At 41.8% G+C, this 72,089-nt stretch overlaps 1 long non-coding RNA gene across 1 annotated transcript; it reads right to left on the bottom strand.

Annotated features, from left to right (window-relative positions):
• Nucleotides 1-50,071: 50,071 nt before the first annotated feature.
• Nucleotides 50,072-50,752, bottom strand: LOC145823366 (uncharacterized). The gene is made up of 3 exons (XR_014365645.1): nucleotides 50,624-50,752; nucleotides 50,445-50,543; nucleotides 50,072-50,236 (listed from the first exon to the last, which is right to left on the bottom strand). It is a non-coding gene; the product is annotated as an uncharacterized LOC145823366 (long non-coding RNA).
• Nucleotides 50,753-72,089: the final 21,337 nt, after the last annotated feature.

The following is a 72,089-nucleotide window of genomic DNA, read 5'->3' as shown; positions in this document are numbered from 1 at the left end:
TCGTTCAGACAAGGGGCAATTTTCCATTGTTCTGGATCTGAGGTTGTGCATCTCAAGAGTAAATCATGTGTTGGTCGAGCAGTGGCCATTTGCAAAAATAGTTTTTGAGAATTTTTAATGAGGTTGACTAATTCTCTCGAAAATTATTCCATTTTTATAAAACTGGACCATTTCTTGGACCCAAAAAAGGAAAATTTTCAGTGCTCATAGCCTGACTTGCATGATTTTAGATCAGAAAATTGAACAAGCATGTTAATCTAACTCTCATTTTGGTCAAAATTGTTTTAGTAGAAAGCCAAAAACAAAAAATGGTCAAAATGATGAACTAGGGGCACAGTTGAGTCAGGCTCCCTGTCTGTTTCCCCATTGTCAGCATACTTGCCAGAAAGGGCACTCTACTTGCCAGAAAAGGGCACAACTGAATCTAACAAACAAAGGGCCAAAAGCTCTCTCATCCTCCGAGCTGCGAGGTATCAAGCCAAGTGTGAAGCACGAATTAGAATGGATCAAGATATTCCACTCCCTCATCTCGATAGATCTGATCACATCCAAACTCCCCAGCAAAGCATCGTCAACCAATGCCAGCTGCAGATTTGCTACACATCCAGTTGTAGCGCAACCCCTCTGTGGGAGCAACTCACTATTGTGAACAAGAAGAAGAATCTAGCGGAAGGCTAGGGGCAAGGGCCCACAACTTTCTGTTTATCCATCAACCGTCCAGGGGAGGGATAAAAAAAGGAGAGATTGAAGAATAGAGAGATGTGCGATGAGAGAAAAAGTGAGGAAATGGCTTTTTCAGAAAAACAGAGCCTGAGGGCCGAGCGATGTGAGGATAACAAGTAAGGAAGGGTGGGAAACAATAGCCGGAGAACTGGCTCCTCGTGACCCGAGAGGTCTCTCGTCTTTGGAATACGTCTGAGTGTCGTGTCTTTTGCTTTGTTTGTCTCGATTCTTGTTTTGAGTCGTTTCGAGTGCTACCCGATGTGTTTAGGTTGTTTACCTCTTACTTTTCTTTATCGAGTCATTTTCGCTGTGTACAGTCGTAGGCTCAATACCCAATTAAGAACTCATCTCTTAATTTCAAAAAAAAATCGTTTTGTGCCCAGAGTACTGTGTTATTCTCCACATTTGTGCAAAACAGGATTTGTTCTTTCATAAAACTGCAGGGTTCAACCCAGGTCACATGAGAACAGTAGAGCAAGGACCTATCTGAAGCTATATAGATTCTAGACTGCAAAGCAAAAGAAAAGAGGGAAAATTCGAAGCATCTGCGTGTGTTTCAACTTCTGCAAGTTCCGTCATTGCATCATGTCTGTCCAGAATGAGCTGTGTGTTCAGAATGAGCAGTGTGCTTTTACGGGCTATGTGTTCAGAATAAACAGAGTACTGTGTTATGAGCTGTATGTTCAAAATAAACCGAGTATCGTGTTATGAGCTATGTGTTCAGAATGAGCAGTGTGTCATACGAGCTATAAGTTCAAAGTGAACAGAATACTGTGTTGATTGTTTCAGAGCCAGGATGGCAATCAGAAGTGCTCTCCTTGAGGACCATTCCCTGTCAGAATAGAGCGGTTTACCGCCACTCATTCCATGAGGTGCTTTCTAAAGTGCTGCTTTGTTTGTTTATTGCATTCCCTAAACATCATGCTCTACATTGCTTGTAACATGCATCGTATCATCGCACTTATTGCACTTATTTGCATCTTGTGTTATCTTGTATCGTTTATCCTTTAATGCTGAGCAGCATTTAGGATCGTTGCCCTCTGGGGCTTTCTCAGGTTGCATTGTGCGTGCACCTGGGCGGTTGTTTTCGATACTCTTCTCACGTTTTCAGCATGGTTAGAGTGTTCTTTTCCTTACACGATTTCAACGTGTTTGGAATTCATCTTATCTTGCATTGTTATGCACGCTCCTTTCTGAAACACCGGGACATGTCCTTGTGTTTCTCCCTCTTTGGCTAAGAGCATTTGGAATACGTTCCAATGCTTGAGCCATTCCGAAACACCGGGATACGTCCCTCTGTTTCTCCTTCTTTTTGAAACACCGGGATACGTCCCTATGTTTCTCCCATTTCGGTTAAGAGCATTTGGAATACGTTCCAATGCTTGAGCCATTCCGAAACACCGGGATACGTCCCTATGTTTCTCCTTCTTTTTGAAACACCGGGATACGTCCCTATGTTTCTCCCTTTTCGATTAAGAGCATCTGGAATACGTTCCATTGCTTGAGCCATTCCGAAATACCGGAATACGTCCCTATGTTTTTCCTTCTTTTCGGAACACCGGGATAAGTCCCTATGTTTTTCCTTCTTTTCGAAACACCGGGATACGTCCCTATGTTTCTCCCTTTTTGGTTAAGAGCATCTGGAATACCTTCCAATGCTTGAGCCATTCCGAAACACCGGGATACATCCCTATGTTTCTCCTTCTTTTTGAAACACCGTGATGCGTCCCTATGTTTCTCCCTTTTTGGTTAAGAGCATTTGGAATACGTTCCAATGCTTGAGCCATTCCGAAACACTGGGATATGTCCCTATGTTTCTCCTTTATTCCAAAACACTGGGATATGTCCCTATGTTTCTCCTTTTTCCGAAACACTGGGATATGTCCCTATGTTTCTCCTTCTTCCCGAAACACTAGGATATATCCCTATGTTTCTCCCCTCCCACCTGCATTGTCATGCACACTTTATCTGCGTTGTTATGCATCCCCTTCACATTGTTATGCGTCACACTTAGGTTGCATTGCCATGCATCCCTCGACTTGTGTCATTACGCACTTTTCACTTGCATTGCTATGCATATTCCTAACAATATTGTACCTGTTGAGTTTCTCTCTTTTGCAGGAATGATATTGAATGTCCAGTTCATTTGAAGTTGGCGCGACTAGACGAACCAGACAGGTATTGTATGTACTCCGCGTGAGACGTAGCGAGAATTGTATAATCCTCTTACATTCTTACTGCATGAAATGTAGTTTGATTTGCATTCTTGCTTAAAATTGTTGCATTTATTGTGTATATTTGCTTCATTACAGCTGTCTTTGCATGATCATAAGTTAGGTCCGGCATTGTGAATGTCCTTTGCATTTTGCCCGTGCCTGCGGGCACATCTCTTGCTTATCCCGCCTGCTTGTCTAAGTCATCGGCCTTGTCAAAAATGGGTCGTCTCTAGGCTTTGACATTCACTCCCGTCATGTATGACTTTCAAGTTTTGTCAAAGAGAAGCAACTGTAGACACCCCATTTTTTACCGACCTTAAGACTCAGACGTCATCGATTGAGCGCTCGGTGATGGTGCATGTTGTGCTTGTTCTGAGGTTTCGGAGTTTCGGCTAAGAGCCTTAACCCCGGACCACGGGACCCTTTTGTGCTTTGCCTCGATTTGCGAACCAGGTCCTGTTTTCTCTTCCCGAAGGGAGGGAGAGGTCTCGTAGACCATCTCTCAGTGGCCGTAGGCTACTTTTCGTGGTCGTAGGCCACTTTTTCCGTTTGGAGACCAGTTTCTGGTTTTCGGAGCCGTCAGTCGTGCCCCTCGGTTCGGGACCGCTTAACTTTCTCTGTTTGACACAGTTTTTGGCACACACCTTGCATCCTCTCTCAAGAGGGACACTGGCGCCCGGGAGACCACCTTTGTGGTCGCACGCCACTTCCGATGCTTAACTGCCTATTTTCGGGGCACCCGGTTGCGCATTTTGACCCCCGAACCCTCGTTTTGCATCCGTCTTGGTTCGTTTTTGGCATGAACCTTGTTTTCATTGTTTGGGAGGTGGTACAAGGGTGGGAGACCACCTTTTCTCATTGGAGACCACTTTTCTCCCGCCAATCGGTTTTTCTTGTCAGGAAGTTGCTCTCCTTGGTCTTTGAGCCACGTTTGCTAGTCTCCCATCATACCACTAGCTCGCATTCAATGTGGAGACCATCACAAGGGCTGGCCGACCAACTTTTTTTGACTTGAACCTTTTGAACTGGTCGGCCGACCAGGGGAAGTGGTCGGCCGACCACCTGAACTGGTCAGCCTGCCCCCCTCAGTTTTGTCTGTGTGAGTGTGTGCCAGCTGTGCCAGCTGAAATGCATAGACTACATCCTCCATACACGTGTATGAAGGATCTTGAGCCTTGTTTTTTAGCTTCTTGGGGAAGCCTTGGCCTTGTATCTCTATAAGAGAGGCCCTCCTCTTCCTTATACCAGGTTGAGAAATTGGTTTAAGGCTCCAATACATATCTCTCTCTTTATCTCTATATTTTGGGTTCAAAAGGGTCTTGTTCTTGCACCTTTGCACAACACCTCATAGCCTAACCCTTCCACCATTGCTTTGAGGTCCTTCGAGGTCATTTTCAGAGGTTAAAGGTCTGGTTTTTGGGTCCAGAAGTTGTTGTCTTGCTGAGCTTCAAGGGTAACACAGTTTTTCCCTCTTTTAAGCTTTATTTTGATCCATCTCTTAGCCCTATTTGCATGCATATTTGAGCTTTGTTGTCAACTAAAAAAAGTCTTTTTTTGAGGTCCTTTTGGTGTTTGTTTAAGGTCATTTTGTTTTTGGGGGTCATCTACCCCCTTGCATGCTTCATTTTGCCTTGTTTTGAGCCATGCCCTAAGGCCTTTGTGTTGACCTTTGCTTGCCCTTTTAACCACTGAAATCCAGCAGATTTTCAGTGGTTAACATGTATTTTTGAGAGCCTAAATCAGAGAGGGGTGACCCTCTCCCTCCTTGTCTTGTTCACTAGCATTTTTGGCCTTACAAAGGAGCCTTCATTTGCACCCCTCCAAGCCTTGTTTCAGGCCCTTTTCAATGACTTTTAGGGCCTGCCTAGGCTCTGTCTAGAGTTGGTTTTGTCATCTTGGGTGTGTCTCTTGCATGTGTAGAATAACCCCTCTTATAGCCTATCAAAGGAGCATGACATTCTTGCATGCATTTATCATGTTACAGTGGGTTTTTGGGCTTTATTTGGCATGTCATGTCTCTGACTTTTGCTGGTTTTGTGGCCTCTTGAATGCTTCATATGCTTGTAGTGTAATCCATGCTCACTAGCTCACATTGCATGTTGTTTTGGCCCTTGATTCTAGCACATTTTGGCCATGTTCTAAACTGATTTTATTCATGATTTGGCCTGCCTTAGCTCTATTTTGAGGTCCCATGGTCGAATGATGCTTGCCATGCATGCTTGTAGTGTAATACCCTTGCATAGCTTCGAGTTTTGAAGCCTCTTACTTGCTTAACTTGAGTTGTTTTCATGCCTTGGCATCATTGAACATGTTATTTCAGAGCTTATACTTGTGCCATATTCCCATGTTTTCCACTCTTTAAATGTGTTTGAGGGTTGTGCTTGTATGCCTCATTTATGGACCATGGCATGAGCTTCATTTTTGTGCATTGCAAGCCATCATTGTAGTCCATTTTGCCACTATTTTCAGTCTGCATAGGGACTGTTTGGGGTTGGTTTGGTCATTTGGGCATCACTTTGCATACCTCTAGTGTAATGCACTTCACTAGTTTCGATAATTGTGTCGTCCAACATGCATCGGGTGAGTTGTTTGCATGATTCGGGACCATCTTGTATGTCATTTCAGAGCTGGAACATGTGTCATTGTATGCCATAGTTCATCATTGTCATGTTGTGGTAGAGTTGCACTTTGTTCCTTAGGTTTGGTCCCTTGCATTTGTGCATGTTTGCATGTACCTTAATTTGGAAAATCAATTCCTTTAATTTGGAAAATCATCCCTTAATTTTCGACATAATCCTGATCAGAATCCCAATCACTCCCCAAATTTTTGTAGTTGAATCATTGCCCCAAATAACTTAGATTGCCCTAGAATCAAATCACTTCCATTTCTGACTTCCTAGATTTTTCAGAATGAAATCACTGCCTTTCTGAATGTTGATCTCAAAATCAAATCAAATCATTTCATTTAAGACAAGATACCATGTACGCATATAGTTTGCATTCATGCCAATTTGGGGGTAGGGTTGTCATGTCCTAATTTCAAAAGTAGGATCTAAGATTCACTAAATCATACAAGAAGGCAACATTTGCAATCCTAGAAAGGTAGGTACCTGTCCTAGTTTGGAAAGTGCTAATGCTTTCTATATGCAAAAGGTAGGTTTGGTCACAAAAGGATACATTAGTTATTACTACCAATATACCTCTCATTCCACAAGAAAATGATCAAACAGTACTAACAGCATAATTTGACGCTTGCCTTATTGACATAACATAGCCCGCGAATAGTGCCCAGGATATTATGTAATAAGGCAAGTTTCCTTAACTCTAAAATGATGCAATGCAATTAACAATTAACCACTAATCTCATAAAATAAAAAATTTCAAATCAAGCTAACTTAAGTACGCAACAAAGTCGCCAACTGTGGGTGTCGTGCCTTTTTCAAATCTCAGGCATGCATCCCACACCGACATGCTCTATTAATATAAAGTCGCCACTTAATTTTTAAAGGGGAATTAAGAAACCTTTAACAATGAAAACTTAGTTAAGGCCTAGTTTGTCCTAACCAAGTCCTAACCAAGAGCATTCCAGGTTCTGTAGCTTAGGTACAAAAGCGGAAGGCCATTTACATGGAAGCACCCTCTTTTGCCTAATCCGAAAATTGGCCTCCACTCACTCTCTATTTTATAATTTTGGTGGTTAATTGTTCACATAATTTAGTTTAGTCCAAAAACCTTTACAAACCCTAAAACTATGTGACTTAGTTAAAATGAATATCATTTATTTTAGATTAAGAGAGTAAAGCCATATTTTCTCAAAAGATGATGATTTTTCAATGAAAAATGGATTTTATCAATCAATGGCCATAAACTCAACCTAAAATAAATAATATTCATCAAAAGTATCCAAAACATAGAATTTTGAATACAAAAAGCACTTAACTTGGATTATTAAAAAATGACAATGAAAACACAAGCACATGCTATGAAGGAATAGAGAACATACCTTGTTGCCCACTTTCAGCGTCTTTCATGCAAAACATAAAATAAATATGACCTCAATATGCAACATAGGCCCGGTTTAAGACTATTAATGATTTTATGACAAAAAGCAAATGACAAACAAAGAAAAGAGAAGTAATGATACAAACTATCTACATGATAATTCAAATCGAGCCTAGCATATGGATTCTACATGATCAAATGAACCCAAACACGTTGTTCTAATAAAAATAAAAGAAACATGGTGAAAAAGACCAAAAAAAAAAAAAGAACAAAAAAAAAGAAGGCTAAATATGCAAGCTACATGGCATATGAGTGCACTAGAACCCTAAACATGGTTTACTATTGAAAACATAAATAATTGAGGTACTACAATAATAAAAGATGAGAGGATTACCTGTTGTTTTGAAGCAAGCTCAAGAAAAGGGAAGAAAACTTGGTTTTCTTGCTTGCAAACCTCCATCAAGCTCGAGTTCCTATTAGAGTTTGTGTTCTTCCATCCTTAGGATGTTTTTAGAAGTTCAGAGTTGCCTTGGGGTGTGTTATTTTCGGATCTAGGGCAGAGGGAGATGAAAAGTGTGGTGTTTTGATCTCAAAAGCTTGAAAAAGGCTCCAAGTTCTTAACTCCATCAAAGAGACGAGGAGGGGCTCTATTTATAGAGCTGGGGGAAGCCTCTGGAACCCTTCTAGGGTTTCATCGCTTCCTCATCCTCCATTCCCACCAAAATTGCACCAAAATTGAGCTACCAAAAATAACACTGCGATGCTTCATCGTGCACATGTACAAATAACGCGCATACTCAAAGCTAACGTGTGCACGTGCATTTTTCCTTGTTATACGTGCCATGCATGCATGCATAACTACGTAGTCCTATGCTATTAGGTTGCTTGCAGCACAAGTAAGCCTGAATTGCATTCTAATCAATGTTTTTGATAAAACGGGTAATTAATTTTGGAAAATATGATCAACCCAAGCACAATCGGGCATTTTAGGGTGACGAAGTAGGTTTTTGGCTAAAAACAGGTCGAAGGGTAAAATTTTCATTCTTCCAAAAAGTTGATTTTTGGCCAAAATGGGTTTATAAAGCAACTCTAAACAACCTTTAAACATTCTAAGGATGAAATAAGTACCATTTCATCATCGGGAGGTTTGCAAGCGCCCAAGGTTTGCAACCTTTAAAATGAATATCATTTATTTTAGATTAAGAGAGTAAAGCCATATTTTCTTAAAAGATGATGATTTTTCAATGAAAATTTGATTTTTCAATGAAAAATGGATTTTATCAATCCATAGCTATAAACTCAACCTAAAATAAATAATATACATTAAAAGCATCCAAACCATATAATTTTACATACAAAGAGCTCTTAACATGGATTATTAAAAAAAAAGACAATGCAAACACAAGCATATGCCATGGATGTGATAACCTTGTTCTGTATTATGCTAATTAACCTTAACTATGATTGTCATTATGTGTTTAGTATGATTTGAGTGTCATTTATATGATTATATGTGGTTTTGAATTTCTATCTGTTCACCGTAGGAAAATCTGTTCAACTTACTGTTATGAACTGAAAATTAAAGGACTTATCGGCTACAGAAATCGAAATTGACTACGTCATTATGATTTGCATAATTTTTAGAGCCTATGGTGAAATTTAATTGAAAATTTTTTCGGATCAAAATAATTAGATTCAGAACGATTAATTAAGCACCATTGCTTAACCTTAATCAAATTTCATTAGGCCATCCTAAATAAAGGCCTATATAGCTTCATGTTATTGTTTTGAGCTCATTTTTGCTGAGATTACACTCTAGAGACAGAGAGTGTGCCGGTTAGAGAGAGAGCGGGAGCTCAAGTTAGAGAATTGCTTAAGAAGGTTAAAGATCTTGGAGTTTAACTCAAGGATTAACTAGAATTTGGAAGATTGAAGCTCCTAGGTGAGTAATTGGGCATAGATTCATGAATTTAAGTTTGTAATTTTGTGAATTCAAGTTATGTGCATGCATGTGCAATGAATTTGGAGCTTGTATGTGCATGCATGTGCAATGAATTTATACATTCAAACATGAATCATGTTGAACAAGAAGAATTGAGCATTCAAACATACATGCAAGTATGGTTTTGTTGAGTTTCATTAGTATAGGCATCATTCGTACCATTTGAAATGGTATTGAGATCTATAATACACATGCATTAATGATCCATGAAGTCATGGGGTTTGTAAGAAGTTGAATTTATGTGTTTTGAAACCCATGAAGAGAACTCAAAATGATTTTGGAAGAAGGCCTATGAATTTGAACAATTTGGTCTCATGTTCTTATATTCTCATGTTATATAATGTGTTTCCATGTTTTGAACCAAAATCATGAGTTTAGAGCCTTTGAATGTCAAGTTTGAGCTTCAAGAACAATTCTGGAAATTCCAGAATTTTGCATGTCTGCTCGAGCGGTGAAAGTGTCGCTCAATTGTGAAATGTTAGTTCCCAGAACTTTTGCAGACATTGACGTCCGCTCGAGCGGGGAGAGTCACGCTCGAGCGTCAGTCACATGTTTCGACTCTCATCTCGAGCGTCCGAAGTCACGCTCGAGCGTAATTACGAGGTAACCTGTACTTTTGCAGACGAAAGTGGTCCGCTCGAGCAGCAGAAACCACGCTCGAGCGGGGAGCCCTGTTTCAGAAATTTTGTAAAGATGATTTTATGTTTTGTTTCCATTCTCTTTCACTCCTAAGCACTCTTAGGCATACATTGAGCATTTTAAATGGAATAAGAAGATAAGAAAGAGGCCTAAGAGGAATGTGTGAGTTAAGAATGCATTGAATCGTTTGTGACCCGATATATGTTATGTATTTGTAGGGTCGAGAACAAGGACGAATCCACCGGCAGAACACTGTGAGTAATATCTTAGTAAAGATATTTTAAGTATGTTATTTGCCCAATTGGTTACTCCTATTTGAATTTCATAAGTCTGTTAATTTGAATTATGAACAAATATTCGTTATGCCAAGAGATTGGGCCAAAGGCCGTCGGATATGAATAAATGGGCCAAAGGCCGTCAGATATGAATAAATGGGCCAAAGGCCGTCGGACATGAATGACTGGGCCAAAGGCTGTGGGACATGAATGATTGGACCAAAGGCCGTTAGACACGAGTGATTGGGCCAAAGGCCGTCGGACATGAATGATTGGGCCAAAGGCCGTTTGCTATGAATGATTGGGCCAAAGGCCGTTGGACACGAATAGTTGGGCCGAAGGCCGTTGGATATGGATGAATTGGGCCTGAGGCCGTTCGATACGTCGTGATCTGTAGTCACTTGATACACTAAATAGAAACATGAATTGGGCCCAAGGCCGTATGATGTATTTATTACAAATTCCGTTCATGTATCGTCTTTATTTGATATTATTCACTAGGCTTTCGCACACTCTCATTCATGTGTCTGTAGGTGAGCCAAGAGATGTCCAAACCCAGCCTCAGTGAAGTATGTGAGAAGCAGTCAGAGTTTTGAGGAGTCAACCCTTATATCTCACTCATGAGACTCGTTTTCGCCCTTTTGTCCTTTTTGTTATATTTTTGTTATGTTGGCGAAAACGTTGAATCACTTTTGTATATAAGTTTTGTTTGGCTGACTGTATAACTAAAAGTTCCGGGTTAAAGATTAACTTTATGAATATGTGTGAGTTATTATAAAATGTTTGTGAAACGATTTTGCTATATCATGTGAGCACAGCTCTATGGACAAAAGTTTTAAATTTTCTTCCAATTTGGCCCCTTAACTCTGTTCAAATTTGTTCTATTTGGTTTGAGGCCGTAGGTAATCTCTTGATTACTGGCCGGTTATGACCTCAATCCAGGGGGGGGGGGTTCAGGTCATGACAATGGAGGAATGGAGGACATACCTTGCCGCCTACTTTCAGCGTCTTTCATGCAAAACATAAAATAAATGTGACCTGAATATGCAACTAGCTATACAAAACATGAACCTAGGCCTGATTTAAGGCTACTAATGATGTTTATGCACAAAACGCAAATAACAAACAAAGAAAAGTGAAGCAATGATACAAACTATCTACATGATGATTCAAACTGACGCTAACACATGGATTCTACATGATTAAATGAACCTAAACATGATGTTCTAATAAAAATAAAAGAAATAAGGCGAAAAGCACAAAAAAAGAAGACTAAATAAGAAAGCTACATGGCATATGAGTGCTCTAGAGCCCTAAACTTGGTTTCAATGTTATTATTGGAACAATAGGGACACGGTTTGTGGATGTAGGATTGTGCAAGGCTCCCCTAATCAATGGAAGCACGGTTTAATACATTATGCGGCTGTAAAATGGGGAATCACTAAAATTTGAAAGCATGGAAGCAAGTTGTTGGCTGCTGGGAGTGCCGATGGTGTCAAGAAATGTGTTTTATTTCCTATATATTTAATTGTCTATAGGTTGTGTTTATTAGTGTATTTGGGTGCCTACCCTTGCGGGATGTGCAAGGGATGTTTTATTCTCCGGGGTGACCATTTATGCTATGATAGTGTTCTCGGTTCTTATGCTGGGTTCCAAGAATACATCTCTTTATGGTGCTGGTTGCTGCCGTTGGTTTATTGTAAAATTGTTTGTGAGATGTTTAGTTTGTTAGTTGTTTGGTATTTGTTTATGGCCTTTAGTGTCTTTGGTTAGGTCTGTTGTTGCTCATTTTTATTTTTATTTTTCCTGATGTATAGTTGTGGGTAGGGCCTAGGGCAGGCCCCTTGTATTTTGTGTTAGCTTTTTGTTTTTATTTATGACTTACTTACCAAAAAAAAAAAAAAAAACTTGGTTTCAATCCCTAAACTTGGTTTGCAATTGAAAACATAAATAAAAGAGTTACTGAAATAGTAAAAGATGAGAGGATTACCTACTGTTCTAATGCAGGCTCAAGAAAAGGCAAGAAAACTTTATTTTCTTGCTTGCAAATGTCCATCAAGCTCGGGTTCCAATTAGAGTTCTTGTTCTTCAAGCCTTAGTGTCATGCCCCAAACCCGCCCCTAAAAGTTTGGGCATGATCTAATCAAAAACGGACATTTAACTTGGTATACATAACGTACGGGGCCTTAACGGAAGCATTAAATATCATAAAACAATAGAAACAAACTTCATTGAGCTGCCACTACTATGCCAGGATCATAAACATCATAACAGGCAAATAAAATCCAAAACATACACCTGAACATCGGTTATATACAAATACATGTACAGGCCCAGCCCTATGATTGGGCGTATAACAAAAAAACATTGTGGAAGAAAGTGTTATACACATTTCAACCTTAGGCCAATAATTAGAGTGCAATGCCAAAAGTCCACCAAAACCTCGCAAAAATATGAGTGGTTTCCTTTGGGGCCTAGACACACAAAGGTTGAAAAAAGGGGACGAGTGTCATGGCTTAGGACTGACCACTTGGTTGGTTACCTACAGAAACAGACATAACATAGGGTGAGCCAGGCTCAGTGAAAAGTAATACTTTTATAATTTGATGTTCAACTTAAATCATAAGACAAATCAATGCGTACGTAAATGCAGAGATTACATGTTTAATCTGATTCTGTATTAATTTCAGAACGGCCTTGGGCCCAATCTTGAAACATAATGGCTTTAAGCCCTTGAACGGAGCGGCAATAAGCCCTTGAACATATTGGCATTAAGCCCTTAAACATGTTGGCATTGAGCCCTTGAACATATTGGCATTAAGCCCTTGAACATATTGGCATTGAGCCCTTGAGGATATTGGCATTGAACCTTTGAGTATATTAGCATTAAGCCCTTGAACATGCATGTATGAATCCAAGAGGTGTCTCACACGAACTCTAGAGGTGACTCACATTGTAGCACTTAGTTCCGTGTAGCACTTTGTTTCATACCATAACAACTTAAACAGAATGGCCATAGGCCAGAATTCCATAGTCATATGAAAGTGGTTTTCATTAGTTATTCTCATTCTTTGAATCATTCACATAGTTACATAATTAATAGAGTTAACAAAATGCTAATGGCAAACATTAGCTGTAGTAAGCGTAATACTACTCACAGTGTTGTGACGACGTGTTAGTTCCTCTCGGAGTGTGTCCTGCACACGTTCATAACTTGCAAATTAGTTCCTTCTCTTTGTTGAATCATTTCTGGATTCATTTCACTTCAAATGAATTTTACACACATTAAAAGGCATAAAATACAAATTCTAAAAATATCCGAGGGTCCAGCACGCAAAACGGAGCAAACTATTTTTCTTAGCATGGGCCGCACGTGCGGCTGTGAGCCCTGCACGTGCTGCAGTGAGCCCTGCATGTGCTGCAGTGATGCCTCGCATGTGCTGCAGTGATGTCCCACACGTGCTTTTTAGACAGTAGCGGAAGTGCCAAAATTCCTCACTTCCCGCACGTGTGGCCATGACTCCTGCACGTGCGGCTGGGGTTCCCGCACGTGAGCCATGACCCCTGCACTTGCAGTGATCTGCCTCAATTTCCAGTCCAAATTTCCCATAAAACCCAACTTTTGGTAAGCTTGTATATGGCGCAAAATAGGTTCTTGAATTGATGAAGTAAGGTTTAAAAACACATGTACACAAACATTACCACATACCAATCTTAGTATAACTTGAATCTTTAACCTCTAAAGCTCATGAACATAACCCAATTCCATATTATACTCCTCCATATACACACTTAGATATGACATGCTTAGCCAAGAAGAGATGAAATGAAATTCCTTTACATGGTTCACATTAACACAACTACAACATAAAGAAAGACATTATTCAATTCTTTAGGTGCCATAAACACACACACAAGCCTTAAATTGCATGAATACTCAAGGAATTCCTCATCCATAAGCAAGAACGAAGTTAATTAAAGTAACCTCCATACCTTGAGCTTTACAATCCCTAACACTCTCTCTTAATTCTTCAATCTCTTCGTTGTAGAACTTCCTCCTTTCCCTAATTCCCTTTTCCTAGCAACTTTCTCAGGATATTTTTTTATGAGATGAAGTCCCAAGTCAATGGTTAAAGAGCATGGATATTTACATATATAAAAGGAAAGTGAATAAGATGAAATCCAATCAGTTTAATCATTCCTAATCAAAATTTCACAGAAAATCTTGTTAAGATCTAAAAATCATGCTGACTTCAAATGTAAAATCAATTTACAGTAATTAAGCCTCTAAGGCTTTCAATTTCTAGTTCAAACATTATAATTGTAACAGATGTTTTCCTTATTAGACAGATAAGCATCCATAATCATAGGATTCACTTAAATAATCTCAGATTCTTATAGAATTTCACAGTAAACATTTGAAAGCACAAAATAGGGACGGAAAATATATCAGAATTGTATGCGAGGGTCAAGTTATTACACTTAGGATGTTTTTAGAAGTTCAGAGTTGCCTTGGGGTGTGTTATTTTCAGATCTAGGGCAGAGGAAGAGGAGAGATGCGGTGTTTTGATCTCAAAAGCTTGAAAAAGACTCCTAGTTCTTAACTTTGTCAAAGAGAGGGGGAGGGGCTCTATATATAGAGCTGGGGAAAGCCTCTAGAACCCTTCTAGGGTTTCATCACTTTCCCCTCCGCCATTCCCACCAAAAATTGCACAAAAATTGAGTTACCAAAAATAACTCTACAATACTTCATTGTGGGCGCGTACAAACCAAGCACGCACGTGCAAGGATTGTGCGCGCGTACAAACAACATGTGCACTCGCATCTAATGTGTGTACGCGCATTTTTCCTTTGTGTACGTGCTATGCATGCATGCACAAGTACGTGGTACTATGCTCTTGGTTTGCTTGTGGCACAAGTAAGCTTAAATTGCATTTTGATCAATGTGTTTGATAAAATGGGTAATTAATTTTGGAAAATACAATCAATCCAAGCACAATTAGGCTTTCTAAGGTCAAGAAGTTGGTTTTTGGCTAAAAACGGGTCCAAGAGTAAAATAGTCATTTTTACAAAAAGTTAATTTTTGGCCAAAACGGGTTTATACAACAACTCTAAACAACCTTTAAATATTCTAAAGATGAAGTAAGTACCATTTCGTCATTAGGCGGTTTGCAAGTCCCCGAAATCTTAGGGTCAGTCGAAATGGGATGTCTATAGGGTACAAAACAATATATATATAATCTTTTTATGTGAGTGTATAATGTGTAGCTAAACATGATATTATGTTTTTACTTATAAAATGAAAGTGAAAAAAGGGTCACACGTTTAAATGAATATTAATTACAAATTCAATTGGTTTGATTTGTTAGCATAGTGGGGTGTTCAATGGGTCACTCCAGAATCTGTTGAAGGTCTGCTTCAGTGGTGGTTAGGATTTAAATTTCAAAAGTTGGAAAGGAAAATATGGTAAGTGCTACCTTTGGCAGTGTTGTGGTCTGTTTGGAGAGCCAGGAATGATTGTAAATTCAATGGTGTTCAAGTCTAGTTGGAGTTATTAGAATTAAGATTGCTCTTTGGCTAAAGTATAATTGTAAGGAGGTAAGTAATTCTATTCATAAGCTGGTTCACAAGCTTTAGTCCAGTAGAAGCAAAGTCTGAGGCATCTCTATGGTTAAACCTTCTTCGTTTTGTTTGATTCTTGTTTTCTTGGCTTGTTGCTATTGTCTTGTGGGGCTGTAGCCAAGCTTGGTTGATAACTCTTCAACATAGCTTCTGGCAGGTGCTGCAAATGATAGGGTGTTCCTATTTATGCCAACCTAGTTGGGATGAATGGGTTAGTCTATAGTCTTATAGCACCTCCATGTACATTTTATTTTCTTACGTTGTATTTGGTTGAGAGATTTGAGAAGAGATTTAGAAATGGAAAGGGAAAAAATGTATGAAACTAGGTGAAATGTAGGTATATTTTATTCATATATCGCCTACCTTTTTCTTTTTTTTTCCAAATCCCTTCTCAAATCTCTCAACCAAACACAACATTAAGGTTCTTGTACTTTATTGATGTATGATGTAAGGCTTTGCCTTTCAACCTTATTAATAAAATGCTTTGTTTTGTTGATAAAAAAAGAAAAAAGAGAATAGATTATTGAGGTAGTTTTGAGGATGATAGTTGACGATTATGGCATTTGTCTCAATTTCTCTACCTATATTTACTTGGAAATTAACTAATGAAATAACGGGAACATAACATTTTATTGTTGCAGTAAACAGAGTTAACTGATAAGGGTGTCAGTGTGATTTCAGATAATAAAAGAGAACTCAATGTGATTTCAAATGAATAAAGGGATGTCTGTATAATTTACCAAATTATTTATAAACAGAAGTGAAGAAAAAAGTTCCCTAGAATTTGAAAACTTGGGTTTTAAATTCTGAATAATTTTTAGTTTTTTTATTCAATTTTTTTAATATGTAGTCCTGTAGACCCCACTTTAACATGGAATAAATTATTTTCATAAACAAAGAGCACTTTATTCCTTTGATTATACCTGGGAAGCACTTCCATGAACAAATTCGGTGCGTTCAATCATGGAGATGGAGAGTACAAGGTATCAATTATTCCTTTGATTATACCTGGGAAGCACTTCCATGAACAAATTCTGTGCGTTCAATCATGGAGATGGAGAGTACAAGGTATCAAATACTTGATTTTGTCCATTTTCGTTTGTATCCTTCCTTGTTCCGCTAGATTTAGTGGCGCTTAGAGAATGGGGTGCCTGCTGCTGTAGTGCTCTATGGGAGGGTCTTGGGTCTATTTTTATTATAGATTTGGGTTCTTGTAAGTTAGTAAATTGAAATTGAGAGAGTTTGGACTTGATAAATTTATTGGGGACCAATCTCAGTGATTTAAAGCGTGCACTTTTTAAGATATTTTGAGTTGAATATTAAAAATAAAAAAAAATATAAATAAAAATAAAAAAATAAAGATGATCAAACATGGTAACTATATCTTTGAATCAGATTTATATTATTGAAAATTGATAATTATTATTCTTTAAAATAATTTTGATTGAAACTTATAGCTAACAATATCCGATCATTTTGATTTTTACATGAATATTCTAGTCAGCGAGTTCTAAAAAATGAATGGTGCGGATTACTGAGGTCAATTCCAAAATGGACAAACCAAGTTCAAACGCTCTCTCAAGTTGGACAATCCAAACCCTTTCATTATCTAAATAATTTATTTTGTATAGTTCGACGAGACAATCATTTAAATTAAAAACCAAGTTGAACAAATATTCGTAGTCATATTATCCAATCATATTTATCTTTAAAACAATTGACAATTTTTTTTCCAACATCATACTTATGTCTCAATTGACTCGAAAGGGACTGAGATTTGTATGAACCAATGTTTGCGAGCAACCTTTTCGGGAGCTTAACGAGGGGTTAACTTCAACACAAGTATTGATATGATTGGGCTAATACTGTTTATTATGATGCATCTTGAGACAATTTTTTTAATTATTATTATTATCTTTATCTTGAGACATCTTAGGTTACACGTGTGTAGAGGGGTCCGAAGTGAATAGTGATTATGAGAGTAATTGGAAAGGTAAAACTATGTTAATGAGCTAACAAATGTGGGTTAATAAGAGAATGAGTAAATGGTGAGGATGAAGCAAGTGGTTCAAGAAGAAAGAAATGGCAGTGCAAAAATGGGCAGCATATCCCTAAATCCTAAAAAGTTCTTTTTTGACCTTGGAAAATGGGTCCTATTCATAGATTTTTCTTTGGTGCCAAAGAATATCAAGTGGCCAAATAAGGTGATGACTCGTGTCCCTGAGGATCATCTGGAATATTTTCTCCTGTACCACCAGGCTGAGGTAACCATGTGTCCCTTTGCATGTACCATATACTATCTATTTGGCACAAATGCTTCAGCATGTGCCACTGTACTATCTGTTTGGTACATACCTCAACAACTTTCATTTTGAACCTCAGCAAGTGCACTTGCAGCAGTAGTACTTGCTGCTGCACCTTTCTTCTTAGATTGGTTTGGCTAAGACATGCATTCTTAAGATTTCATTCACTACTATCAGCCATGTTTGTGTTTACCTCGGTGACTCCTCCACTTTTAGCCACCTTACGAAAAACTCAACAGCTTCCTAGGGCGCGAGCCATAACAAGGGTTGTGTCTCGTACCAAGCCCAAGGAGGCTTCATTGGTCATGCCTGCGCAACCAAGGCAAGCTCATGACCTAGGTAAATGGAAATGGTGTCCTTTGCTTTCAGGCTACCCTGTTCACATCTTCGCAAGGTCACCGCGGTGTACTAGAACAAAGGAGGATCTCAATCTAGATAAGGATAAGGCTCATGAAGAGTTTATCCCTATCTACCCGAGACTCCAGGATAAGCATTGAGCCTGAGTCCAATGAAGTGAAACTTCTAGGTGATCATGTCACTGTGGTTTATAAAAGTGAAGCACCCTCGTGGGTCTGAGGAAAATTCTTTCTTGTGAGTTTAAGTACTATTTGCTATCTGTGAGAGATAAAGTTTACTGACTTCATCGTCAGAGTGCCCCAGATGGACGAACCACCGCGGGATTCTCATCTTCTTGTTGGCAAGTAGTTGGCTCATTCTATTCTGTCGGTGCTCTCCAGCCGAGTTTCCATTTTAGTTGTGTGGTCGGAAATCAACACCCACATATAGTCATAAACATTTCAAAAAATTTGTAATTATTTTTTCAAAAATAAAACTAATTCATAATTTTTTATGTTATAAATTATTAAATCTAAACCAGTGACCTGTGATTTTGGACAAGACCCTCCAATCTAAATCACTACTAGAGGAAGCCCTCCCCCAGAAACAAATGTAAAACGCTAATGGGAAGAATATAGTCATCATGTGCAAAGTGGGAATAAAAATGTTGAAAATAACAAATGAAGGGTTTTCCTCTTTGGAACAAATTCTTTTCTAGAAAATTGTACTTTCTTTCTCTATTTATATTATGGATGCATAATTTATTTAATAATAATCATACATAATTTTTTGTATAATATTTTTTACCATCTAATCACAATATAAATATAAATATAAATATAAATATTTCTCATTGTGAGTAAGCGACTATAAGAAATGTAGTAGAAAAATGCGGAACTGTAACATGACTCTTCTTTCAATATTTATTTATCATATAATGTAGTAGAAAAATTTGGTAATGGGTTTGATTTATCTTAAATTGTCATCTTAATTTGAAAGTGGTTAATTACATGTCTTGTGAAATTAAAACAACTTAAAACTCTATAAATTTTACTTTCTCAATGCAACGTAAATATTGTTTCTTTAATTTCTTTCAAATTATGAATTGCAATTATAAAGTTCAGGAATTTCAAATTTTGTTTTCCGCAAAGCCAACAAAAATTTATACTATATATCAAGTAAAAGAGATTTTTCTCTTTGAAAGCTTGTCTGACTTTCAAAACATTAATATAAATTTCCTAATTTTCAAAAGTTTTGAATGGTAAGACATACACATGACATATAAATACTGCCTCATTTAACCATATTTATAATTTTTAAATTTAATTTCTTTGCATACGAAATGAAAAAAAAAAAAAAACTTAGACATATCTAACCCATCATCATATCTAATCCATATCTAATTTAAAATCCCAAACAATTTAAATATAACTTTAGTCTTAAATAATTTAAAATTTTAAACCAACTAGGCCAAACCTAATTGGTTACCATAACTTTCCTAAGGGTTTAATTCCTAAGGGGAGGTCATGGTTCAACTCTCCTTAGGGGAGTTGAATTAAAGGAGCAAACACTTGGTACTTTGTAAAGGTAGGAAGGCAACTCCCATATATGCTAATCTAACAACTAATAACTGACTTTCGCTGATAAAAAAAAAAAAGTAATTTAAAATTTTAAAAATATCTATTTCCAAATATTAATCAATATTTTTAGTTTTTATTTTTCAAAACTAAAAAATGCATATGGCGTCTAAATATCTATTTTATTTTTTTATTTTTTATTTTTTGAAATATTAGGGAAAGATCCTTCTACATGTTTGTGCAAGAGTTTGAGAACACCAAAATTTGGCCAGATAGTTAAGCCCTAGGACTTGAAATTTTGAAACGATAAAAAAAGATTGTGATATATATGGTCCAAAATAGCTTTTTAATCGTAGAAATCTGAAATTTTCTCTATAAATTTTTCATAAGCCACTTCTCTCTCTCTCTCTCTCTCTCTCTCTCTCTCTCTCTCTCCGATTGACGGTGTATCCTCCATCTCTCTCTGATCAACAATCACACACCAGTGTCCACCAACAACTGAACATCCATCTCTTTGTCATTGTAGTTCTCAAGACTTGAATTAGTCATTTTCGTTCATATAAATTTGAATTGTGTCATTACTGTTTGTAACTACTGACCAGATCTGAAGCTTTTCTCGATGTCGTTATATTCAAGACCAACAACCTCTAATTCTAATACAATTGCTAGTGAAATCAAGTTCTTTATTCAAATTTATATGTATTTAATATCTATGATTTTAAATATAAAATTATACAATAGCGTACCTAGGGAAGACGAGGCGAACTTATGACCATAGTTTAGTGTACGCATTATGCCGACTGATGATAATTCATGTCCGTGATTTGAATGTATAAATAATCTTAAAGATGCTATTAGGGCTTGTAGCCACAACACATCTTTATTATCATAACAGTGATTTTGAATGGAGTAGATCAATAAACCCTGAGTTCTGAGATTGGTAGTGAATTCAATAACCCTAAGACCCTCAATCACTTCCATATTTAACCCTAATTTTACATTACTTTTTTTTTTTTTGGTTTCTAAATTAATTTAGTTATCATTATATGAACAACTAATTTAGGAGTTAATCTGAAATTAATGTAAACTTAGTCTGTTTGTCTCTGTTGGAACGATACCTGATCTTAACTACTATTCTAAAGAGTAATTGTTTCTACTAGACTTTTAAATACTATTTTTGTTGTAAAAAATGACCCATCAATAAAGCCTTGTTTTTTATGGTGACAAACTTTTGGTTTGTCTCTACAAATGCCTTTCATTTTCGCTTTGGCCTGACATATCAAACCAATTAAGATGTCTACTTCTTGACAGGCTTAATCCTAATGTATTTGCCCCATTACAATATTTTTCAAACTATGTAGGTTCTATCACCTCAGGTACCTAGGGGGCAATTATGGGGAAGTATTTTGCGAATGACGCCACGTGGCCAAGATAGCCCTGAGATGTCGGCTAAGGTGCCACATGCATGAGTCATGTTGCCGAGGTGATCATGGCATTGCCGAGATGTTCTGCGGTATTCGGATAAGGGACAAGAGTCCTAGAACATGAGAGGATCTCAGTCTAGATAAGGATAAGGCTCATGAAGAGTTTATCCCTATCTAGCCGAGAGTCCAAGATGGGCATTGAGCTTGAGTCAAATGAAGTGAGGCTTCTAGGTGATCATGTCACTGCCGGTTATAAAAGTGAGGCACCCTTGTGGGTCTGAGGTAAATTCTTTCTTGTGAGTTTAAGTACTATTTGCTATCTGTGAGAGATAAAGTTTACTTACTTCATCGTCGGAATGCCCCAACGTGGACGAATCACCGCAGAATTCTTATCTTCTTGTTGGCAGGTAGTTGGCTCATTCTATTCTGCCAGTGGTCTCCAGTTGAGTTCCCCTTTTAGTTATGTGGTCGGAAATCAACACCCACACATAGTCATAAACATTTAAAAAAATTGTAATTATTTTATAAAAAATAAAACTAATTTATAATTTTTCATATTATAAATTATTGAATCTAGACCTATGACCTGTGGTTTTGGACAAGACCCTCCAATCTAAATCACTACAGGAGGAAGCCCTCCCCCATAAACAAATGTAAAATGCTAATGGGAAGAATATAGTCATCATGTGCAAAGTGGGAACAAAAATGTTGAAAATAACAAATGAAGGGTTTTCCTATTCGGAACAAATTCTTTTCCAGAAAATAGTACTTTATTTCTCTTTTTACACTATGGAAGCATAATTTATTTAATAATAATCATACATAATTTTTTGTATAATATTTTTTACAATCAAATCACACTATAAATATAAATATTTCTCATTGTGAGTAAACGACTGTAAGAAATGTTGTAGAAAAATGCGGAACTGTAACATGACTGTTCTTTCAATATTTATTTATCATATAATGTGTCACACTAATTCAATAATAAACACAAATAATAAATCTCACTAAATCAACACAATATTGATATATGAAATATGAAACAGTAAATATATCTTCATTACAGGCTCTTTCTCAAAAGAATGAAATTAATCCAACATAGCCAATTTGGTTACCCCCACAAAAATGTAAGTTGAGCGATTCTTCAATTTCTTCGTGTACAAATTTCATAATGGGTTTCATTTATCTTAAATTGTCATCTTAATTTGAGAGTGGGCAATCACATGTCTTGTGATATTGAAACAACTTAAAACTCTATAAATTTTACTTTCTCAATACAACTTAATTTTTTTTTTTTTTAATTTCTTTCAAATTTTGAATTGCAAATATAATGTTCAGGAATTTCAATTTTTTTTTTGTGCAAAGCCAACAAAAGTTTATCAGTAAAAGAGATTTTTCTCTTTGAAAGCTTGTATGACCTTCAAAATATTAATATAACTTTCTTAATTTTTGAAAGTTTTGAATGGTAAGAAATACACATGACATATAAATACTGCCACATTTAACCATATTTATAATTTTGAAATTTAATTTTTTTGCATACAAAGTGGAAAAAAAAAAAAAAAAAACCTAGTCACATCTAACCCATCATCATATCTAATCCATATCCAATTTAAAATCCCAAACAATTTAAATATAACTTTAGTCTTAAATAATTTAAAATTTTAAACCAACTAGGCCTAACCTACTTGGTTACCATAACGTTTCTAAGGGTTTAATCCCTAAGGGGAGGTCATAGTTCAGCTCTCCTTAAGGGAGTTGAATTAAAGGAGCAAACACTTGGTACTTTGTAAACAGAGGAAAGAAACTCTCATATGTGCTAATCTAACAACTAACAACTGGCTTTTGCTAATGAAAAAAAAAAGGCTAATTTAAAATTTTAAAAATATCTATTTCCAAATATTAATCAATATTTTTAGTTTTTATTTTTCAAAACAAAAAAATACATATGGCGTCTAAATATCTTCTTTTTTTTTCTTTTTTTCTTTTTTTGAAATATTAAGGAAAGATCCTTCTACATGTTTGTGCAAGAGTTTGAGAACACCAAAATTTGGCCAGATAGTTAAGTCCTAGGACTTGAAATTGTGGAAGGATAAAAACAGATTGTGATATATATATATATGGTCCAAAATAGCGTTTTAACCTTAGAAATCTGAAATTTTCTCTACAAATTTTTCATAAGCCGCCTCTCTCTCTCTCTCTCTCTCTCTCTCTCTCTCTCTCTCTCTCTCCGATTGACGATGTACCCTCTATCTCTCTCTGATCAACAATCACACATCGGTGTCCACCGACAACTCAACATCCATCTCTTTGTCATTTTAGTTCTCAAGACTTGAATTATTCATTTCCGTTCATATAAATTTGAATTGTGTCGTTGTTGTTTGTAACTACTATCCAGATCTGAAGCATTTCTTGATGTCGTTATACTCAAGACCAACAACCTCTAATTCTAATACAATTGCAAGTGAAATCCAGTTCTTTATTCAAATTTATATGTATTTAATATCTATGATTTTAAATATGAAATTATACAATAGCGTACCTAGGGAAGACAAGGCGTACTTATGACCATAGTTTAGTGTACGCTTTATGCCGACTGATGATAATTCATGCCCGTGATTTGAATGTATGAATATTCTGAAAGATTCTATTAGGGCTTGTAGCCACAGCACATCTTTATTTTCATAACAGTAATTTTCCATGAAGTAGATTAATAAACCCGAGCTATGAGATTTGCAGTGAATTCAATAACCCTAAGACCCTCACTCACTTCCATATTTAACCCTGATTTTACATTATTTTTGTTTATTTTCAGTTTTTAAATCAATTTAGTTATCATTATATGAACAACTAATTTAGGAGTTAATCTGAAATTAATAAACACTTAGTTTGTTTGTCTCTGTTGGAACGATACCTGATCTTAACTGCTATTCTAAGGAGTAATTGTTTCTACTAGACTTTTAAATACTATTTTTGGTGTAAAAAATGGCCCATCAATAAAACCTTTTTCCTTATGGTGAGAAACTTTTGGTCTGTCTCTACAAATGCCTTTCATTTTCACTTTGGCCTGACAGGTCCAACCAATTAAGATGTCTACTTCTTGACAGGCTTAATCCTAATGTATTTGCCCCATTACAATATTTTTTAATGGTTGTCAACAACGAAAACACAATACATTTCTAAAAAATGCACTGCGATATTAAAACATGAATTCGTAAGATGTCAATAAAATGTATAACGGCTCCGGTTTAAATGCAATCCTTGTCATGTTATTGGATCCAGGATCAGATACTCTTATTCATTGCCTATGCTCCTTTTGTCATGTTGTTGTTGAGTGGGAGTTGTTGGCTGTATTTGAAACAGGTTGGGAGTTAGTTTTCCAAAAGATTTGTTATCTAGTTTTCTTCTTGTTCAATAGAGCAGTGTTTCAGTTGTTCGAGCGGTCTTTTGGATCTCCCAGTATTTTTGCAGGTCTACAAAATGTAATGCCCCAAAATAAATAATAATAACCCAACTCATAACATTACTTACAAATGATTAACAACGTCGTATCTTCTATTCCATTCATAACTTTGATCAACACAAAAGATGGCATATGCAATATATATTCATAAATCTTTGATTCTGAATCTATAGCATATGGCATGGATATATAAATTAAAGTAAAAGTAAAACCAAATAATTATATGCCTTAATGGCTACAACTTTCCAAGTCGATACTTGTGTACAGCAAAATGAGTTTAACTCAACACAAGTAAATCTCGAGGCTTAAACAAAAATAATTACATCAATAAACAAAAATGAAGCCCTCAGCTCTAAGTCATCCCAAGTTATGTCCTTGGTAGAGACATATCTTCAGCACCTGAAAGTTGTTTTTCACATAGGGTGAGCCAATGCCCAGTAGAGATACTCTAACACAGTGCATGAATCTTATCAAAATTATAAGGTGAATGCACATGACATCCCTTGTTTTTCATCTCAAAATAATGCAATGCCAGATTATAAATCAATTCATAAAAATAATCATTTTATAGCAGAAAGTAGGACAGTAGATACAAAACACTGGGAATTTCTAAGTACATGTCTGCTAGTAGGATATACAAGCACTACTGAAGCCATTTTACCGGTACTAACCGGAAGGATCGGCACTTAACTGTGCGGGTTTTTGGATTTACAACAACGACACACAGGCTAACATCATAACCATAATCACACCCCTAACCAGATTTACCAAGGTATTCACCTTTTTCTTTTTTTTTCTTTTTTTTTTCTCAAAGTCAATACACTTACAATGTTCAATATGAGATGATGCTCAATGCGCAATGTATGAGAAATTAGTTTCAATTTAACCTAATCCTCATGGAATGTCTACAACAATAATGATTATCCTTCACCGATAGCGCAAAACAAATATTCTATACAACAGGTAGTTTCCAATCAAAATACGTAATTCCATCATTTTACAATGGGAGTGATATTATATATCCAACTCCACCACCATCATCATCAACATAAGCATTGTTCCTTCAAAATCAAACCCTAGATTTTCCCAAAAATCCCCAATTCACTAGCTTTTTTCAAAGGGCAAATAACTAAGCTAAAAATCATATTAAAGATCAACGAAATCCCTACCTCAAAGTAGAAGACAAGAGAAAGCACAAGGTAGAACTTGGTGGACCCGAAAATAATAACTCCTCTGATTAAAATGCCTCGACGTGCTCAATCTTTTTCTCCAAAGGACTAGGGTGAGAAATCCAATGGATTGAGACTATTTAAAGCTAAAAGGTAAGAACTAGAGAGACAACGAGAGAGTGAAAATCTAGGGTTTTGAAATGTTTAGAGAGAGAATGAAATTAAAAAGTGACTCAAGATGGCATTTTCTCGGACTGATAGATGCACAGACCGCTCGAGCATAAGAAATACCGCTCAAGCGTAAGACACAATTAAGTGACGCCGCTTGAGCAACCAAAATCACCGCTCGAGTGAACAATGACCCCCTTCTAGAAGTTTCGGCCTACAAAACACCGCTCGTGCATAAGAAAGACTACCTGAGCGAAGATATCTTTCTTCCAGCAGTTTTACAGACTGTAAAACACCGCTAGAGCACAAGAATGATCGCTCGAGCAAACAAGCAAATATTTGGGCAATAACTCTTTTAAAAAAACTAACTCCGAACCTATCTCAAACACAACCAAAACTCCCAAATAACCAAACTCAACTAGTAACAAAATGAAAATGAAATGAACAATAGTTAACGACATGGGTTATCTAATTCAAAAGTAGAAAATGGGTTGGGCCTAAATTGGAATCGTTATAATCTCCCCTAAGGAATTTCGTCCTCAAAATTTAAAACCAACCATTGAAAGTAAATCAAATCATATATCATCTAGACTTGTTATAAGGACAGCCAGAGTCTTTCAAAACTAACTATTATAGTTCAATTCCCTAAAACATATACAATGTTAATATATATTACAACATGAATGAGATTTTTAACACAAGTCTCAAATATCAACAAATAGGTTGGGATACTTTTCACGAACTTTTGCCTCACGTTCCCAAGTCGGCTCCTTAGCCCCGTGGTGTAGCCACAACACCTTAACGAATGGAATAGTCTTGTCTCGCAAGACTTGGTCCCAAGAGTCTAAAACCTATGTCGATCTCTCCTCATACGATGCATGTTCGTTTGCCTCCAACTCTGTCCAATCCAATATCTGTGAAGGATTAGGCTTGAACTTCTGGAGCATACAAATATGAAACACGTCATGAACCCCCAAAAGTTGGGGTGGTATGGCCAAATGTTCAGCTATCTCCCCAATCCGCTCTAGGATCTCGAAAGGTCAAATAAATCTAGGAGACAACTTTCCACTCTTTTCAAATTTCATTAAACCCCGTCTCGGTGATATCTTTAAGAACACGTGATCTCCTACCTCAAAGAACAAAGGCCTTCTCCTACAGTTGGTATAGCTCTTCTGGGACTCTGAGCCGAAACCAACCTCTTACGAATAAGTGCAACCTTCTCTACCGTTTCCCTGACTAATTTAGGACCTAACATAGGTGCATTACCCACCTTGGCCCAACAACTGCAGATCTACACGGTCAGCCATACAAGGCCTCAAACGACGCCATACCAATAATCTTCTAGAAACTGTTATTATAGGCAAACTCCACCAAGGGTAAATGCCTCTCATATGAGCCTTTAAAATCTAGAACACATCCCCGAAACATGTCCTCTAAGATCTGAATGGTTTGTTCGGATTGCCCTTTAGTCTAAGGATGATAGGCGGTGCTAAACGCTAATCTAGTGCCCAAGGCATTCTGTAAGCTCTACCACAATCGACCATGAAATGTGGATCTCTATCCGAAATGATAGTCACAAGGACCCCATGAAGTCGAACTATGTCCCTAATATAAAGGTTGGCAAGATAATCAACCGAGTCACTCATGTGCATAGGTACAAAGTGTGCTGATTTAGTTAACTAGTCGACTATCACCCACACGGCATTGTTACCCCCGTTAAGTCCTAGGAAGACCCACAAGAAAATCCATCATGACATACTCCCATTACCACTTGGCTATAGGTAAGGGTTGCAACAAACCAGCTGGTTGCTGGTGCTTGGCCTTCACTTATTGACAAGTAAGGCACCTCGAGACAAACAAGGCTACATCTCTCTTCATTCCCCTCCACCAAAACTAGCGGCTACGTTCGTGGTACATCTTTGTGCCTCCCGACTGTACCGTAGGGTGTGAATGGTGGAACTCTCGGAGTACCTCCTCCCTACAAGATTCTGGTACAAAAAGACGTCCAAATACCTCACACTCGACCCAAAATACACGTTCAAGCCCTCCTACACCTTTCCACTAGCTATCTTCCCTCTACTAACCTCTATTTTGTGATCGTTTCTCTGTGCTTCTAAACTTGGCTAACTAGTATAGGTTGTGCAACTACAGTGAACAAAATGGCCAACTCAATGGACTCGCTAAGATACAAGTCGAATTTGGCAATAGCACCCAATATCTCCCATTCTCAGATGGCAATACTAGCTACACTACTTACTAACTTCTTACTCAAAGCATCGGCCACTACATTGGCCTTCCCCGGATGACAGTGCAACCCGAAATCATAGTTCTCCATAAACTAAATACACCTCCTCAGTCTCAAATTCAAATCTTTTGTTAAAAACAAATACTTCAAACTCTTGTGATCAGAAAACACCTCGAATCTCTCACCATATAAGTAATGCCTCTAGATTTTTAAGGCAAAAATCACCGCCGCTAGCTCTAAGTTGTGTGTAGAATAATTTCTCTCATGTGTTTTCAACTACTGCAAATTGTATGCTACCAATTTCCCTTCTTGCATCAATACACAACCCAACCATTCTCGAGACGCATCACAATAAATTGAATAGCCTAAACCCCTCTCCGGAATAATCAATACTGGAGTAGTGGTGAGTCTACCCTTAAGCTCTTGGAACCACTTTTCACAAGTCTCACTTCACACAAACTTCACTCCCTTCGTCATTAATCTATTCAATGGTGAGACCAATCAGAAGAAGTCTTTCACAAAAAGTCAATAATACCCAGCTAAGCCCAAGAAACTCTGGATCTAAAAGGCATTCTTAGGTTGTTTCCAATCTTGCACTGCCTCTATCTTAGAAGAGTCTACCATCACCCTATCCTCGGATACCACATGGCCTAAAAACGTAGCTTCTTTTAACTAGAACTCTTCCCAAACTTAGCATACAAACAATGGGCTCTAAGAAACTCAAGTACGGTCCGCAAGTGTTCCTAATGTTCCTCTTTGGAGGGTGAGGAAATTAAGATGTCGTCAACAAAGACAACTACGAAACGGTCTAAGAATTCCCAAAAGATTCGATTCATCAAATCTATAAACGAAGCCGGTGCATTGGTTAGCCCAAAAAGCAACACTAAGAACTCATAGTAGTCGTCCCACGTTCGGAATGTCGTTTTCTGAATATCCTCCTCCTTTACCCTCAGCTAGTGATAACCCGATCTCAAGTCAATTTTAGAAAAGCAACAAGATCCCTTCAACTAGTCAAACAGATCATCTATAAGAGATAACGGGTATTTGTTCTTAACAGTTAGCTGGTTTAACTTTCGGTATTGATGCACAGTCACAAAGTGTCATTCTTCTTCTTAGCCAAAAGAGTCAGTGCTCCCCAAGGTGAAGTACTAGGGCAAATAAAGAACTTACATAAAAACTCTCGGGGTTGAATCTTCAACTCATGCAGCTCAACGGGTGCAAATCTATACGGTTCAATGGAAATCGATGTTGTGCCAGGCACTAAGTGAATAGAGAACTCAATCTCTCGGTGAGGTGGAAACTAGTAAAATCCTCAAAAAGACGTCCGGATATTCACAAACTACCCTCGGTAATTGAAATCGGACCACATCACTCTCACTACTCAAGAAAGCTGCAATAAGATAACTAAGCTCGCCCCGACTATGCAAGTCATATACTAGCGACAAAACTCTATTAGCTTGGTTCCCCAGAAAATAAAAACAATCACTACTCGAGGTGCACATCGTAACTCTCTAACAGTAACAATCTATAACAGCACGGTACGAAGACAACAAATCCATGCCTAAGATAACATCGAAGCCCGACATGTCCAACAATACAAAAACTAAAAGGAAGTCAGCGACCGCCAACCTTAATATCACAACCACGACATCCTTGATCCTACGGTTGAAAAGGCAATTAATGAAGAAACTGAGGGGCTTGAAAGAAATAATTTAAAAGTAAGGGACTTTTAAGAAAAATAAAATTTTCAGGGGCCTCACAGCTAATCTAGCATGGCAATAGCATAGACACATCCCGTAGGTCTCAGCTCTACCTGCTCCTCCCTCAGAACATAAGACTGGTAAACTAATTAAGCCAAGAGGCTCCTTGAGTGGCACTTGATAACTGTGCTGACTGGGTAGGTGGATGGCTCTGTGTCTGCCTTGAACCAGACACACCAGATGTGCCACATGCCTGAGGGAAAAATCTCCTCAAGTGCCCTGACTGCCCACACCAATAACAAGTAGGCGACTATCCTCTCCCCTGACTCTGGCTCTGAGGAAGAGTCGAAGATGGCACTGACTGTTGCCCTCTTTCTCTCTGCGGGCAAACTGAAGACTTGTGGCCTAGCTGACCAAACTTAAAGAAAGTGATCCCATCCTGACCACCTCTCTCTAAATCAAAACTCAGTATAAGAAAAGTGGATCTGAATTGTGTTTCCTAGGACTACTGTGAGGTGGAACCCTCTGCCTCTTGTTGTCCCGAGTCTCCCCCCAAACCTCCTGACTCCTCCGCTTGGAGCCCCTCATTCTCTTCTCTTTCACCTAAATCACAATCTCTAAATAAGCCTCCGCCTCCACAAGATGATCATAATCCCTAATCATAGACCTGCCCGCCTTGAAAAGGAGCCCACCCCTCAGTTGCTTCTCGAACTCGACACAATGGCCCTCCTTTATTGTCATAACCTCCGGTGCAAATCTAGAGGGGCTAGTAAAACCATCCTAAAGCTCAGCTACAGATGTGTTGGGCTGCTTAAGCTTCAAAACTGATCCCTTAACTTCTCCATAGTAGTGGAAGGCAAGAACTTGTCCTAGAAGGCATTGACAAAGGCCTCCTAAGTCACCCAAATACACCCACGTGCATACTTCCATGATTAACCCACATCTCCCTTCAGCTGGAAAGATGCCAAGGTCACCCTCAAACCATCACCCTCAATGCCAAGCATCCCAAACATCTTCAGTGTCTACTTAAGCCACTCATCTACCTTTAGTGGCTCCTTCGAGTCCCCTAAAAACTCATTAGGATTCGACCAGAAGAACTCCCTCTTCAGAAAAGATGGCCCTATCTCGACAACATGGGCCTGGACTGGATTCTTAGCCTTAAGAATGTCCACCAATTCCCACAAAGCTCCGGCAATTTCATGGGCCAAGGCAGCCATGGCTTGCTAAGCTGCTAGCTCGACCACATTGGCTTGACCAACTCCATCCTCCTGTGTCAGAATTTGTTGTAGTAACGACACCTTTTGTTGCCTAGGCCTACCATGCCTACCATCACTGTGTCTACGTCCTAACATCCTAATAAAGGTAAAAAAACAAATTAGGACATTCACAAATGTTTTACTCACATCCTAATATGGTGAACAACAATTAATTCACTCCACATGAGCACCAAATCGCATAAACACAAACGAACCTCTTTTCTAAATAATGATCGTCCTGCGACATTGCCATAGTTCTAGTTAGAAATAACAGTGATCAAGTGCTCTTCTAACGGGACTTTTAGAAACTCATAGACCCAATTAATATCTAAGAAATTAAATTCCATACTCATTTTCTCATGACGCAAACCTGCCCTTATAGGTTTAGCATTGTAACTGGCCAGTAATCCTAAAATTATCAAAGGCCTCTGAAACAAATTCATAATATAAGGGGTTAGCGAAAGCAAATATCAACATACATTGTCCATAAAGCTGTGCAGACTTATATGTGACAGGAAATTTTAAACTTTATATCCATATTAGCGCATCATCTTTACGTCATCCAATAATAGATAAAACAAAAGGGACTTGGCCCAAATACTGATAACCAAAAACTTGTCCAAAAGATGTAAGAAAATAAAAACTATTAACTCTACATAGCATTGAAAAAAAAGACTTCCAGGAACCACCACGTGAGGCGCATTGGTGGGTTTGACAGAAACAGATCCAGATTGGAAGTCTCAAGCCTGGTCACGCGCCTGATTACCTACATATATAATATAAACAGTGAGATGGAGCCCAGTTAACAACAACAAAGTAAAGGTTTTATGAATGATTTCCATACAGATTTAGAAATTAGAGTTCAGATCAGAAACTGATTTATATTCGTATTCAGAATTTACAAATAGTCATACATTGTACATCCATTAGTGCTAACAGATCAAATTGGTCATAAAAACTCATATGCAAAGCAAACATATACAAAGTAGATGGTCATAAAGACCCATATACAGAGTAGATAAGCGGTTATTCATAACTAGTTCCATAAATGGAACACACGTGAATCCCTGGTACCAGGTAACAGATTATAGATATCACATGACGCTAAGGATGCCACGAATACATTTCAGAGAGCTGGATAATCATTCATAAAAATAAAAATAATATTTCAAAAAACAGGTCATATCATATTATTCAGAAAATACTTAGAGTCAAACATAGCTTTACGGAGTTGTTACTCATAAATAGCTCCAGAAGCAAACCAGATGAATCAAACAAATTAGACGGACGATGGTGCGTGACCTACACAAACACGTGACGCAAACACATTGAAATACACGCTTGGTAACACTTAACTTATCACTTTCTCGATGTATTTTAAATACATTTCCTTATTAATATAGTGTAAAACATGTCTTAAGAATACCTTAGATGAAATGAGGATGCAAAAATGTAATTTGAAAACACTTGTAAAATTTCAAAAAACTAGGCATTTCACTCGAGCATAACATTGGTCGCTTGAGTGGTCTGCAAAGTCTGTATAAGTATTGGCAGCTTTCATATTACGCTCAAGCCAAGGTCGAAAATAAAGGGTGGTTGCTCGAGCCAACCATCAAACTTTGCAAAACTTCTGAGATCTCGAAATGTACGCTCAAGTGATGGTTCCTTTGCTTGAGCGAACTCTGTGAACTCTGGAGTTTCCAGGTTTGTGTTCTATGTTCAAAACTCAACTTTAACACATCAAAACTCATTCTTTTGGGCCAAAACTTGAGGAAACACTTGAAAACTTGTATAACATCATGAATTGAAGATCATTTCGCAAAATCAAGGCCCAAAGGCATGTTAATTCCTCAAAACCAAACCTTAAACTTAATGTATAACACATGCATGCATTGTTTTGAGATCAAACTCTTTGAATCATGAACAAATGAGATGTTTGGTACAAAATCATGTGGACTTCTCAAAATTTAACAAACATAACTCCATGCATGTGAGGTATGAGGTGGAATTCAAGCTCAAACTTCATGGATTATGCATGCAAGCTTATGATGATCTCAAATTCTAAATTCGTAACTTATTTCTCATGCTGGTCTCTTAAAATGCTCAATTGGACTCTATGTTGCAAATTATTTGAGTTTCCAAGGCAATTCCTTAAATTTCCCTTTAATCTCCTCTTTTCTACTTGATTTGAACTCTCTTCCTCACTCTCCCCTCTTCTACATGTTTTTTAGCTCAAAATGGTGATGAGATTGTGTTCTTGAAGTTATATTGGCCTTATATAGGTCTAATTAGCTTAGGTTAAATAATTATGATTAAGGGTAATTAATCCCACTTAGTTTTACTTAATTTATTCTAATTATTTGGATCCTAATTTATTCTAATTATTTGGATCTGAATCAAAATCCAATTAAACTTACCGTACAATTTTAAATATCCAAATTAACACATTGACGTAGTCAATTTCATGTTTGAATGTTGATAAGGCCTTCAATTAACAGAACAAAACAGAATTCTGAACAGATACTCCTATGACTAACAAATAGGAATGCAAATCACATACAAAATGCACAATTAACACATAATCTCTTTCTTAAAACTTGATTAACATCCTTAATTATGGATTATGGGCTAATGTAGACACCCCATTTTTGACCGACCTTAAGACTCAGACATCACCAGTTGAGCACTCGGTGATATTGCATGTTGTGCTTGTTCAGAACTCTCAGAGTCGCGGCTGCGAGCCCTGCCTCCGGACTTCCGAACCCTCTTCTGTGCCTTGTCTCGGTTTGCGAACCAGACTCAGTTTTCTCTGTTTCTTTTCCTGAGGGGAGGGAGAGGTCCTGTAGACCATCTCTCAATGTTCGTAGGCTACGTTCGGTGGCCGTAGGCCATTTTTCCCATTTCGGAGTCTGGTTCCCGGTTTTCGGAGCCGTCAGGCCGTGTGCCTCGGTTCGGGACCGCTTAACCATCTCCTATTGCTCTAATTTTTGGCATACTTCCTATTTTCTCCTTTTTGAGGAACACTGGGGGCTGAGAAACCCACTTCGTGGCCGAACGCCACTTTTGGTGCTTAACAGCCCATTTTCGGGACCCCGAACTGCGTGTTTTGGCCCCGGAACTTTCGTTTTGCAACGGTTTTCGTTCATTTTTGGCAGGTACCTCTGTTTTATCACGGGGAAGGTCACTGAAGGACGGGAGGCCAGCAATTGTTGCAGCAGCCAGTTATATCTCCTCCGAGGCCCTCCAACGCCCGTTTTTCTGACTTCCGGGCTAATGTTGAACACCTTGGAGTTAATGTTGCCAACTTTCAACCACATATCTGTGATCTACACACTTGGGAGGCCCCTAAAAGTTGGTGGCCAGCCATTAAGGTTACCTGACCCTTTTGACCCCTTTCTTCCGGGCTAATGTTGAACCCCTTGGGCCCACATTCTTGAACTTTCAACCACATATCTGTGATCTACACACCTGGGAGGACCCTAAAAGTTCATGGCCGGCCAGTAATTCAACTTGACCCTTTTGACCCCCTCTTTCCGAGCCAATGTTGAACCCCTTGGACCCATTTTCTCGGACTTTTAACCACATGGTTATGTTGTACACACATAGGAGTACCCCACCAGTTAGTGGCCGGCCAGAAAATCTCATTGAACCTTTTGACCCCTAGCCGGCCGGCTAGGGGGTGTGGCCGGCCGGCCACCTGCAACAAAAGTACCAGGCCGGCCGAGATCTTGACACTGTGCACTTTACAGCTGTGGGACAATATCCCCCAGAAAAGATCTTTATCTGGGGGATATTTCGTGGGGGAATTTTGCTCTCCTTTTCCCCCACCTTTACACCCCCTTTTGAACCCTTATAACCAGCTGGTGGCCTCCTTTGTTGGGGTTAGAAAACTTCATCTTCAAGCTTCCATATAGAACTCCATCTTCATCCTTCTCAATTCCTCAAAAAACCCTAAGTCCCTAACCATCATTCCTTCTACACCACCAAGCTCTACCACCACCATCTCATTTCCAGCAACAAGGAAGGTTTCTCAAAGGCCAAAGAAGCAGCAAATTGGTCCAAGAAGCAACAAAAGTTTGAGTCTTCAAGGGTAAGTAATACTTTTACCCTTTTGACCCTTTTTCTTGATTTATTTGTAAGCCCCACTTCCTTTTTGTTTCAAGCTCCGGCCCTAACTGAAAAGGGCCCTCTTTTGAGCTCATCTTCACCTTTCATTAAGGGCTCAACCCTTTTTGAGCCCTCCATGATACACTTGCTTCATTGATCCTCTTGTATGTCATAATTTTGCATGCTATTTTTGGCTCATGAGTAATCTGTTTTTGAGCATGATGTGATCTGTAAATGTGCTTATTTTGAGCCCCTCTTCAACTTTGGAGAAGGGATCAACATTGTTTGGTGTCTCCATATGTCACTTGTAGTTATACCCCTTATTTGGCCCCATTTTTGCATAAATTGGCAGCCCTCTTTGCTTCTATTTTTGGACCTTGGTCCGAACTGAAAGTGACCTTATTTTGGCCTATACTTCATGTTTCATTCACACTTTTTTTCTGTTTGGTGAATATTTTTTATACTTCATGTTATAGCCATTGTTGAGCCTTATTTTGCATCACATTTCTATCATGTTTGTATACTGATTTGAGATCTTCCATATAATGTAAATATTCATATTTTTGGTCCCTCTTCAGTGTTGTAGAAGGAATTTTTTCAGTTTGGGTTTTGCTTATATCACTTGCTTCATTACTCCTCTTTTGGCCCCTATTCTTGCATGCTATTTTTTCCATACCTATGCTTTCTGTTTGGCCATGTTTATAACTGTGAAAGTGCCTTTTTCGGGACTGTCTAGCTTCTGTCTTTGCATTGCATGTTCATATTGTGCATGTTTCGCATAGCTATAGGCCATTTCGGGTGCCTAATGTTGCATTTCGGGACAATTCCTTGCATTTCATGTCATTTCGCCTCATCCCGGGGCTGTTTTCCCCATGTTTTAGTGCTGAAATTTCATTAGAATGTTTGCATGTCATTTTCATGTCATTTCATCACATTTTACCATTGCCTCGGTTTGCGTGCCCGTGTGCACGCATTTCGAGGCACTTCATTTTTATCCGCCGGCATCCGATGTGAGTGTGGCTGGGGCTCACTGATGTTGGTATAAGCCCATTTGTCCATTTCATGTCATTTCATCACATTTTACCATTGCCTCGGTTTGCGTGCCCGTATGCACGCATTTCGAGGCACTTCATTTTTATCCGCCGGCATCCGATGTGAGTGTGGCTGAGGCTCACTCATGTTGGTATAAGCCCATTTGTCCATTTCATGTCATTTCATCACATTTTACCATTGCCTTGGTTTGCGTGCCCGTGTGCACGCATTTTGAGGCACTTCGTTTTTATCCGCCGGCATCCGATGTGAGTGTGGCTGAGGCTCACTCATGTTGGTATAAGCCCATTTGTCCATTTCATGTCATTTCATCACATTTTACCATCGCCTCGGTTTGCGTGCCCGTGTGTACGCATTTCGAGGCACTTCATTTTTATCCGCCGGCATCCGATGTGAGTGTGGCTGAGGCTCACTCATGTTGGTATAAGCCCATTTGTCCATTTCATGTCATTACATCACATTCTGCCATCGCCTCGGTTTGCGTGCCTATGTGCACGCATTTCGAGGCACCTCATTTTCATTGCATTCTGCCATCGCCTCGGTTTGCGTGCCAGTGTGCACGCATTTCGAGGCACCTCATTTTCATTCCATTTATCATCGCCTCAGTTTGTGTGCCCGTGTGCACGCATTTCGAGGCACCTCATTTTCATAACATTTACCATCGCCTCAGTTTGCGTGCCCGTGTGCACGCATTTCGAGGCACCTCATCTTCATTACATTTATTATCGCCTCGGTTTGCGTGCCCGTGTGTACACATTTCGAGGCATCTCATTTTCATTGTATTCTGTATGTTAGGATTGCATCTTAGTTGCATTTCATGCATGTCATGCATATTACATCGTGTCCGGAATAGGAGTTAGCCCGGGCACGGGAAACGAGGTACATTTCGTACTCCGAGTGACGGAATGTGTCTCAATTCCCCAGTCACCGACACTCCGGATTATCCATGATGGAGTTAGGTTTTAGCTGTAGTTTCATGTGCATTCATCCTATATTGAGTTGTGCATTTCGACTCCTCGGCCATCATGCCTCGGTATGCGTGATTGGTGGCACGAAGATCGAGACATGCATATATCTGTGCAAATACATTGCTATGCCCCTTTCCTGCTCTCTGTTGCAGCAAAACGAAGAATCAGCAACCTTTCGGGGCTTGGCACGCATTTCAAGAACAGGTGTAAACAGAGGCTAATTGGGGCATTCCGGTGGATTTCCGCGCAAGACAATCCGGACATGCATCATCCATCAGAAGCAAGGCAGTCCCTGGCTTGCACGCCAGTTTTATTTGCTTTCTTAGTTAATTCATTAATTAATTAGAATTTTGTAATATTTTGGACTGTAATATTCTTTTTATTCGGGCCTGTAATATTCGGACTGTATTATTTATTCGGACCCTCTGTGCGAGGGTACAACTGTAATAAGTGTGCGTGAGTGTGATGTATGTCTTCCAACCCCACGTCTTTCTCCCTTTTATTTATCCGCTTTTGATGGTTAGATTAGGGCATGTTTAAATTAGCATACAGTATGACAGCATGTTTGCATCATTCATCTGTATTGCATGCACCGGGCTCGGCGCATCATACTAACTGCATCGTACTTTCAATTTCAAAGTTGAATACATGATAGTTGTAACATTTCATATACCATCTTAGAACAGCCGAGCCTGCTATAGTCTGCATTTTTGCATGTGTTGCATTAGGCATTTTTGTATACTTAGGATCATGCGTGATTTCTAATAAAGTTTCTATTTTGGCTTGGAGTACTCGGTAAGCTTTATGCTTTAGCATCCTTGCACGCGTGTGAGTGAATGCCATGAATAGCATGCTTACCATGAGGCTAATTGCTTATATGATATAACTGCCTGAATGCCTGTGGGTGAAGGTTGGGTTATTTGAATTGGAATAAATCATCAAATGTTTCAAGCCTACCTGCGGGTAGCAAAACCTCTTTCAAAAACAAACATAAAATGTTTTGTTCCAATTCAGGCGATCCAGTCTATACTTGTATGTTGTTCCTCCCGGGGCGTTCGGGGGACGTCTACAGTTTCTGGCGACTCTGCTGGGGATTTAGAGAACTTGACTCGAACTCGTGATATCTGTTTTTGACTATACTTGTGTGTTTCTTTGCATTGCATTTGCATTGGTGCGCCTAGGACACCGTGTTTGCCATCTGCTATTCCTGAACGGTTTGCCGGAGGCTTGTCTTGTCAAGGCATGACCATAAGGCTGACCGGTTGTGGGCTCTGCCAGTATGGGAACACAAACCCCGGTTTTACCGGGGCACCCTCTTTGACCATTCGACCTAGTGCATATTCGGATCCATAGTGACCATTCCAAATTAGGACAGGTTGCTTACCCGTTTATAGGTTGTTTGAAACCGCTGCGTGCGTAATGAAACCCTAGCTCCTGACAAAATAGGACAGGGAAACCCTACCCCAACATAGGGGTGTTTTGGCTCTCACTTATCTGTTATGTGCTTTAGAGTGCGTCTCTACAGGAATGCATGTATCAGTATATGAGTTTGGGCATCAAGCCTGCGGGCTTCAGTTCAGTATTGACGGTATCAGGCCTGCGGGCATCAGATCACTATATGAGTTCGAGTATCAGGCCTGCGGGCATCAGTTCAGTATTGACAGCATCAAGCCTGCGGGCATCAGTTCAGTATTGTTGGCATCAGGCCTGCGGGCATCAGTTTCGGTATCACGGATATCAGGCCTACGGGCATCAGCCAGTATTTGAGGATTAGTTATCTGCGGATATCAGATTCTGTTTTAGGGGACAGTGATACAGGGATAATAATCAGTGTTTGAGGACAGTGTGTTATTCAGCTTATTGACTGTGTGTTGATTATGCCTGACTGTGCGTCTTGCATTTTATTTTGAGCTGTTGTGCTGTCTGTTTATCTGTTTATTTATTTCCTTTTCGCTTTATTTATCTTTTGCTAGGTCAGTTTTAGCACGATTGCTTCCAACCCAGCAGGCATTCCCCAAGCACCTTGGACACGAGGTCGTCGACTCCATCGATCTGAGGATCTAATCGACGGACAGCCAGTGTTTCATTCTCTACCCCTTGTTACCAGAAGGAAGCCGAAAAAGCGCAGTACATCTGAACAGAGATCATCAGAACGGTGGTTTCCCCCATCAGCGGATAGTTGGATTGAGATCCCCACTGAGATAGATATGCCAGTAGTTCAGACAAATCGAAACAGTATGACGGCGCCAACGGGAGTTGAGGAAATGATGCGCCAAATGCAGGAAACCATGCGGGCCATGCAACAGGATGCCGTCCGCCGGGATGAACTCGCTAAGCAACAATCCGAGATTATGACCCAGCAAGCTGAGCTGATTGCCCGACTGCAACAGCAGAATACAGCATCTGCTTCACACCAAATCCCTCCTCCGGCAGGGGCTCTGTTACCTGAGCAGGCACCTACTGTTCAGAACGCCCCACCAAATGCCCAGAATACCCTGCCGGATGTCCAAAATTTACAAGAGGACACGAGTCTTCCAACGGGGCCAGCTCCGCCCCCGCTTCCACCACAACTGTCCAAGGTCCATGCACCCAATCACCCGGACTATCCCTTCGAGGTCGAGGTTGATCTTACAGCTCTGAAATTGAGCAAACTGGAAAAGCTCTTTAAGAAATCCCAAGGGGTCAAGGCTATGCCGGATATCGAAGATGGATATACCGAGGAGGCCGTAACACTCCCCGATAGGTTCAAAATGCCACAAATCGACCGTTTTGACGGGACCGGCGACCCCATGGTCCATATCCGACTGTTTGCGGATGTCTTGCGGCCAATGGGCCTTACACGACCACAGAAGCTCTCACTATTCGGCCGAACCCTGTCGGGTGTGGCCTCCCATTGGTACGCAAGATTACAAGATGAAGTGAAGAAGAATTGGGACGAAATGGCTGAGGCCTTTGTCGCGCAATATTCGTACAACACTCAGATCGAGGTCACAACCCGTGATCTTGAAACGACGAGGCAAGAGCCCAAGAAATCTTTCTCAGACTTTGTGATCCGATGGAGGGCAAAGGCGTCAACGATGACTTTAAGGCCTACTGACAAAGATCAAATTCGGATGATTGTGCGCAATCTCCACCCGAAGTTAATGCAAAGAATGATTGTAGTCCCCTTCCCTACTTTCGCAGATTTACATGATATGGGGGTGCAAATCGAAGATGCAATGAAACAAGGCCTGTTCGACCACGACAGAGAACAACCGAGGAGGACCTTCAACCGCAACAACAACACAGGCCCGAGTGGCGCTGCAAACACGAGAGCCTCGGAAGTTGGTATGGTCACCACCACTCCCCCTCCCCCTCCAAGGCCCATGACTGCCACACCCTTCTCCGGCGCGTCCGGAAGCAACGCACAAAACAGATTCCAACCGCGGGGCCAAAGAACCTTTACCCCACTATATATGCCCCTGACCAAAGTTCTGGGAATACTGATCAGAAAGAATCATTTAAAACCCCTGGAACCAAAGCCATTACCAAATCCACTCCCTCCCTCTTACGACCCGTCAAAGTACTGTGCATATCACCAACAACACGGTCATGACACCGACCGTTGTTACAGACTGCGTCATGAGATCCAAGATCTTATTGACAAACAGGTGATCGCGCCTCCTGATCAACCCAATGTCACAACCAACCCTCTCCCACCACATAACCAAGCTCCTCCTCCCAAAAGAATTAACTTTATCCAGACTGGGGTCGCATCTTACGATCCTAGCGTCTATATTACGCCCACCCACTTACCCAAGTCGGAGGTGCTCCTCCCCGACAGCACTGATTTCTTGTGCATGGTGGACATCTCCAAAACCCAACCAGAACCGGTGGTGGTGACCGTCGAAGACAGGACATGGCAGATTTTGGAGGAGAATGAGATTGTTAAATCTGGGACTGGGCAGAATTTTGTCGGGGGAGCCTATGATCCAAGCAAGTACATCCTATCAACGAGCCGAATTGGGCTAAGTGTAGAATTGCCAGAGACAGGAGAACTATGCATGATCCGGGGGGATGGATCTGGGCTATGGGCAGATAATCTGACAGCCGTCGAAGAAGACTTTGCTAACTTGCAATTTCTCGAGGACCAGGAACTGGGGGATGCGTCGATTAACTGGTATGATTATGAGGGATCTGAGGAGGCCACTGAATGGCTCGAAGATCAACCGGATGTGGTGGGGGAAGCCCAACCAGAACAGAGCCCGGCAGGGGCAGAAATATCAGTTGTGGCCGGAACGGCCGAAAGTCAAGTTGTATCGCCGGAGAGCGCCGGTGTTAAGAATTCCGCTCAAGACATGGGCATTGTAGATACAGGAATTGTTAAACAACCAGCTGTACTGATGCAGTTGGAACAAGAAAAGTTTGAGGCTACTGAGAGAGCCAGGAAGGCAAAGGGCCCTGAGGGGACTGAAAGTGCTGTGTGCACGAAAATGGAGAATGCTGCGAGCGTATGGACAGAGAGCACTGAGAGTGCGAGTGGACGGAAGCCAGACAGGTGTCTGTTGGCTGCCAGCGGAATGTGGTGGGAAGATGACGATTTGTGTCTTGCCCACACGGATGAAGACTGGGGGAATAACCAATCGGATGACACTTGGTACCTCGATGAGGTTGACCATATGACGAGAAGTGGGCGGTATTTCAAACCCCCACACCTGGACCAACCCGAGGCATCCGGGAAAGATAGAGAAGCAGAGAAACAGAAGGAGAAGCAGATTGAAGAGGAAGCTGTGCTGAAACAATTAAAGAAGATACAAGCAGACATCTCCATCTGGGGATTGCTAATGGCATCACGAGTACACAGAGAAGCTGTCCTATCTGCTATGGACAAGTCCAAACTCTCCATAGACACCACACTTGAACAGCTGGTTGGGCTGGTTTTTTCGGGAGGAGGTTCCCCAGCATTAACCTTTTCGGACAAGGAGCTACCGCCTGAGGGCACAAGTCATAACAAACCTCTCTATATTTCTGTGGAATGTAGAGATAAGTGGATACCGGTGGTACTTGTTGATACCGGGTCTGCGATTAATGTCTGCCCGACCAGAACGGCATATGCAATCGGGTTAAAACCCGCAGACTTCGTTCCAACTACCCAAGTGATCAGAGCATACGACAATACCAGCAGAGAAGTGATGGGGACTGTTAAAATTCAAACCAAGGTTGGTCCAGGACAACACAGCATTGAATTTCATATCTTGGACGTTCTCGCAACCTTTAACCTACTTTTGGGGCGACCGTGGTTGCACCAGGTCAAAGCAGTCTCTTCCACTCTACATCAAATGCTAAAGTACCCCCACGGGAAAGGGGTAGCAATCGTTTTCGGGAATTCATCAATCCATCCACCGCCGGAAGTGTCCACACCTGTCTTGGAAATCGAGCACGGCACGGAGGATGTGTTTTTGTCGGGGTTCACTTTGGCCGAGGCTCAAGTGGTTCAGAATGTCATGGCTGTGAATGAGGGCATGTATGTTAGTGCACAATCTATCTACCTCATGAACAAGCTAAAACATACCCCCGGGATGGGATTAGGGAGAAGCGGCCGGAAGGGCGTCTCAGTATTGGCCGAAGTGCCACACAACCCCCACGCCTTTGGACTGGGGTTATCTGCCCACCAAAGAGGATTGGGTGAGAAAAGGGAAAGAAATGGCCGGAAGGGCCATAGCAAAGAAGGCCGGGAAGCCGTTTGAGTTAATGCACAGGCCCATCTGGGGTACCCTAAACGGACGTTTCGTCCGGGAGGGGGAAGATTTTCCATTCTGCGGCTTCCCGGAGCCATGGCTAAACGCGGAGGGGGAGCGCGTGCCTGGTTTTGAAATCTTCTTCGACATACAATTATCTGGGGATGACGTTGCCGAAGTGCAGACAGACCCACCAACTGAGGTTGAGCAGTGTGAAGCAGTGGAGCCTGAGAGCACAGAGCTTGAAATAGGGGTAGCACTGGCGAGTCTACTATCAGATCCTCCGATCGGCCAAGAGAGCTTGGGGGATAACTCTTCGGTTTCTGTGATTGGAGATGAAATAGCTACGGGCTTCCCAGCGCCGATCTTGGATGCATCTATCGCACCTTCTCTCATCTGGCAATATGAAGAAGGCTTTTTATCTAGCAGTTCCGGGTCAGGTAGTGAGCCGGAATCTGATTCTTCCGAATCTTCTGCGTCGGAATCAGATTCCAGCTCGACTGAGTCTGAGTCCGGTATTCCTGGGGGTGACAACCCGAATACCACAGTCCTGTCTAGGTCGTCTTTTTCATTTTCTTTTGAGTCTGTTGTAACAGAGGAATCTGACGGCTTGGAAGTATTTAATGAGAATGATGTGGATGTGGTTTCCGAGTATTTTTCTGTGCCTTTGATTTATTGCTTAAATCAGGATTTTCAAAATTTTGATGAAAATAGCGAGGAAGAAATTCCCCCAGTTTTGCAACGATTAATTGATCAAGAGCAAGAGAGATTTGTTAAACCTTTAATGGATGAAATCACTACTGTGAATGTTGGTACTGAGAAGGACCCGCGGCTGGTCCAGATCGGGTCCACGTTGTCTTCGGAGGAGCGCGAGCGCTTAGTCGCTTTATTAAAAGATTTCAAAGAGGTTTTCGCGTGGTCCTACGAAGACATGCCTGGAATCGATCCTGAGATTGTACAGCACCGGATCCCTCTTAATCTTGAGGCCCGCCCTGTCAAACAGAAACTCAGAAGGATTCGCCCGGACTGGGCTCTCAAAATTAAGGAAGAGGTCACCAAGCAAATTGACGCAGGGTTCCTGCTGGTATCTGAATATCCAACTTGGTTGGCCAATATTGTTCCGGTGCCAAAGAAGGACGGCAGAATTCGGGTCTGTGTAGACTTCAGAGATTTGAACAGGGCCAGTCCGAAGGACGACTTTCCCCTGCCACACATTGATGAATTGGTGGATTTCACGGCAGGACACGCCTTGCTTTCGTTTATGGATGGTTTCTCAGGCTATAATCAGATAGTGATGGCACCCGAAGACCGGGAGAAGACTGCGTTCACTACCCCGTGGGGGACATATTGTTATAGAGTGATGCCATTCGGGTTGAAAAATGCTGGAGCTACGTATCAACGGGCAGCGACTACAATATTGCATGATATGATCCATGAGGAGGTCGAGGTGTATGTGGACGACATGATTGTCAAGTCCAAAGATAGAGAGGGCCACTACACCGCCTTACAAAAATTCTTTCAAAGGATCAAGGAGTTTCGGTTGCAACTGAATCCCCAGAAATGCACGTTTGGTGTTACAGCAGGGAAGATGCTAGGGTTTCTGATTACACAAAGGGGCATCGAGGTCGACCCTTCCAAAATCAAGGCCATCTTAGAAATGCCACCACCAGGGACTGAAAAGGAGGTGCGAGGCTTTCTGGGTAAAGTGCAATTCATAAGACGGTTTATTTCTAAATTAACCTTGACTTGTGAACCACTTTTTGGTCTCCTGAAGAAAGGAAAGAAATTCCAATGGGACGGCCGATGTCAAGCAGCTTTTGAGCAGATCAAAGAATATCTACAGAACCCACCCGTGTTGTCACCACCAGAGCCGGGGAGACCGTTGATATTGTATCTTTCGGTAACTGAGACCACCATGGGCTGCATGCTCGCGCAGGAGTCAGAAGACAAAGTGGAAAGGGCCATATACTATCTGAGCAAAAAGATGCTGGATTACGAGACTCGCTATACACCGCTGGAGAAGGCTTGTTTGGCCTTGGTATGGGCAACCAGGAAGCTGCGGCACTACCTGTTAGCTCACTCAGTAATGTTGGTTTCGCGTTTGGATCCCATCAAATATCTCTTCGAGAAACCAGCACTTACGGGTAGGCTAGCTCGTTGGCTGCTGTTGCTCTCCGAATTTGATTTGAAGTATGTAACGCGCAAGTCAGTGAAAGGCAGAGCGGTAGCGGAGTTCCTTGCCGACCACCCGGTTGAGGGGGATGAAGCGGTTGAGTATCTATTCCCAGATGAAGCCATTCTGCACGTCGAAGATGAAACCTGGACGTTGTACTTTGACGGAGCGTCAAACCAGTATGGGTACGGGATAGGGGTGTTGCTGATAGCGCCTGATGATTCCCGTATCCCTTTAGCATTCAAGCTCCGGTTCAAAGTTTCCAACAATGAAGCAGAGTATGAGGCATGTATTGCTGGCATGGAAGCAGCCCTAGAACTAGGGGCAAGACGGTTGGACGTCATTGGGGACTCGAACCTTGTTGTGTCTCAAGCAAAAGGAGATTGGAAAGTCAAGGAGGAAAGGATGATAATCTACCACCAAACCTTGGATCTGTTAATTCCTCAGTTTGAGAAGCTAAATTTCACCCACCTCGTAAGAGAGAACAACAGGTTTGCAGATTCATTAGCAACTCTATCTTCTATGATAGACATCCCGTCCGGAGTCCGGATGCGTCCAGTCATTATTGATCAGAAGTTTGTGCCAGCATACGAGTCAATTTCCACCATAGATGAGGTTCAAGACGACAACCCCTGGTATTACGACATCTGGAACTTCTTGGAAAAGGAGACCTATCCACTAGGGGCAAATGCCAAAGATAAGAGGGCTGTCAGAAGAATGGCTGCTCAGTTTAGCATCTGCGGGGGAAACTTGTACAAAAGGGGTCATCTGGGAATGCATAAGCTCTGTGTAGAAGCTGAAGAGTCAAAACGCCTGATGGAAGCCATCCATGGGGGAGAATGCGGTGCACACATGAATGGAGTAATGCTGGCCAGAAAGATCCTCAGACAGGGCTACTACTGGTCAACCATGGAGGAAGATTGCATTAGTTTTGTTCGGCGATGCCACAAGTGTCAAATTCATGCAAACCGCATGAACATCCCGCCGTCAAAACTGTACAACATGACTTCGCCATGGCCTTTTTCAGTCTGGGGAATTGATGTGATCGGAGCTGTTACCCCGAAAGGGTCAAACCGGCATGAGTTTATCCTAGTAGCGATAGATTATTTCACAAAGTGGGTCGAGGCCCAATCATATGCGGTGTTGAAAGCGTCACATGTCGCAAAGTTCATCAGGAACAACATCATCTGTCGCTACGGGGTGCCAAACGAAATAATTTCAGATAATGGTTCCCATTTCAAGAAAGAAGTGATAGATTTGTTGGAAAAATACAATGTGGCTTTCCATAAGTCATCTACATACCGGCCGCAGACCAACAGAGCGGTTGAGGCCGCCAACAAGAATATCAAGCATATACTACAGAAGATGGTAGGAACCTATCGGGATTGGCCAGACAAGCTGCCATTTGCTCTGTGGGGCTACAGGACGTCAATCAGAACTTCTACTGGAGCAACTCCATATTCATTGGTCTATGGAATGGAGGCTGTTCTACCCATTGAGATTGAGGTTCCGTCGTTACAAGTATTGGCTGAATGCCAGATAGCCGAAACAGATTGGCAGTAAAGCAGATTCGAAGAACTCATGCTCTTTGATGAAAGAAGACTGAAAGCACTGTACCACATCCAAGCCTATCAACGCAGAATTGCCCGGGCTTTCAACAAGAAGGTTAAGTCCAGGAATCTGAGAGAGGGAGATTTGGTGCTCAAAGACAACCGAGCTCCCATCCACGACCCAAGGGGCAAGTTCAAACCTAATTGGACTGGTCCTTACATCATCAAAGCTATCTGGTCAGGTGGAGCTGTGGTTCTGATGGATCTAGATGGCTTAGAGTTCTCACAACTGATCAATATGGACAAGTTGAAGAAATATTATCCTTGAGAGGCTCGCTAGGCCGAAAACCCGAAAGGGCGACCTAGGCAAAAGTCAGAGCACAAAAAATTAGAAAATATAAAAAACTGAGCTCGCAAGGTTGAAAACCCGCAAAGGGCGGCCTTGGCAAAAGTTAGAGCGCAAAAGGAGAGTGAAAATACTCGAGTGGACCTTAGCCTGAACTACGTAAGGCTTGATTCCCATCTTTGGGATACGTAGGCAACTTCACCTTGAAGTTCATCCATAAACTTTTCCCCGATCAACTCTGTCCATGTTGATCATCTCAGTCATCTTTATCCATCAGCATTTATCGTGATCTCCGGTACAGTGCTGTTCAAACTAGGGGCAACTTTCCGTTGCCGCGACGATGCAAAGTTACTCAGACTAGGGGCAACTTTCCGTTGCTATGGAGTGCCGCATTGTTCTTCAGACTAGGGGCAACTTTCCAGTTGCGGGGATCTGGGGTTGTGCATCTCAGTGACAAATTTTCGGCGTGTCCAATTCTGATCCACATCGAAAATAGTTTTGAAAAGTTTTAATAAAAGTTGACTTTGTTCAAATTAATCTTTTTACGACTAAGACCATTTTTGGACCAAAAACGGAAAATTTTCAGTACCATAACTTTCAATTTCATTGATTTCAAAATAGAGTTCTCTTGCTCTTGCATTACAATCGAGGTTGCTTTTTTTGGTACATTCATAAAGAAAACTTGAAAATGCTAAATAAGCAATAAATTTGGGGCATAGTTGAATCAAGTATCTCTGCGTCCCATCCCAGAGCTGGACGGAGTATCTGATGCCAAGCTAGGCCCAACCTGTGCCTCCTCATTGAGCCAATCCAAGCACTCATCGGACAAAGTGCAACTGAAAGTAGAAGCAGGGGCCAGGAGCTCTCTAGTCCTCCATGCCGTAGCATATCGGGCGAGCTGTGCACCCCGGATCGGGAAAGCAGCTGGGTACTCAATCCCCTCCGGTGGGCAGGTCTGATCATGGCCAAACTGACGCAGGAACCGGAACGGAAAATAGAATACGCAGTGGGTTAGACCAATCAATTGGATCCCAATTAGCCGGGACATACTATAGCTCATTGCCGGGAGGTTGAGCCAAGGGCAACGCCAAGCAATACCGTCTGCGGACAAATTGCACATCCATTCGAACTACCACCTTTCGTCAAGAGCATTGACAAGGCGCTGCCGAAAGAAGTAGCCTCGAGCTGAATAAGCTGGGCAAGAGTCCACAACCTGCAACTTATCCATTAACCATACCTAGGGGAGGGATGGAAAATGAGAGAATAAAGAATAGAGAGATGTACGATGAGAGAAAAAGTAAGACAAGGGTTTTGTGAGAAAAAAACCGAGCCTGAGGGTCGAGTGATGTGAGCAAATATACATGTAAGGTTGGGTGGGAAACATTACCTACAGTAGTAGTGGACTCCCAGCAAACCTAGTCGCCTCCCGGCGATAGACAGAATCTAAGCCCATCAATGTCTCGGCCAGGGTCATGGCAATACAACTCTTCCCTTCTCTCAAACTTTGGGCGACTTCGATCAGGCGGATGCTAGCCCCGCCGAAGCCCGGGGAAAGCAGAAAGTGAGACAACATACACAAGCAGAGGGCGTGTTGCCGGAAACCCTGCCAATAATGGTTACTGCGGTCACCGGCGTCGGAAAAACGATGAATCAAGCCGAGGATGTCCAGTTCCCCACTGCAAATTAGAGATCGAGCGTCATGCGCCGTGAGCCCACACATCCGCCCTAAAGCCTGAGCATGGCCAAAACGGAGCTGGGGCAAGATCACTTCAGAGCATTCAGACTCCATCAAAACCTGAAAATCTTCAAAAGTGGGGCACATCTCTTGGCCGCCAAAGCTAAAAACGTGCGTCACTGGATTCCAGAACCTTGCCGCGGCATGGAGAAAAGGGAGCTGTAGCGGAGTACGGCTCAGCGTGAATAGTGCATTCAAGCCGAAACCCCGGAAATTCAGCTTTTCCGAACCATCTAGAGAAGAAATCCAAGATGTGACATTTTCCGCAAGAAACGCCTCCATCTTTGTCTAAAACTAAGATGAAATGAATATTCCCGAAGTTTAGGCTTTTATAGAAGGAAAAACACTATTCACGGGGACACGTGTCAAAAATCTGGTGGCTGCAGGACTGAGTGGCCGGCCGACCACCTTTTCTGACTGGCCAGCCATTCTCTTTTTCAAAACTAGCTGGCCAGCCATTCTCTTTTTCAAAAATGGCCGGCCGGCTCCCAGGGATGGCTGGCAATGCTGCAGTGTATCTCATTGGCCCTGTTTTACCCTTTGAGGAAAGTTTCAAGCATTCCCATGCAACAGGAGAGTCAAAGGCCTTCATTTCGGACGCGTTCCGATGCCCAGATCGCCAGAAGCACACTCTGTTGTTTTTGATTATCGAGTTGTTGTTTTAATTATCGAGTTGTTGTTTTGTTTATCGAGTTGTTTGTCGAGCGGACGTGTTTCGTGTTTTTGAGTCATTGCTCTCTGTTTAAGCAATTTTTGTTAAAGTCTTGTTTATTTACGTTGTTGCATTTTGTTTATCGAGTTGTAAACTTGCTAAGGATTCTGTTATATCTTAGTAAGTTGAGTTGTTTAGTTTGTTGCGTCGGTTCACTACCTGACTTGGTGATTACACAATGCGCATTTCCATTCAATTTCATTTTTGTGCGGAAAAAAAAATGATGCGATACGATGCTAAAAGTTTAAAATACAAACACCTTTTCAAAAGCTATTTCATTTCATCATGCTTTACAACAAACAAAGGTACAAGTTTTACAAAGAATAAAACTGCCTAACAATGTGCAAAGTGCTACAAACTACTAGAAAAAAAGAAAAATAAAGCAGGAAATAGCAACATCAAAGTCCTCGGGAGCGGGAACGAGAAGCACTCCTCATCCTCTTCTGCGGGACAACCTCTACAGCATCATCATCATTTGAGTCAGCGCCGTCATCCTCAGGATTCCCCTCAGCCTCCTCCTCCTCCTCCCCGGCAGACGTCTCGGACTGACGATCTGTGGCCTCCTCCTCCTCCTCTGGCTCCACCTCCACAACGTGAGCCCTGCGTCTGCGGACAGGTCCCCCTCGAGCTCCTCGAAAAGGCCTAGATGGCCCAGCTCCTCGGGATTGCCCCGCCCCCTGAAAAGGCCCAGATGGCCCAGCTCCCCAATGAGGCCCAGATGGCCTGGCCTGCGGCTGACCTGACCATGAAGGCATCTGAAAACAAAGAGTTCAATTCAAATACATCAGTCCAAATATATACATCAGATGCAGATACAAGCAAAGGCTACATGAAGTGGGTGCATATAAATACAGTGTCCAAGTGGGGTGTGTGTTAGATGTGCTCTACACAAATAGTCTATCGATGCAGTAGAAATCAGCATGTCATCAGAAGTATGATAAATGCCAGAAAACTGAAAGGTACCTGGATGCCCGCGACAGACAACTGTGCCTCCCTACGCAGGACCATGCCCTCGAGTGTGGCCACCAGTCCAACCACCTCCTCCATGTACCCTCGCGATGGCTGCAAAAATGAGCTCATAATCGTCAGTGAACAGAAAAGTGTCTAAACATCTGAATGACAAATGAAAAAGTGGAGCATACCGGCGGTGAGTCCGGATCAATGGCGTATCGATCACTGGGCATCGGAGGCTCTAGCGGGATCGGGGTCGGAGAGATAGCCCCATACTGCCACGCCATCAACTCAGTCGGCATATCTGGCCATCCGAGATGAGGATGAATCGACAGAGCCGGAGGAACCGGTCTACTCCCACCTCTAGATGTACCAGCCCTGCTGGAATAAGGGGCGTGTGCAGCCCGAGCCTGAGCCTGGCCCGAGGATGACATACCGGCAGGCCTCATCATTGGGATACGAGCTTCCGTCAATGGAGGCATCAAATATATGTGACGGTAAGTGGCGTAGTCCCCTTCCTCAATATATAGCAAAGCATCAGTACCCAGCATGGCGCCGACTACCTCCGAGTAAGAGAGTCTGTCAGCAGTCCGCATACTGGCTGGGGGTACTGCGGGAATATCCTGAGAAAGATACCCCCATACCTGGCGCAGGAAGCGCTCCCCCAGGAACCAGGCCCTGCCAACCGGCCCTTCAAGCAGGACCCTATACTGGGAAATGTCCGACGCTCCGGTATACTGATGCCGGAGACCATCACCCAGGGGCGCCCAAGGTTGCCATGTAATCTGCGGATGATGAATGCATAAACCAACCAGAAATCGAGAATATACAGAGCAAATCGAAGATGAAAATGAAAAGAACTGAAAGTTCTGAAGTACCTCTGGATGTCGCACAGTGTCAAAGTACTGTCGCAGGCGAAGGAGGGTCTCTCGAGGTCTCGGCCGGTGTGGGCCCTCAAACACCAATGAATATGGGGTCATGGGAATCCCTACCACCTCCAGCTCTGGGGCTAATGATGGGAAGTATACATAGACCCATAGCTGAGAAAAGCAATGCAGAATGTAAGTACGAAATGCTGAGAGCAAAATACAGACTGTAAAAGTGCGCCGTGTGTGCAATGTACAAGTGATGAAAAGCAGAAATGTAAATCAAGGGGACAAAAAAGTACCTTCCAGGCTCTCCAGTAGCCGCCAAGCAAATCGCCCCGCCCGCGGGAGGTCGCGCTCATATAAAAGTAAAGGGTAGCAAGGCCGGCGCCACCCCAGTCATATCGATGGACCTGTGATAGGTCGACTAGAGCGCTCAACAGGTATAGCCCGACGGTGTTCCCTCTGTCGGCGAACAGGGTAGTCCCGAAGAGGAGCATAAGGAAACCACGAGCGTACTGCCCCGTCTCCTCGGGACTCTCAGGCACCATCTCCGCCCGCCGGAAATGGGAGGAGAACCAAGTGTATCGGACTCTCCCTGAAACCCTATCAACAGGCGGGCGAGCCCCCAACAGATACATCCAGGCGGCCTCCCACTCGCCCATATCCTCATCGTAGGGGATGGACCAACCTCCGACGTCAAGGCCGGTCAATACAGCGAAGTCAAAAGGGGTCATGGTCATATCCCCGGTAGCAGAGAAATGAAAGGAATTGGTGGTGTCCCACCATCTCTCTACCAAGGCTGCCATCAATGTCCTCCTGGCAGGACAACGTGAAAACCCGACGCAGAAGGGTCTGAATCCTGCCAAATCTATCAAGTCTCTGACGCCCTCTGGGAGCTCAGCATACCAATCCCGCACAATGGTGGAACCATATCCCCGCACACTGCGGGAACAAACCTGCATTCAGAATGAATACATGTGTCAAATAATGAAATGAATGGGCTGTGTGCCAATGAAATGAATGGGCTGTGTGCCAATGAGATAAAAAATGACTGGGCTGTGTGCCAATGAGATGAAATGGGCTGCGTGCCAATAAAGTGAAATAAACTACATGCATATCTACCTGGGCTGCGTGTTCAAAAAATTTGAATTTTGGGCTGCGTGTTCAACTTTCAGTTAATTTGTGGGCTGCGTGTTCACTATCTACCTGGGCTGCGTGTTCAGAAAATTTGAATTTTGAGCTGCGTGTTCAACTTTCAGTTAATTTGTGGGCTGCGTGTTCACTATCTACCTGGGCTGCATGTTCAGAAAATTTGAATTTTGGGCTGCGTGTTCAACTTTCAGTTAATTTGTGGGCTGCGTGTTCACTTTCTACCTGGGCTGCGTGTTCAGAAAATTTGAATTTTGAGCTGCGTGTTCAACTTTCAGTTAATTTGTGGGCTGCGTGTTCATTATCTACCTGGGCTGCGTGTTCAGAAAATTTGAATTTTGAGCTGCGTGTTCAACTTTCAGTTAATTTGTGGGCTGCGTGTTCACTATCTACCTGGGCTGCGTGTTCAGAAAATTTGAATTTTGGGCTGCGTGTTCAACTTTCAGTTAATTGTGGGTTGCGTGCTCACTATCTACCTGGGCTGCGTGTTCAGAAAATTTAAATTTTGGGCTGCGTGTTCAACTTTCAGTTAATTTGTGGGCTGCGTGTTCACTATCTACCTGGGCTGCGTGTTCAGAAAATTTGAATTTTGGGCTGCGTGTTCAACTTTCAGTTAATTTGTGGGCTGCGTGTTCACTATCTACCTGGGCTGTGTGTTCAGAAAATTTGAATTTTGGGCTGCGTGTTCAACTTTCAGTTAATTTGTGGGCTACGTTTTCACTATCTACCTGGGCTGCGTGTTCAGAAAATTTGAATTTTGGGCTGCGTGTTCAACTTTCAGTTAATTTGTGGGCTGCGTGTTCACTATCTACCTGGGCTGCGTGTTCAGAAAATTTGAATTTTGAGCTGCGTGTTCAACTTTCAGTTAATTTGTGGGCTGCGTGTTCACTATCTACCTGGGCTGCGTGTTCAGAAAATTTGAATTTTAGGCTGCGTGTTCAACTTTCAGTTAATTTGTGGGCTGCGTGTTCACTATCTACCTGGGCTGCGTGTTCAGAAAATTTGAATTTTGGTCTGTGTGTTCAACTTTCAGTTAATTTGTGGGCTGCGTGTTCACTATCTACCTGGGCTGCGTGTTCAGAAAATTTGAATTTTGGGCTGCGTGTTCAACTTTCAGTTAATTTGTGGGCTGCGTGTTCACTATCTACCTGGGCTGCGTGTTCAGAAAATTTGAATTTTGGGCTGCGTGTTCAACTTTCAGTTAATTTGTGGGCTGCGTGTTCACTATCTACCTGGGCTGCGTGTTCAGAAAATTTGAATTTTGAGCTGCGTGTTCAACTTTCAGTTAATTTGTGGGCTGCGTGTTCATTATCTACCTGGGCTGCGTGTTCAGAAAATTTGAATTTTGAGCTGCGTGTTCAACTTTCAGTTAATTTGTGGGCTGCGTGTTCACTATCTACCTGGGCTGCGTGTTCAGAAAATTTGAATTTTGGGCTGCGTGTTCAACTTTCAGTTAATTGTGGGCTGCGTGCTCACTATCTACCTGGGCTGCGTGTTCAGAAAATTTGAATTTTGGGCTGCGTGTTCAACTTTCAGTTAATTTGTGGGCTACGTGTTCACTATCTACTTGGGCTGCGTGTTCAGAAAATTTGAATTTTGGGCTGCGTGTTCAACTTTCAGTTAATTTGTGGGCTGCGTGTTCACTATCTACCTGGGCTGTGTGTTCAGAAATCTTGAATTTTGGGCTGCGTGTTCAACTTTCAGTTAATTTGTGGGCTACGTTTTCACTATCTACCTGGGCTGCGTGTTCAGAAAATTTGAATTTTGGGCTGCGTGTTCAACTTTCAGTTAATTTGTGGGCTGCGTGTTCACTATCTACCTGGGTTGCGTGTTCAGAAAATTTGAATTTTGAGCTGCGTGTTCAACTTTCAGTTAATTTGTGGGCTGCGTGTTCACTATCTACCTGGGCTGCGTGTTCAGAAAATTTGAATTTTAGGCTGCGTGTTCACTATCTACCTGGGCTGCGTGTTCAGAAAATTTGAATTTTGGGCTGTGTGTTCAACTTTCAGTTAATTTGTGGGCTGCGTGTTCACTATCTACCTGGGCTGCGTGTTCAGAAAATTTGAATTTTGGGCTGCGTGTTCAACTTTCAGTTAATTTGTGGGCTGCGTGTTCAGAAAATTTGAATTTTGGGCTGCGTGTTCAACTTTCAGTTAAAGTGTGGGCTGTGTGTTCACTTTCGAATTCGGGCTGTGTGTTCGACAAATCAGTGTTTGAGCCGTGTGTTCTAATATGGGTTGTGTGTTCGCAATTAATTGATGAGCCGAGTGTTCAGAAATTCGAATGTTTAAACTACATGTTCGAGATGCAAGCAAAGTACTATGTCATAAGCAAAGCTGCGTGTTTAAGCATGGCAAAGGTACTGAAATGTACGAGAAATACAGAAAATGAAGTAAATACCTCTCGGGCCTCATGAGAGAGATGCTGCTCCGGCTCTCTGAGAAGCAGATCCCCGGGTGCTCGCTCGTCAAAACTGGTAAAGTGACGGAAGACAGCACGAGGGAGGGCATGTGCTGCCGGACGGTACCTCCCGGGAATGAAAGGTCGGGTCCTCGGGGGTAGAGTCATGGGATTGAAATCATCTCCGGCCCGCCATTTTCAAAGAATCTGCAAAAGGAAGCAAAAATGAGCAAAATGAGCCAAAATTGGAAAAAGTCAACAAAAGTCAACTCTCGGGAAATGAAAAGTCAACAAAAGTCAACCCCCGAGAAAATATTCCAAATATTGAGACAAACTTACCTCAAGTGGCGAAAGTGCGAAAAGAAGCTCCGAAGCCGGGATTTAATCGCTTCAAAGTGCTTGAAACTGAATGTTTTTGCGAAAACAATTTGCACGGGGCGTTGGAAAACGCGCGTGAAACTCAAATCTGGAGAGGAAAGTGTTGAAGGAGGCAAGAAATGAAGGGACTTCGGCTGCCTTTTATAAGCCTCAAGTCTTGGTTGAAGAGGCATGCAAAAAGGGGGCGAAAAAGACCAAAATACCCCCGGATAAAGCACATGGCCGGCCGGCCTCTTTTCCTAGCCGGCCAGCTGTCTGCTTTTTGCAGAAATGGCCGGCCAGCCATTAGCTTTATTGAAAATCGGTTGGCCACCTCCCCTTGGGAAGATAAACGGCCGGCCATGCTCCCCACATGCTCACCTAGCTCCCTGCAAATTTTGAGGAAGATCGGAGTTCCCGGGACCTGAAAAAGTTCAAGAAAAGTACACTTCCGGTCGCGAAATTGCTCCGCCGGGACTTCGGCTTCAAAGTCTGACATGTGTCTCATCATCATTCATCGAAATCAAAGTCTATCCCTTTTGAATAAGTTGTAACCTTTCAGGGAAGTGGGTCGGAGGCCGTGGTCGAGTCGCCTTCGCCGAAACGCGCATTTCCGTACTCGTTGTTTCACGACAAACGGGCACCCTGATTCATGCTCGTGTTACATTATCTTGCATTTTCATGAACATACCTGCATCAACATGCACGTTTCTTGATATTGGCATACTTCTATGTTTGAGCATACATTGTCACGCATGTTCCACTTTTGCATTGCGATGCATTCACTCACCGGCACTGTGTGTGTCGAACTTCCAGAATCACATTAGATATATAGCATATTGTACTTGTTGCAATTTCTCTCTTTTGCAGGCACGATATTGTATGTACGGTTCAATTGAGGCTGGTGCGACCAGACGAATCGCGCAGGTATCGTATCTTCTCCGTGTGAGACGTGGCGGGGATTGAATAATCCTCCGCATTCTTAACTGCATGAAATGTAGTTGTTGCTTTGCATTCTTGCTTAAAACTGTTGCATCTATTTGCGAATACTTGCTTCATTACAGCTTGCTGCATTCGCATGATCATGAGTGATAACCGGCTTCGTGTAGCGTATAAGTCCAACTTTCAAAACCGGCTTCGCGCAGCGTATAAGTCCAATCTTCAAAATCTTCTTGCATTTTCATTTGCATTTTGCCCCCTGCCTGCGGGCATGCCTGCGGGCACATTTCTGTTTATCTTATACGTTTGTCTAAGTCTTCGGCCTTGTCAAAAATGGGTCGTCTCTGGGCTTTGACATTCACTCCCGTCACTTGTGACTTCCGAGTTCTGTCAAAGAGGGGCAACTGTAGACACCCCATTTTTGACCGACTTAAGACTCAGACATCACCAGTTGAGCACTCGGTGATATTGCATGTTGTGCTTGTTCAGAAGACTCAGAGTCGCGGCTGCGAGCCCTGCCTCTGGACTTCCGAACCCTCTTCTGTGCCTTGTCTCGGTTTGCGAACCAGACTCGGTTTTCTCTGTTTCTTTTCCTGAGGGGAGGGAGAGGTCCTGTAGACCATCTCTCAATGTTCGTAGGCTACGTTCGGTGGCCGTAGGCCATTTTTCCCATTTCGGAGTCCAGTTCCCGGTTTTCGGAGCCGTTAGGCCGTGTGCCTCGGTTCGGGACCGTTTAACCATCTCCTATTGCTCTAATTTTTGGCATACTTCCTATTTTCTCCTTTTTGAGGAACACTGGGGGCTGAGAAACCCACTTCGTGGCCGAACGCCACTTTTGGTGCTTAACAGCCCATTTTCGGGACCCCGAACTGCGTGTTTTGGCCCCGGAACTTTCGTTTTGCAACGGTTTTCGTTCATTTTTGGCAGGTACCTCTGTTTTATCGTGGGGAAGGTCACTGAAGGACGGGAGGCCAGCAATTGTTGCAGCAGCCAGTTATATCTCCTCCGAGGCCCTCCGACGCCCGTTTTTCTGACTTCCGGGCTAATGTTGAACACCTTGGAGTTAATGTTGCCAACTTTCAACCACATATCTGTGATCTACACACTTGGGAGGCCCCTAAAAGTTGGTGGCCGGCCATTAAGGTTACCTGACCCTTTTGACCCCTTTCTTCCGGGCTAATGTTGAACCCCTTGGGCCCACATTCTTGAACTTTCAACCACATATCTGGGATCTACACACCTGGGAGGACCCTAAAAGTTCATGGCCGGCCAGTAATTCAACTTGACCCTTTTGACCCCCTCTTTCCGAGCCAATGTTGAACCCCTTGGACCCATTTTCTCGGACTTTTAACCACATGGTTATGTTGTACACACATAGGAGTACCCCACCAGTTAGTGGCCGGCCAGAAAATCTCATTGAACCTTTTGACCCCTAGCCGGCCGGCTAGGGGGTGTGGCCGGCTGGCCACCTGCAACAAAAGTACCAGGCCGGCCGAGATCTTGACACTGTGCACTTTACAGCTGTGGGACAATATCCCCCAGAAAAGATCTTTATCTGGGGGATATTTCGTGGGGGAATTTTGCTCTCCTTTTCCCCCACCTTTACACCCCCTTTTGAACACTTATAACCAGCTGGTGGCCTCCTTTGTTGGAGTTAGAAAACTTCATCTTCAAGCTTCCATATAGAACTCCATCTTCATCCTTCTCAATTCCTCAAAAAACCCTAAGTCCCTAACCATCATTCCTTCTACACCACCAAGCTCTACCACCACCATCTCATTTCCAGCAACAAGGAAGGTTTCTCAAAGGCCAAAGAAGCAGCAAATTGGTCCAAGAAGCAACAAAAGTTTGAGTCTTCAAGGGTAAGTAATACTTTTACCCTTTTGACCCTTTTTCTTGATTTATTTGTAAGCCCCACTTCCTTTTTGTTTCAAGCTCCGGCCCTAACTGAAAAGGGCCCTCTTTTGAGCTCATCTTCACCTTTCATTAAGGGCTCAACCCTGTTTGAGCCCTCCATGATACACTTGCTTCATTGATCCTCTTGTATGTCATAATTTTGCATGCTATTTTTGGCTCATGAGTAATCTGTTTTTGAGCATGATGTGATCTGTAAATGTGCTTATTTTGAGCCCCTCTTCAACTTTGGAGAAGGGCTCAACATTTTTTGGTGTCTCCATATGTCACTTGTAGTTATACCCCTTATTTGGCCCCATTTTTGCATAAATTGGCAGCCCTCTTTCCTTCTGTTTTTTGACCGTGGTCCGAACTGAAAGTGACCTTATTTTGGCCTATAATTCATGTTTCATTCACACTTTTTTTCTGTTTGGTGAATATTTTGTATACTTCATGTTATAGCCATTGTTGAGCCTTATTTTGCATCACATTTCTATCATGTTTGTATACTGATTTGAGATCTGCCATATACTGTAAATATTCATATTTTTGGTCCCTCTTCAGTGTTGTAGAAGGAAATTTTTCAGTTTGGATTTTTCTTATATCACTTGCTTCATTACTCCTCTTTTGGCCCCTATTCTTGCATGCTATTTTTGCCATACCTATGCTTGCTGTTTGGCCATGTTTATAACTGTGAAAGTGCCTTTTTTGGGACTGTCTAGCTTCTGTCTTTGCATTGCATGTTCATATTGTGCATGTTTGGCATAGCTATAGGCCATTTCGGGTGCCTAATGTTGCATTTCGGGACAATTCCTTGCATTTCATGTCATTTCGCCTCATCCCGGGGCTGTTTTCCCCATGTTTTAGTGCTGAAATTTCATTAGAATGTTTGCATGTCATTTTCATGTCATTTCATCACATTTTACCATTGCCTCGGTTTGCGTGCCCGTGTGCACGCATTTCGAGGCACTTCATTTTTATCCGCCGGCATCCGATGTGAGTGTGGCTGAGGCTCACTGATGTTGGTATAAGCCCATTTGTCCATTTCATGTCATTTCATCACATTTTACCATTGCCTCGGTTTGCGTGCCCGTGTGCACGCATTTCGAGGCACATCATTTTTATCCGCGCGGCATCCGATGTGAGTGTGGCTGAGGCTCACTCATGTTGGTATAAGCCCATTTGTCCATTTCATGTCATTTCATCACATTTTACCATCGCCTCGGTTTGCGTGCCCGTGTGCACGCATTTCGAGGTACTTCATTTTTATCCGCCGGCATCCGATGTGAGTGTGGCTGAGGCTCACTCATGTTGGTATAAGCCCATTTGTCCATTTCATGTCATTACATCACATTCTGCCATCGCCTCGGTTTGCGTGCCTGTGTGTACGCATTTCGAGGCACCTCATTTTCATTGCATTCTGCCATCGCCTCGGTTTGCGTGGCCGTGTGCACGCATTTCGAGGCACCTCATTTTCATTGCATTTATCATCGCCTCGGTTTGCGTGCCCGTGTGCACGCATTTCGAGGCACCTCATTTCCATAACATTTACCATCGCCTCAGTTTGCGTGCCCGTGTGCACGCATTTCGAGGCACCTCATCTTCATTACATTTATTATCGCCTCGGTTTGCGTGCCCGTGTGTACGCATTTCGAGGCATCTCATTTTCATTGTATTCTGTATGTTAAGATTGCATCTTAGTTGCATTTCATGCATGTGATGCATATTACATCGTGTCCGGAATAGGAGTTAGCTCGGGCACGGGAAACGAGGTACATTTCGTACTCCGAGTGACGGAATGTGTCTCAATTCCCCAGTCACCGACACTCCGGATTATCCATGATGGAGTTAGGTTTTAGCTGTAGTTTCATGTGCATTCATCCTATATTGAGTTGTGCATTTCGACTCCTCGGCCATCATGCCTCGGTATGCGTGATTCGTGGCACGAAGATCGAGACATGCATATATCTGTGCAAATACATTGCTATGCCCCTTTCCTGCTCTCTGTTGCAGCAAAACGAAGAATCAGCAACCTTTCGGGGTTTGGCACGCATTTCAAGAACAGGTGTAAACAGAGGCTAATTGGGGCATTCCGGTGGATTTCCGCGCAAGACAATCCGGACATGCATCATCCATCAGAAGCAAGGCAGTCCCTGGCTTGCACGCCAGTTTTATTTGCTTTCTTAGTTAATTCATTAATTAATTAGAATTTTGTAATATTTTGGACTGTAATATTCTTTTTATTCGGGCCTGTAATATTCGGACTGTATTATTTATTCGGACCCTCTGTGCGAGGGTACAACTGTAATAAGTGTGCGTGAGTGTGATGCATGTCTTCCAACCCCACGTCTTTCTCCCTTTTATTTATCCGCTTTTGATGGTTAGATTAGGGCATGTTTAAATTAGCATACAGTATGACAGTATGTTTGCATCATTCATCTGTATTGCATGCACCAGGCTCGGCGCATCATACTAACTGCATCGTACTTTCAATTTCAAAGTTGAATACATGATAGTTGTAACATTTCATATACCATCTTAGAACAGCCGAGCCTGCTATAGTCTGCATTTTTGCATGTGTTGCATTAGGCATTTTTGTATACTTAGGATCATGCGTGATTTCTAATAAAGTTTCTATTTTGGCTTGGAGTACTCGGTAAGCTTTATGCTTTAGCATCCTTGCATGCGTGTGAGTGTTGTCATGAATAGCATGCTTACCATGAGGCTATATGCTTATATGATATAACTGCCTGAATGCCTGTGGGTGAAGGTTGGGTTATCTGAATTGGAATAAATCATCAAATGTTTAAAAGCCTACCTGCGGGTAGCAAAACCTCTTTCAAAAACAAACATAAAATGTTTTGTTCCAATTCAGGCGATCCAGTCTATACTTGTATGCTGTGAGCATCACATAGTAACCTAGGCTAATAACCGGTTTAAGAACACATACAATGTTTTCAAAAATAGATATCATGGTTAGTAGAGGCCGGTCTATGACCGGGCGAGTGGGGGTGCTCACGAAGTGACCTTCCCCAATCGTACCCAAGTTCTCGAGCCGAGGCAACTTTGGTGATGACGGACACGTGGCCTTTTGGCACCGAGTCAGGGTTTCCTAAATTTCCCAAAATAAAATATTTAGGTGGCGACTCTGTATCTGGCAAAGCAGTCCATGTTTGGCACTACCTTTTCAAAAATCTGTTTCTCAAAACGATTTGCTGGATTTGGACTCTTTGGTTCAGATTAGGAACTGTGACATTCAAGAGTCCGAGCTGTAGTGACCCCAATATGAACAGAACGGGAGCTCGTTCCTCCCGGGGCGTTCGGGGACGTCTACAGCTAATTATGGATTGGGGTTGTTATAGTCTTCGACTCTTCAAGAATTTGGTCCTCCAAACATAAAGTACCTTCATTTCGGAAGAATATGGAGTCCAATGGAAACATGTCCAGATATCTTCTTATTATATCTTTTTTTGTTTCCCAAGTTGCATATGTCCTTCCATGTTGTTGCCAATAAACTTTCACTAATGGGATTTCTTTGTTTCTCAATCTTTTGATCCAACGGTTCACAATTTGTATTGGTCGTTCTTCGTAAATGAAGTCATCTTTCAAAAGTAGGTGTGTTAGTTCAATCACATGTAACGAATCCCGTAAATAGTCTCGAAGCATCGAAATAAGAAAGACATTATGCATATTCTCCATAACTGGAGGTAAGACTACATGATACGTCACCAGATTGATTTTCTCAATGATTTCATAAGGACCAATGTACCACAATGCCAACTTACCCTTGACTCCAAACCATGTCTGACCCTTCATTGGAGTCACTTTGATAAACACATGGTCACTCACTTCATATTCTCGGTCTCTTCTTCTGACATCTGCATAACTTTTTTGAAGATTTTGTGCAGTTTTCAACCATTATTGAATTGACTTTACTTTCTCAGTCGTCTCTTGCACAAGTTTGGGTCCCAGTAATGGTCTATCGCCTACTTCGGCCCAACAAATCAGTGATCAACATTTCCTTCCATAAAGAGCTTCATAAAGAGAAATACCGATACTCGAATGATAGTCGTTGTTGTATACAAACTCGACCATAGGCAAATAGGTTTCCCAATTGTAGACATCCCCGAGCGTCCCAGGGAGGAAATCCCGTTTTGTTCGTTAGGCTCACTACAGTTCAGACTCAAAAGTCACGGTCCTATATCTAATCTCGCAGAGTGCAATGCAAGACCGATGAATCATCAAAGAGTCCAAATCTGGCAAATCATTTTGGAAAATAGATTTTTAGAAAGAAGTGCCAAACATGGACTGCTTTGCCAGATATAGAGTCGCAACCTAAATATTTTATTTTGGAGGAATTTAGGAAACCCTGACACGTGCCAAAGGCCAAGTGTCCATCATCACCAAAGTTGCCTCGGTTGGGGAACTTGGGTACGATTGGGGAAGGTCACTTCGTGAGCACCCCCGCTCGCCCGGTCAAAGATTGGCCTCTACTAACCATGATATCGAGTTTTGAAAACATTATGCATTCTTATTCCGGTTATTAGCCTAGATTTAGTACGTGATGCGCACAGCATACAAGTATAGACTGGATCACCTGAATTGGAACAACACATCTCATGTTTGTTTATTTTGAAAATGGTTTGATGGTGCTACCCGCAAGTAGGCTAAGACGTGGATTTGCCACCCTTGGGTGGGCTTAGAAAACGTGATGGTTTGCCACTCTCAAGCGAGCTTAAAACTCACAGTCAATGCATTATTCCAATTCAGATAATCCAACCTTCACCCACAGGCATTCAGGCAGGTATATCACATAAGCACATAGCCTCATGGTAAGCATGTTATCATGGCAGTCACTCAGACACATGTAAGGATGCTAAAGCATAAACACTTACCGAGTACTCCAAGCCAAAACCGAAGCTATGTTAGAAATCCATGCATGATCCTAACTATGCTGAAATGCCAAATGCAACACATGTAGGAATGCAACTATAATAGGCTCGGCTATTCTAAAGATGGCATGTGAAATGCTATAAGTAACAAGTATTCAACTCGGAATTGAAATACAATGCAGTTAGTATGATGCGCCGAGCCCGGTGCATGCAAGACAAATGAATGAATGCAAACATGCTATCAGAAGTATGCTAATTGGAACATGCCCTAAAGTAACCATCATAAGCTGGTAAATAAAAGGGAGAAAGACGTGGGGTTGGAAGACATACATTACACACACGCACACATATTACAACAATTGGCCCTCTCTTGGAGGGTCTGAAAGAATATTACACAACCAAAAGAAATAACAATTATTACACAATACTAATTACTTAACAAATGAATTAGGTAAGCAAAGTAAACTAGCATGCTATGCTACGTGCAATGGGCTGCCTCAGCTCTGTTCCGAATGATGAAGGATGCATGCATACTCGGGTCACCTTGTCGGGAAATTCCATCGCGACGCCTCGCCTCGCCTCGCCTTTGTTTGCAATTGATCTCAGAAACTTGCACAAAGCTCCAGAAGGCTAAAACTCCACCTTGGGAAGGCCACTGACTAGTTATTAGCATGGGAGACCACCTGTCGACCACCCTTTGTGGTGGAGACCAAAGAAGGTGGTCGGCCTACCAAAAAATCTGGTCGGCCGACCAGTTTCCACCTCTGGTTTCTGGTTTTTCTGCAACAAAGGCAAGAGAAAGAAAAGGCAATGTATTTTCAACAAATGTGTGCATGACCACTCTCCCCGTCCTTGCACAAGCTCAAGAGAGTATAGTCCTCGATCCTCGAGCCACCAGTCACGCATCTCGATGCATGATGGCCGAGAAGTCGAATTGCACGACTCGATGTGAGATGAATGCACATATAAGCAAGTAAAGCCAACAACTCTATCATGGACAGTCAAGAGTGTTGGCGATTGAGAATCGAGGCACGTTTCGTCACTTGGAGTACGAAACGTCCATCGTTTCTCGTGTTCAGACTAAACCCTACTCCAAACACAAAGCAATGAGATGGCATACACAATGCGACTAACATGCAACCTAGCATACGCAATGCTATGGGCTAAAATGGCATACACAATGCACGTGCCATAACATGGCATACACAATGCACTTACGAATGAACTACATGGCATATAAAAATGCAAGATGGACTTACACCAATATGAGTGGACCTCAGCCACACTCACATCAGTGGCCATATGATGGAAATGAGACAACCGAAATACCTGCAAACATGCAAGGATGCAAAGGACCGATCCTAAGGCACAACATGCAACTCTAACTAAGCATGGAAAAGGATGAAGTATGGCATGCAAACACACATTTTCCAACTCTGAAACATAATGTACAATGGTCCCGAATCATGCAAATATGTCACACAATGCATGCAAGATGGCTCGAATACCGAAACTAGTGAAGCGGGTTACACTAGAGGTACACAAAGCAATGTATAAATGGTAAAACCAGCCCCAAACAGACTCTAGGCAGGTCTGAAATAGTTGGAAAATGGCCCAAAATGATGACTCAACATGCAAAGAAACGAAGCTCATGCAACGGTCCGAAAACGAGGCATTTACGCACAACTCTCAAACACGTTTAAAGAGTGGAAATCATGGGAATATGGCATTCATATAAGCTCTGAAATATGATGTACAATGGCCCCAAAACATGAAAACACCTCTGTATATGCATGCGATGGGCCTCAAAACTCAAAGTTAAGCATGGATATTGAACTACAGGCATGCAAAAAAAACATCTTTCGACCATGAGACCCAAAAACAGAGCTAAGGCAGTCCAAAACATGCACAAAATCTGTTTAAGGCATGGCCAAAATATGCTAGGAAAGGCGGCCAAAACATCTTGCAAAATAAGCTAGTGAACCATGATTTGCACTACAACTATATGAAGCACATGGGAGGTCACCAAACCAACCAAAAATAGAAGTATGCCATGCCAAAATATGACCAAAAGCCCACTGAAACTCAGTCAATGCATGCAAGAATGATATGTCCCTTTGAAAGGCCAATAAGAGGGTTATTCTGTACATGTATAATGGACATACAAAATGGCGAAACCACCTCTGGACAGAGGTTATGAGGGCCCTAAAACTCACTGAAAAGGGCCTGAAATGAGGCTAGGAAGCATGCAAATGAAGGCTCCTTTGAAAGGCCATGAAGAGGATTACTCTACATGTAATAACCCGACCCTCGTACATGTTTTCTGATATATTTTCAGTCCCTGTTTTGTGCTTTCGGATGCTTATTGTGAAATCCTATGAGAAATTACGGTTAAGAAAGTGAACTTCATGTTTAAAGATGCCTATCTGTTTGATAAGAAATGTATTTGTTGCAACTATAAAGTTTGAATTAGAAATTGGAAGCCTTAGGGGCCTGCTTATTTGAAATTGATTTTATATATGTGATCAACAAAATTTTTAGGTAATATTAAGCGTTTCTGTGGAATTTCAATTTCAGATGTTTAAACGATTGATTTTCGTCTTTATTCACCCTTTATATATGTATGTCTATAAGAGCCTCTATGAACTCAAGACTTAGGAACTTCCATATAACATATTCCTTGGAGAAAAGTGAAGAGAAGAGAAGATCAAGGGAGAGTTAAGAGAAATTGAGGCTAAGGTAAGGTTAAATTCCCTAATCCAATCTCCTTCCTCAATTTGAAATAAAAAGTTCTTGATTGGGTATGATCTAAAGTGTAATGAGAATCTTGGTTGTGTATGGTGAAGTTTTGGTATGATAATCCTATCATTTGTGCCTCCTTCCTCATCCAATTGGTATTCATTCTTATAATTATGATTTTGATTATGATAGATATAAGTGAAGTTAAGAATTTCAAGAAAGGGAATTATGTTTATGAGTTTCAATTCTTGGTTGATTAAATTGAGTTGTGTTCATGATTAATGCAAGTTAGATTGTGTATGTGATGCTTTGAATTACATGTTTTGAACCATGATTTAGCATTGAAAAGATCCATCCTTGAGCCTTGGAAACATTCCCCAAAAGATGAGATTTTGATGCAAATTTCGGACCAAAATAGGGGAATCGCCGCACGTGCGGGAGTCACTGCCGCACGTGCGGCAAATGCTGAAAATTTTGGGTTTGGTTCTGCCTAAAAGGCACGTGCGGGGGCATTCTGCCGCACGTGCGGGGGAGTTTGCCGCACGTGCGGGGCTCACAGCCGCACATGCGGCCCATGCTAAAAAATGTGGATCGCTTCGTTTTGCGTGTAGAATCCTCTAATGTTGTCGGAATATGTATTTGATGCATTTTTAATATGTATAAATTCCTTCGAAGTAAAACGAAACAGGAAGTAATTTGATATGAAAAGGGGAACTAAATTGTAAGGTTTGAGTATGTGCAGGGCACACTCCGGGAGAAACGAGCACGTCATCGCAACACTGTGAGTAGTAGTACGGTAGTCGTACGTTCAATTATCGTTGATGATTTTTATCGTTAGTATGTTATTCCTTGCAAGTAATCAAGTTAACAATGTGTCGATTGGAAAATCTAGAGGCATTATTGAGCGGTATTACTGTTGACAAAGAAGACTAACATTCTGTTATTTGCAAGATAGCTATAGTGATTCATGACGAACAAAGGGAACGTATAAGCACTATGGAACCATGGTATTCACGTATCTCTGAATTCATTCAATCTGTAAATGTGCTTATCTCTCATTAATAATCATCAGGAATGTCCTGTTAAACTTAAGTTAACGATGTTAACTCATGTAAATGATGTAACGGCTACCATTAGTACTCTGTTAAGTACAAGTCAACTATGGTAACATGTGTGAACGATCAAACAAAGGTGTATGCTTCTATATGCTGTTAATAGATCACGTGAACTACGCCATTTCTTAATGAATAATTTGTTAAGACCACGGATTGTTTTATACGTTAATACCTGCTAAGCATTATGATAAACAACGGATTGATTTACGGATGACTCAACCTGAAGACATAATTAAATATCAATGACCTTGTCATATGGCTCACGCTATGATGTAAACTATTCTGTCTTTGTTAAATGTACTGTAATGACATGATATAACAAGAAATGCTCTATGTTTTGATATGTTACGTTTTGACTTAATGAACAGATGTCCATATATGTAAGGTATTCATGACATCCGTAGCTTATGGCCTTGCCCGGGGGTAATAATACCGTGGTCTTATGGCCCTTGCCCGGGGGTAATAATACCGTGGTTCAATTATGTTACAAGATATATCTTCCCACCGACGGTCTTGTATGGGTGGATTATGTTTTACCATCGACGGTCTTGTACGGATGGTACCACCGACGGTCTTGTACGGGTGGATTATGTTTTACCATCGACGGTCTTGTACGGATTGTACCACCGACGGTCTTGTACGGGTGGATTATGTTTTACCATCGACGGTCTTGTACGGATGGTACCACCGACGGTCTTGTACGGGTGGGTTATGATCAAGCATGAACTCTGATTTCTGTTTTTGATTCAAGCATAAGTAAGAATATGTATGAATATGCTTCTATTTATCCGTTCCGTTTATGCCATGTTATAACATGATATGAATTGATCGGTCTTTAAGACCTAATGATTTCTGGTATGGAACAAAGTGTTGTATGGAACTAAGTGCTGCAATGCGAGTCACCTCTAGAATCCGTACGAGCCACCTCTTGAGTCCATACATATGTTCAAGGGCTTAATCCCAACTTTTCAAGGGCTTCATGCCATATGTTCAAGGGCTATATGCCAACATGTGTAAAAGCTTAATGTTAATATGTTCAAGGGTTATATGCCAACATGTGTAAAAGCTTAATGTTAATATGTTCAAGGGCTATCGCCAAGATTGGGCCTAAGGCCATTCTAAAATTAGTACAGAATTCTTAATTATATGATCTCCGCATTTACATACGCATTGATATGTATTATGATTAAGTTGAATATTGAATCATTTATATACTACTATTCACTGAGCTTCGCTCACTTTGTGTTATGTCTGTTCTGTAGGTAATTTCTTTGGGAGTCCGTCTTAACCCTTGACGCTTACCCTTCAATTGTCAACCTCAGTATGCCTAGACTCCCCGACCAAGCCTATGCATTTATGTGAGGTTTTGTTAAGATTTTGTCATGCACTTTAATGATTTACTTAAAGTTAAAATGTATGTATATACCCCCTTTCTTTACCAATGTTCGGATATACACTCACTTATATGTATGGGTATGTATATAGATAAATGGCTCTCATGTATGTGATCTTGGCATGTTAGTTTTAGCTCAATGGATGTTATTCTATGTTACTTTGTAATATTAAATGCTTCCGTTCAGGCCCCGTATATTATGTATATCAGGTCATGTGTCCGTATCTGCTTAGGTCATGCCCGGACTTTTAGGGGCGAGTTTGGGGTGTGACACTACACATGCAAGATAGACACCTAACATGGCAAAAAAAACTCTGGCAACAGTTCATGCAGGTCATAAAACTCACAAATAATGGCCTGAAACATGCTCAAGAAGTGTGAAAATATGGGCTCCTTTGTAAGGCCAACAATGCTAGCAAACAAGACAAGGGGTGAGAGGGTCGCTGCTCTCTGATTTAATGCTCAAAACACATAATAACCACTGGTCAAAAGGGCCAACAAAGCTCAACACAAAGGCCCTAGTGCATGGCTCAAAACAAAGAGAAATGAAGCATGCAAGGGGGTAGATGACCCCCAACAGAAAAGAGGTCTTAAACAAACATGTTAAGAAGCTTAAAAAAAGACTTTTTTCAGTTTATGACAAAGCCCAAGTATGCTTGCAAACTAGGCTAAGATATGAAGCAAAACAATGCTAAAAATGGGAAAAATTAGGGTTACCCTTGTAGTCAAAAGAGCCAGCAGCTTCTGGACCAAAATAGTAAGCCTTCAACCTCTGAAAACTAGCTCCAACGTGCTTAGAGTGATGGTGGAGGTGTTAGGATAGGAGGTGTGGTGCAATGGTGCAAGAACAATGGAGCTTTGGAGCTTGGATGTAGAAAGATAGAGAGAGGTGTACGTATATGCCTTAGCCAAAATTTCCCAACCTTGGCTCATGAGGGAGAGGCTCCCTCTTATAGAAGAGGAGGTCCATAGCTTCTCTAAGAAGCATGGAGCAAAGAGGCCAAGCTTCTAAAGGAAGCTAAACCAAAAAGGTCAAGCTTCTTGAGGAAGCTAAACCAAAGGGGTCAAGCTTCCTCAAGAAGCTCAACAAAAGGTCAAGCTTCTCTTAGAAGCTAAGAAAAAGGGACCAAGCTTCTTTAAGAAGCCAAAACAAGAGGGTCAATCCTCGGAGTATGGGGCAAATGCCTCCCAGCTAGCACAGCTGGATAGCAATCAAAGAGACAAAAAAGCAGAAGGCTGGCCGACCAGTTCAAGTGGTCGGCCGACCACATGCCCTGGTCGGCCGACCACATGCCCTGGTCGGCCAACCAGGGGTCAAAAGGTTCAAGTTGAAAAGGTGGTCGACCTACCCATATTGGTGGTCTCCCAGGTGAATGCAACTCAATGGTGGTATGGGAGACCAGAAATTGTGGCTCAAAAGTGAGGGAGACCACTTACCTGTCAAGAAAAACTAGCTGACCAGGGAAAGGTGGTCTCCAAGAATAAAAGGTGGTCTCCCACCCTACTACCACCTTCCTAACAGTGAAACTAGGGTCCACGCCAAAAATAAACCCACACCGATGCAAAACGAAGGTTCGGGGGCCAAAACGCGCAGCCGGAGGCCCTAAAAATTGACTATTAAGCATCGAAAGTGGCATGCGACCATGAAGGTGGTCTCCCGGGCCACAGTGTCCCTCTAAGGAGAGAAAACAAGGTGTGTACCAAAAATCGGAGCAAACGGAGGTAGTTAAGCGGTCCCGAACCGAGGCACACAACCGACGGCTCCGAAAATCGGAAACTGGTCTCCAAATTGGAAAAATGGTCTACGACCATGAAACGTAGCCTACGGCCACTGAGAGATGGTCTACGACACCTCTCCCTCCCTTCAGGAAGAGAAAATAGAGAAAACAGGACCTGGTTCACAAACCGAGGCAAGGCAATAAAAGGTTCCGACGCCCGGAGGCAAGGCTCTCAGCCGAGACTTTGCAACCTCAGAATGAGCACAATATGCAACATCACCGAGCACTCAGTTGGCGACGTCTGAGTCTTAAGGTCGGTCAAAAATGGGTTGTCTACAGTTGTCCCTATTTGACAGAACCCGGAAGTCAAGAAGTGACCGGAGTGAATGTCAAAGCCCAGAGACGACCCATTTTTGACAAGGCTGAAAACTTGGACAAACAAACAAAATACAGATGAATAAATGGTTGCGCCCACAGGCTGCCTACGTATCCCATTGGAACGAATCAAACTAGCGTAGTTCAGGGGCAGAATACAAAATGTTATGCAGGAAGATTTTGACAATTAAACTTATACGCTACGCGAAGCCAATTTGATAATTGGACTTATACGTTACGCGAAGCCGGTTTGAAAATTCAGGATTTATGCAATGCAATGCAATGTAAAAATGCAATGTAATAGCTATGAAGTGAAGGTACCTTACAGGGGCAATTGGCAATGACCTACCTCATGCTGCAGGGGACCATTCCCTCCTTCTTAGTTGAACCGTAGGTACTACTTTTCTCCCTGACTATGGTCGCAGCTTTCCCTATTCTCCAACAGGTTGACAGACTAGGTTAATTCGTTATCCAGAATTGAGGTGCATATGCATGCTATCTCAATCTATGGGGCTGCCATACAGATTTCAAGCCGAGGATATACCCCTGGTATTTAAACCAGACTTTAGTCTCGGAAATCCCGAACCTTTGCGTTCTAAGCACAAGCCATTCGAACTCTAGTTTCCGCCGTCTCAGTTGGTCTCCTAGGAACTCACCGCAAACACAGGCAGGTGGCTATTCCAGACCACTAGAAGTCGTTCGGGCACGACAAACACCAAAGGATTTGCACCTTTAGAGGATTTAAGGTCTCCTAGATCAGAGAAAGGTGCACAAGATAGTGCGATGTAGAGTGAATGCATAAAATAGTGCTAAATAGATGCACAAAATAGTGCGATGCTAAAGGTGTACAAAACAGTACGAGCAGGGTGAATGCACAAAACAGTGCGACACAGATAAGGTGTGCAAGATGGCGCGATGCAATGCACTAACAAGTGCAGGTAAGGTGCGCAAGATAGCGCGATGCAATGCACTAACAAGTGTGGAGAGGTGCGCAAAATAGCGCGATGTGATATGCAAAGCACAAGACAGTGCAATTGAGGTGCGTAAAATAGCGCGAATGAATGTAATGCACAGGACAGTGCGATGCGCAAAATAGCGTGAATGTAAACTGCACAAAACAGTGCAATTGAGGTGCGCAAAATAGCGCGAATGAATGTAATGCACAGGACAGTGCGATGCGCAAAATAGCGCGAATGTAAACTGTACAAAACAGTGCGATTGAGGTGCGCAAAATATCACGAATGATAAACTGCACAAAACAGTGCGATGCGCAAAATAGCGCGAATGTAAACTAGACAAAACAGTGCAATACACAAAATAGCGCGAATGTAAACTGCACAAAACAGTGTGATACGCTAAACAACGCGATTGATTTGAAATGCACTAACAGTGTGATACGCTAAACAGCACAAGTGATTTGAAATGCACTAAACAATGCGATACGCTAAACAGCGCGAGTGATTTGAAATGCACTAAACAGTGCGATACGCTAAAACAACGCGAGTGATTTCAAATACACTAAACAATGCGATATGCTAAACAGTGCGAGTGATTGGAAATGCACTAAACAGTGCGATACGCTAAACAGCGCGAGTGATATGCAATGCACAAGATAGTGTGAGTGAGATACAACCACAAGATGCACAAGACAGTGCTAGTGAGATACAAAGTGTAAGTGCACAAGACAGTGCGATAAAATGCATCTTTTATGCATGTATGGGGGCATTTTCTACGCAACAGATACGAGCATTTTCTATGCAAGTATGGAAGCACATTCTATGCAATATTGAAAGCATATTCTATGTATGAGACAAGCAA

The sequence above is a fragment of the Camellia sinensis genome, chromosome 4 (assembly GCF_055761805.1).
Source record: "Camellia sinensis isolate YWXY chromosome 4, ASM5576180v1, whole genome shotgun sequence".
Lineage (NCBI taxonomy): Eukaryota > Viridiplantae > Streptophyta > Magnoliopsida > Ericales > Theaceae > Camellia > Camellia sinensis.
Note: the sequence above shows the minus strand (reverse complement) of the source record. Positions and strands in the feature narration are given on the sequence as shown.